This window comes from Ambystoma mexicanum, chromosome 7q (assembly GCF_040938575.1).
Source record: "Ambystoma mexicanum isolate Mex_15411 chromosome 7q, UKY_AmexF1_1, whole genome shotgun sequence".
Lineage (NCBI taxonomy): Eukaryota > Metazoa > Chordata > Amphibia > Caudata > Ambystomatidae > Ambystoma > Ambystoma mexicanum.
In genome coordinates this window covers 664,979,117-665,051,205 of record NC_090941.1, presented here as the reverse complement: position 1 = coordinate 665,051,205, position 72,089 = coordinate 664,979,117, and positions in this window count along the sequence as shown.

The following is a 72,089-nucleotide window of genomic DNA, read 5'->3' as shown; positions in this document are numbered from 1 at the left end:
AAAAACTGCCTTGCTGTGCTCATGATTCTATCAAGGATGTTGCCAAGCAATGTCTACCAAAAAATGTCATCTAAGAGTTAAACGCCCGGACAAGTGGTCCAGTGGGCTCTATGGGGGCACCTGAAACAAGATTACTGCACAGAGGTTCTGAGTCCTAAAAATGGGTTGCCGGGAATGCTAGAATTGGGACAGATTTCCCTGAATTTGGAAACCAGCAACAATTGTCCCACCTGATTCCGAATCTGTGGAAGCAAAAACCCCATGTCCAAGCCTCCACAGATCACATGCATTGATCAGCTGTTGCCACCCAGTGATCGAAGATGATGCTCAGAAGAACTTAGAAGAACTCTGTTGTCTTTATTTTACATTGAAGCACCTATCGCATGGTGGCACATCAGTGAGTGATCATTGCCTCCTAAGAGGAGCCGATGGTGGGTGATTAGAAATGGGAGGGGTGCATGAAGCTGCAAGCTACTTGAAATGTTGACTTCATTCAGGTGATTCTTCTTTCCTTTCACTGTGTTTCTTTCAATCTTGATAGTTAATTTCAACCCAATTTAGATAATTGTTTGTCTAAAATTACTTTCCATGCTGATTTTGTAGGCTTGGGTCCAGGATGTAGAAAATAAAGTACTATTATACTTATTTTACCCAGCATGTTACTTTAAACTTTTGGATTGGGGTTGGAAGCCAGTGGCTGGAATGTTCGAGGGAGAAAAGACCGAAAGTTATTTTTCCGAAAAAAAAACTTTTGGTCTTCTCTCCTCTGAATATTTCACCCACGGGCTTCCAACCCCACCCTCCTACTTACCTTGTGGCGGCACACTTCGCTGTGTGCCGCTGGCTCGCTGTGTCCCTACCACACCTGTTCCCTTTCACTTCTGTGATCGGGAACCAGCGCTGAAAGGTGCTTTCCCACCCAACCCAGTATAGTGAACAAGGGTGCGCGTGACACCCCCGCAGCCCTTGCCACCAAATGGGGGATTTAGGAGAACTTTTCGGCCGTTCCGAATTTTCGAACAGCCGAAATACAGCCAAATCTCCCATTCGGTCTTTTATTTTCGGTCTTTTGAACATTTCCAAACCTTTCACATATTGTCAGGTCTGTTTATTGTGGGATATCTGCACACTTTCACACATCTCTATGGAATGCTAGTATTTTATTTGACCTTTTTGTGTACTTGGCTGCCATGATTCCAGACGCTGGTCCCGACCCCAGGGACAAATCCCAAACAATGTGTTTCCATTCATAGCACTGTTTATGAGTTGGTTTTGATATGGTGCTGTTGCAGTGCAAGCCTTTGCTGATATCTAAAAAAGCAGGAAGAGACATTCATCTGTAATCCTGACAGCTAACTGATCCCAATGTAATTTATATTTTTGCATCTGACACAAAGAGCCTGATTCACAAAGAATCACACAAATGAAAAAGTGCACAATGTGTGAATTTTTCACTTGCGTAATTCTAAGACATTGCAGGTCACTGTACACACAATGGCGACACGCACATTTCCCAGTGGGTGTGCACAAATGCAAATTATTTTCTGCCTGCCACCTTTGCATACTTAAAATGGTTGCTGTGTGTGTGTGTGTGTGTATGTGTGGCACACTAATTCATCGCAGGCTCACACCAACCATAGGGTTGGGAGTGTATTTCACTATGACGGGCCCTTAAAAGTTCCAGTCAACATGCAATATAAAAATCACCCACAAAAGCATTTCTATCCCTATGCATGCAATAGAAATGGAAGCGGTACCTTAGCGATTCAAGCCTCAGTGCATTGCACACGCCCCTGCACCTGGGCAGGGGAGGGATGGATTCACAGGGTAATTCATAGAATTTCGCACAAAAGTGGCGCACGCGGCTGGCGCACAGTGTGCTAAAATCGATTTCCGCGCACAGCGTATTCATGGATTTTAGCCTCCGAAACCAGCCGTGGTGCAGAGTGGCGCAGCGACCCTGCAGCAGCGCCAGTTACGCTCCCAAGAATGCCCTCGCGCAAGGAAAAGCCTCCAAAATTCCCAAATCATCGCAAAGGGCTGCGCTAACCCTGGACCAGTTCACAGGGCTGCCAAACAGCAAACGCCAGGTGGGGAACGTGTATTTAATTGGTTCGCGGGAAGTTCCACACGCGATTGTCCTGGGTACGTGTACATCAGGGGTGCGTGGGAAGTAACACACGCGATTCCATCAGGGCACATGTATTCCAGGGGTGCGCGGGAAGTATCACACGCAAAAACAGCAGGGTACTTGTATTCCAGGGGTGCGCGGGAAGTATCACACGCAAAAGCAGCAGGGTACGTGTATTTCAGGGGTGCGCAGGAAGTATCACACGCGATTTCATCAGGGTACGTGTATTCCAGGGGTGCGCGGGAAGTATCACACGCCTAAGCAGCAGGGTACGTGTATTCCAGGGGTGCGCAGGAAGTATCACACGCAATTCCATCAGGGTACGTGTATTCCAGGGGTGCGCGGGGAGCACCACACGTGAATTGCACGTGTGGGTCCTACCAGGTGTTCCCTCTACACCCTCCACGGCCCCTGCAGGCGGCCCACACCACAGGGGACTACCCTGCACATGTCCCGCAGGCAGCCCATCCACCATGCCCATGCCCCCCAGCCAACCCACATGTCACCATGCACTACTGCCCACCAACGCATGTCCCCCTGCACCCCCAGCCCCCAGGGGCACCCTCCACCAGGCCCCCACTCATGTCCAACACATGTCTCCCACCACCGCCACCCCCCAGCAGTGCAGGGCAGCCTCCACCAGGGCCCCACTCATGTCTCCCATCACCCCCACTCCCCAGCAGTGCAGGGGCACCCTCCACCAGGCCCCCACTCATGTCTCCCATCACCCCCACCCCCCAGCATCCAAGGGCACCCTCCACCAGGCCCCCACTCATGTCTCCCTGCGCCCCCAACCCCCAGCAGTGCAGGGGCAGCCTCCACCAGGCCCCCACTCATGTCTCCCATCACCCCCACCCCCCAGCAGTGCAGGGGCAGCCTCCACCAGGCCCCCACTCATGTCTCCCACCACCCCATCCCCCAAAAGTGCAGGGCACCCTCCACCAGGCCCCCACTCATGTCCCACTCATGTCTCCCACCACCCCCACCCCCCAGCAGTGCAGGGGCAACCTCCACCAGGCCCCCACTCAAGTCTCCCTGCACCCCAACCCCCAGCAGTGCAGGGGCAGCCTCCACCAGGCCCCCACTCATGTCTCCCTGCACCCCCAAACCCCAGCAGTGCAGGGCACCCTCCACCAGGCCCCCACTCATGTCTCCCACCACCCCCACCCCCAGCAGTGCAGGGGCAGCCTCCACCAGGCCCCCACTCATGTCCCCCTGCACCCCCACCCCCTAGCAGTGCAGGGCACCCTCCACCAGGCCCCCACTCATGTCCCCCTGCACCCCCACCCCCCAGCATCCAGGGGCACCCTCCACCAGGCCCCCACTCATGTATCCCATCACCCCACCCCCCAGCAGTGCAGGGGCACCCTCCACCAGGCCCCCACTCATGTCCAACTCATGTCTCCCATCACCCCCCAGCAGTGCAGGGGCAGCCTCCACCAGGCCCCCACTCATGTCTCCCACCACCCCCACCCCCCAGCAGTGCAGGGGCAGCCTCCACCAGGCCCCCACTCATGTCTCCCACCACCCCCAACCCCCAGCAGTGCAGGGGCAGCCTCCACCAGGCCCCCACTCATGTCTCCCATCACCCCCACCCCCCAGCAGTGCAGGGGCAGCCTCCACCAGGCCCCCACTCATGTCTCCCACCACCCCCATCCCCCAACAGTGCAGGGCACCCTCCACCAGGCCCCCACTCATGTCCAACTCATGTCTCCCATCACCCCCACCCCCCAGCAGTGCAGGGGCACCCTCCACCAGGCCCCCACTCATGTCTCCCTGCACCCCCAACCCCCAGCAGTGCAGGGGCAGCCTCCACCAGGCCCCCACTCATGTCTCCCATCACCCCACCCCCCAGCATCCAGGGGCACCCTCCACTAGGCCCCCACTCATGTCTCCCATCACCCCCACCCCCAGCAGTGCAGGGTCACCTTCCACCAGGCCCCCACTCATGTCCAACTCATGTCTCCCATCACCCCCACCCCCCAGCAGTGCAGGGGCACCCTCCACCAGGCCCCCACTCATGTCTCCCTTCACCCCAACCCCCAGCAGTGCAGGGGCAGCCTCCACCAGGCCCCCACTCATGTCTCCCTGCACCCCCAAACCCCAGCAGTGCAGAGCACCCTCCACCAGGCCCCCACTCATGTCTCCCACCACCCCCACCCCCAGCAGTGCAGGAGCAGCCTCCACCAGGCCCCCACTCATGTCCCCCTGCACCCCCACCCCCTAGCAGTGCAGGGCACCCTCCACCAGGCCCCCACTCATGTCCCCCTGCACCCCCACCCCCCAGCATCCAGGGGCACCCTCCACCAGGCCCCCACTCATGTATCCCATCACCACACCCCCCAGCAGTGCAGGGGCACCCTCCACCAGGCCCCCACTCATGTCCAACTCATGTCCTCCATCACCCCCCAGCAGTGCAGGGGCAGCCTCCACCAGGCCCCCACTCATGTCTCCCACCACCCCCACCCCCCAGCAGTGCAGGGCACCCTCCACCAGGCCCCCACTCATGTCCAACTCATGTCTCCCACCACCCCCACCCCCCAGCAGTGCAGGGGTACCCTCCACCAGGCCCCCACTCATGTCTCCCTGCACCCCCAACCCCCAGCAGTGCAGGGGCAGCCTCCACCAGGCCCCCACTCATGTCTCCCTGTACCCCCAACACCCAGCAGTGCAGGGGCACCCTCCACCAGGCCCCCACACATGTCTCCCTGCACCCCAACCCCAAGCAGTGCAGGGGCAGCCTCCACCAGGCCCCCACTCATGTCTCCCATAACCCCCACCCCCCAGCATCCAGGGGCACCCTCCACCAGGCCCCCACTCATGTCTCCCACCACCCCCACCCCCCAGCAGTGCAGGGGCAGCCTCCACCAGGCCCCCACACATGTCCCCCTGCACCCCCACCCCCCAGCAGTGCAGGGCACCCTCCACCAGGCCCCCACTCATGTCCCCCTGCACCCCCAACCCCCAGCAGTGCAGGGGAAGCCTCCACCAGGCCCCCACTCATGTCTCCCATCACTGCCACCCCCCAGCATCCAGGGGCACCCTCCACCAGGCCCCCACTCATGTCTCCCACCACCCCCACCGACCAGCAGTGCAGGGCACCCTCCACCAGGCCCCCACTCATGTCCAACTCATGTCTCCCATCACCCCCACCCCCAGCAGTGCAGGGGCACCCTCCACCAGGGACCCACTCATGTCTCCCACCACCCCCAACCCCCAGCAGTGCAGGGCACCCTCCAACAGGCCCCCACTCATGTCCAACTCATGTCTCCCATCACCCCCACTCCCCAGCAGTGCAGGGGCAGCCTCCACCAGGCCCCCACTCATGTCTCCCTGCACCCCCAACCCCCAGCTGTGCAGGGCACCCTCCACCAGGCCCCCACTCATGTCTCCCACCACCCCCACCCCCCAGCAGTGCAGGGGCAGCCTCCACCAGGCCCCCACTCATGTCCCCCTGCACCCCCACCCCCCAGCAGTGCAGGGCACCCTCCACCAGTCCCCCACTTGTGTCCCCCTGCACCCCCACTCCCCAGCATCCAGGGGCACCCTCCACCAGGCCCCCACTCATGTATCCCATCACCCCACCCCCCAGCAGTGCAGGGGCACCCTCCACCAGGCCCCCACTCATGTCTCCCTGCACCCCCAACCCCCAGCAGTGCAGGGCACCCTCCACCAGGCCCCCACTCATGTCCAACTCATGTCTCCCATCACTGCCACCCCCCAGCATCCAGGGGCACCCTCCACCAGGCCCCCACTCATGTCTCCCACCACCCCCACCGACCAGCAGTGCAGGGCACCCTCCACCAGGCCCCCACTCATGTCTCCCATCACCCCCACCCCCAGCAGTGCAGGGGCACCCTCCACCAGGGACCCACTCATGTCTCCCACCACCCCCAACCCCAGCAGTGCAGGGCACCCTCCAACAGGCCCCCACTCATGTCCAACTCATGTCTCCCATCACCCCCACTCCCCAGCAGTGCAGGGGCAGCCTCCACCAGGCCCCCACTCATGTCTCCCTGCACCCCCAACCCCAGCTGTGCAGGGAACCCTCCACCAGGCCCCCACTCATGTCTCCCACCACCCCCACCCCCCAGCAGTGCAGGGGCAGCCTCCACCAGGCCCCCACTCATGTCCCCCTGCACCCCCACCCCCCAGCAGTGCAGGGCACCCTCCACCAGTCCCCCACTTGTGTCCCCCTGCACCCCCACCCCCCAGCATCCAGGGGCACCCTCCACCGGGCCCCCACTCATGTATCCCATCACCCCACCGACCAGCAGTGCAGGGGCACCCTCCACCAGGCCCCCACTCATGTCTCCCTGCACCCCCAACCCCCAGCAGTGCAGGGCACCCTCCACCAGGCCCCCACTCATGTCCAACTCATGTCTCCCATCACCCCCACCCCCCAGCAGTGCAGGGGCAGCCTCCACCAGGCCCCCACTCATGTCTCCCACCCCCCAGCAGTGCAGGGCACCCTCCACCAGGCCCCCACTCATGTCCAACTCATGTCTCCCATCACCCCCACCCCCAGCAGTGCAGGGGCACCCTCCACCAGGCCCCCACTCATGTCTCCCTGCACCCCCAACCCCCAGCAGTGCAGGTGCAGCCTCCACCAGGCCCTCACTCATGTCTCCCTGCACCCCCAACACCCAGCAGTGCAGGGGCACCCTCCACCAGGCCCCCACACATGTCTCCCTGCACCCCAACCCCAAGCAGTGCAGGGGCAGCCTCCACCAGGCCCCCACTCATGTCTCCCATCACCCCCACCCCCCAGCATCCAGGGGCACCCTCCACCAGGCCCCCACTCATGTCTCCCACCACCCCCACCCCCCAGCAGTGCAGGGGCAGCCTCCACCAGGCCCCCACTCATGTCCCCCTGCACCCCCACCCCCCAGCAGTGCAGGGCACCCTCCACCAGGCCCCCACTCATGTCCCCCTGCACCCCCAACCCCCAGCAGTGCAGGGGAAGCCTCCACCAGGCCCCCACTCATGTCTCCCATCACCCCCACCCCCCAGCAGTGCAGGGGCACCCTCCACCAGGCCCCCACTCATGTCTCCCACCACCCCCACCGACCAGCAGTGCAGGGCACCCTCCACCAGGCCCCCACTCATGTCCAACTCATGTCTCCCATCACCCCCACCCCCAGCAGTGCAGGGGCACCCTCCACCAGGGACCCACTCATGTCTCCCACCACCCCTAACCCCCAGCAGTGCAGGGCACCCTCCAACAGGCCCCCACTCATGTCCAACTCATGTCTCCCATCACCCCCACCCCCCAGCAGTGCAGGGACACCCTCCCCCAGGCCCCCACTCATGTCTCCCTGCACCCACCCCCAACCGCCAGCAGTGCAGGGCACCCTCCACCAGCCCCCCACTCATGTCCAACTCATGTCTCCCATCACCCCCACTCCCCAGCAGTGCAGGGGCAGCCTCCACCAGGCCCCCACTCATGTCTCCCTGCACCCTCAACCCCCAGCTGTGCAGGGCACCCTCCACCAGGCCCCCACTCATGTCTCCCACCACCCCCACCCCCCTGCAGTGCAGGGGCAGCCTCCACCAGGCCCCCACTCATGTCCCCCTGCACCCCCACCCCCCAGCAGTGCAGGGCACCCTCCACCATTCCCCCACTCGTGTCCCCCTGCACCCCCACCCCCCAGCATCCAGGGGCACCCTCCACCAGGCCCCCACTCATGTCTCCCATCACCCCCACCCCCCAGCAGTGCAGGGGCACCCTCCACCAGGCCCCCGCTCATGTCTCCCTGCACCCCCAACCCCCAGCAGTGCAGGGGCACCCTCCACCAGGCCCCCACTCATGTCTCCCACAACCCCAACCCCCCAGCATCCAGGGGCACCCTCCACCAGGCCCCCACTCATGTCTCCCACCACCCCCACCCCCCAGCAGTGCAGGCCACCCTCCACCAGGCCCCCACTCATGTCCAACTCATGTCTCCCTGCACCCCCAACCACCAGCAGTGCAGGACACCCTCCACCAGGCCCCCACTCATGTCCAACTCATGTCTCCCATCACCCCCACCCCCCAGCAGTGCAGGGGCAGCCTCCACCAGGCCCCCACTCATGTCTCCCTGCACCCGCAACCCCCAGCAGTGCAGGGCACCCTCCACCAGGCCCCTACTCATGTCTCCCACCACCCCCACCCCCCAGCAGTGCAGGGGCAGCCTCCACCAGGCCCCCACTCTTGGCCCCCTGCACCCACACCCCCCAGCAGTGCAGGGCACCCTCCACCAGGCCCCCACTCGTGTCCCCCTGCACCCCCACCCCCCAGCATCCAGGGGCACCCTCCACCAGGCCCCCACTCATGTCTCCCATCACCCCTACCCCCCAGCAGTGCAGGGGCACCCTCCACCAGGCCCCCGCTCATGTCTCCCTGCACCCCCAACCCCCAGCAGTGCAGGGGCACCTTCCACCAGGCCCCCACTCATGTCTCCCACCACCCCCACCCCCCAGCATCCAGGGGCACCCTCCACCAGGCCCCTACTCATGTCTCCCACCACCCCCACCCCCCAGCAGTGCAGGGCACCCTCCACCAGGCCCCCACTCATGTCCCACAGCCAACATGTCATCACAATCTAGATCCCTGGCCCTTATGGTCAGCCTCGAAATGCCAAACACCCACCCGAGTATTGCATCCACCCACTTAAAAATGGCAATAACATGATAGAACCCCAATTGCAAGTTTGGAAATGAACACATGTCCCTCACATACACCCAATGGGTGTCAGTGAATGTCAAAACCCATATCATGTTATGCATGAAACCAATGAGATGATACTACACATTGAAGTTTGAAGAAAAAATATGTATTAAAGCAACATAAATTGAATCAAAAATAAACAAACAATAATGGAATTTTTTTTTTAAAAAGCAGCAGGTCCGTGAAATAATTCAAAACCATAAATCATAATCCAAAGGAAAGGTGTCCAAAGTCACAGTCCACAAAAGTAAATCCAATGGAAAATTAAAATCGAAAACCATTGCTCCATGGGTAAATCATAAAAAAAAAAAATGAAAATCCAAAAGTCAACTAAACACAGATAAACAATCCAGGGTCCATGATCCCAACAGAAGAAATGAAACCTATCTAATAACACTACCTAAAAAAAAAAAATACATACAAAAATGTGGCCCATTGTCCCAAAGGTCCAAAAAAAATGCAAAACCAAAGGTAACCTAACACTAACTACAGAACTATTTACAAGGGCAGCGTGCTAGTCCGACGGCTCACTTCGGGATGTTCCGGGCCAGGGCATCATCGAACTCCTGCTCAATGTCCCTGAGGCGGTCCTCCTCCATGGCCCCGAGGGTCCGCAGGGCCGTCCACATGTTCACCCCAAACTCCCTGCAGATTGCCTCGAGGCACTCGGCCCGCCTCAGGGGCCTCTGCATGGAGTTCTCCGCCCTGACCATCGTGAGCCGTGCCTCTTCCGCCCGCTGCCGCTCCGCATCTATGGCGTGGCCCAACCGCTGCCACACGGAAGACAGTACCCGTCCTGGGTCCTCCTGCCCTCCGGCCGATGCCTGCCCCTCCGATGTCAAAGGCCCCGAGCCATCATGGCTCCCACCACGTTGCTGCTGCTGCTGTGCCTCTGCCCGTGCACTGCCTCCTGCTGCCTGCACATCCTCCGCTGGCTGGGGTGCAGTCGTTGATGTGGCCACCTCTGCTGGACGTCCGACTCCCGACTGTGGCAGGGATGCCTCCTCCACCAGCCTGGCCGCACCGTCAGAGGCAGCTCCACAGGGCACCCAGGTGACTAATGGGTGGGAAGATGGCACGGAGGACGACTGGCACATAGGGGGTTCAGTTGAGGAGGGGGTCTGAGCAAGCCCCATCAAACGGAGGAATCCGGCCTGGGTGACCTGTCCCAGTAGGCCGACGCGGTCAACGAGCCATTCGAGATGACGTGCAGTCTCCTCATGAAAAGACTGCAGGTCACCTGGCATGGCCCGTTGACGCAACGCCACACCAGTCAGGACAGGCTCAATCCGGACACGGATAGCCACGTCCGCAGGCAGAGGAAGGCCAGTTGTCGTGACCGCATCCCCTGCCTGAAAACGGGTCTGGACGTAGGCATCCCTGCTGATGCAAGATGATGCAGTGACAGGATCAGGGACAGGATTGCACACAGGCACCTCCGCGGCGACCTGTGCTGCCTCCTGTCCCTGGTCCTGCACTGCACCACTAGCACCAGTGGAATCCCACCCCCAGACCTCGTCTCTGTTGCTTGCACGGCCTCCTCCTCCACCAAACCCCCCACCAACCTGGATGACTCTGTGCCATCTTCCCCTGTTGGGCCCTGTGGGGTCCCAGCTGCCCCTTCTGCTGCTGAGGAGTCCAACTCCGACCTCCGCCTCGGTCCCGGACTCCTCACTCCCCGACGAGATCACAACCTGGGAGGGGAGCCGGGCCTTGCGTCTCCGGCTGGCGGTGCGATCCCCGCCGCTGTGCTCCACAGCACCTTCTCCGCCCTCTTCATCAGTTGACGCTGCAGACAGGGAGAAATAAAACACAGGCATCAGGGCACTGTACAATGGACACATACACACATGACAGTTGCACATGAGTGGCATTGGCAAACCTCAGACATGGCATCACAATTGGCAACACACATGTCATTTCAACTTGCACACATGAGCCATACCACAGCCACATCGCAACTGCCAGCACCATCCATACACATACAACAGCATGAGCAGGCAAAGGTGAGCCAGACATCACATGCAACACAGGGAGTGCACTACACATGCACGCACACCACCACACTTGCATGCATGTGTACACCTCAGCCAACTGTCGCAGTGTTCAGATGGGCATCCATGTCACATCTGCCAATCAGGCTTCCACATCCCGCTGTCACATGCATCCATGTTGCATCACTGTTGCACCCTTGTCAAATACACACACATGCACATGTACACAGTGCTGATACATGCAGCTGAAAACAACATACATGCGTGACATCACGAACATGCCTACTTACATACACATTCATCCAAACATGTGTGCCCACACAACTGCATTTGGCATGCAAGCCTACACACACAAGCCCCATCCATGTCTCACATATGACAGCCCTCGCATGTGTTAGCCTCACAGCCCTGTACACCCCCACCCATACTCGGCCCCATACAAACAGATGTGCAACCGGCACAATACTGGCATATCACCACACGCACAGCTTACAATCATGATGCATGTACACTTACCGCTCGACTCCAGACGGGTCTGCTTCTCAAGGACCTGGACGTGGAGCGCTGGGGATATGTGTTCCAGGACCCTCATCTGATCTTCCGACAAGTGGCCCCGGCGCCCCTTAGCATCCGCTGCCTTCAAGAGGCGCCGGGCCTTGTTGAGGGTCCTGGACCTGAAGTCCTCCCAGCGCTTCTTGACATGATGGAATAATCGGACTGCCACTCCCTCCGCATTGATGGCAGTCACGATGTCCGTCCAGATCTGAGTCCGTCCTTCCTTGTCGGCGCGCACACTTCCGAAGAGGGCATCATACTGCCCCAGGACTTGCTCCAGCAGGACACCAACTTCCCTGGCACTGAAGCTGGTGCCCTTCTGCCTCTCTGGCCGGGGGTTGTCAGTGGTGCCAGATGTTGCAGTGCCCGACATGACAACCCCAGAGGGGTTGGGCAACTGGGTCCTGAGGCTGGGCTGTGGAGCGATGGAATCCCAGTCGGGAGTCTTCGGTTCCAGCAGGGGTGGTCACAGCAACAGCACCCCTGGCTGATGCGCAGTCAGCAAATGGCTGTAATGCTTACCTTGACTCTGCGGGATCACTTGAGTAGGAACTACTGGGCACAAGTCTTCTCTTCTCCCTGCATAAAACACCAAAGATTCCTTAGTGTGTGTTAATGTGTACAAAAATCTAAGCTTTAATGAGAATTCTCTTTTTACAGTATACTGCAGTCGCTCTCATTATATTTTACCTAGTTTATTTTTGAGGCGAGCTCTCCATCCTGCATCTGTGCAGGGGCTCTAGTTCTGCAGAGAGACTTCCGGATGAATACAGTAGAAATGGAAGGCGGGCTATTAAGAGGTGCTAAAGTGTCTGGAGGGAGCCAATAATCAGCACATGAAAGGAATGTAAATGAACCCCCCTATGAAAGGGAAAATTCCCACACAAAGGAAGAAATGCGGACACTTGGCACAATGTGTTTTAAACCCAAAAGCTTCACCTTCAAAAGTATGTGTGCCTAACAGGAGGAGCTGAACTGGCTCATAAACACATGTGCAGCAGCACGTTAATATTAGCAATGGGCCAAACCTTTCAACAAAATGCTTGAACAATGGAGTGGAAAACCTCTGTGCTACGTGCGAGCCCAAACGCACTTCACAATCAGCAAATAACAATGTCTTTCAACTAATGTAACTTCAGTTAGAGAGGAGCGTGAACGCGCTCGGTAGCTGTGCCTGCCAAAAGCACTTCACAATGATGTACGGCAATGTATTTTTACAAAAGAACGTTTGTCGTCGAAGAGCGGGAACTAGCTCTGTAGAATGCCGAACGAATGCTCGTCACAAAGGCATGGCCACTATGCCCTGCAACAAGTAAACATCAATAAACCTCCAATGCTCAGCCACTAATAAAGGAAAGGGAAACGGATACTTGCGGAATGAAGCCGCTGACAGGAACGAGTGAATAATGAAGCCACTGACAGGAATGAGTGAATGATTAAGCGTGCAACTGCACGGAAGTGGGAACTAAATGACTGAAAGTTTGGTGCTAAAATGACAGGCTGTGAAGGGGCAAGATAATACTAAAAGGGTTAGATTTCAAGGACAAGTGAAGTGAAAAACTTTGAGTTGACAGGACAGCTGACTGGACTGCGGTAAGCGTCAAATGTAGACAATGATGACGCGAAGCAGGGAACACTTGAGGGGAGGGGCTTAAATAGGAGCAGGATGACAACCACTAGACAGACACTGCCCACCCCCCAGAATAAGCTAGACGGCCATGTGTAAGAGTCAGGAAGTAACCATCAATTCCCCTCCCAGTGCTCCAAGTTGTTTTTTCATGATCCAAGAATGGTACATGGAGGACCACTTCCTTTCGGAGGCAAAAGGGGAACTTTTTTCAGTGATCATGACAGTATTCCCCCCCAGATCCCCCCTTTTCCAGGTTTGCTAGGGTTATTCAGATGGAAGGATTTTACCAAGCGGGGTGCATGAATATTTTCAAGAGGTTCCCAAGTTCTATCCTGCAACCCATACCCCTTCCAGTCCACTAAGTAGTATAGCTTTTTACGAACTACCTTAGAGTCCAAGATAGCCTTTACTTCATACTCCGGTTGGTCTTTTTCCACTACTTTGGGGGCTGGGGAATCTTGGATTCGGGTATTAGGACTCACTGCCTTCAACAAGGACACATGGAACACTGGATGAATCTTCATGTTCTTGGGGAGCGTTAACTTCATAGCCACTGGATTGATAACCTTTTCTATACTAAAGGGACCCACAAATCTTGGAAGGAACTTCCGGGACCCTCTCCACCTCAAGTTCTTTGTAGCCAACCATACAGAGTCTCCCACCTTATACTCCGGGGAGCTTCTTCGCTTTAGATCAGCAAACTTCTTCTGAGCCTCTTTTGCTAAGTACAGCTGTTTTCTTGCTTGGCCCCCTGCAATAGCGATATGGTCGTGCAAGGTTTTGATTGCAGGCATTTCCAAGGATTTAGGTGGATCATGAACAGAGGTTCGTGGATGGCTTCCATATACAGTGAAAAATGGACTCAATCCAGTGGATGAGTGAACAGAATTATTGTAAGCGTATTCTGCAATCCACAAAACCTTGAGCCAAGAGTCTTCAGTCTGATGGAGCATACACCTAAGATACTGCTCCAACGTTTGGTTTGTGCGTTCGGTTTGCCCATCAGTTTGTGGATGGTAACTGGTAGACAAGTGTACATTAATTTTAGCCATTTTACAACATCTCTTCCAAAATTCAGAGACAAATTGACTTCCTCGATCAGACACAACTATGGAAGGAAAGCCATGTAACCTTACAAGTTTCTCCAAAAAGATTGTGGCCAGAACTGATGCCGTTGGTAGACCTTTCAGGGCTACAAAATGCGCCATTTTGGAAAAAAGGTCCACCACCACCAGGATGGTGTCGAATCCGTCATTCTTAGATAAATCTGTAATAAAATCTAGAGAGAGAGTATGCCAAGGAAGAGGTGGAACATCCAATGGCTTGAGAAAACCAGCAGGTTTCATTTTCTGAGATTTGTTTTGCGCACAGATTCCACAAGTCTTGATAAATTGAATCACATCTTTTCGCCAGGTAGGCCACCAGTAAGATCTCTTGACCTTTTCCAACGTTTTCGTAACTCCAGGATGTCCTTCCATCAAGGCACTGTGGTAGTCAGCAATCACTTGTTCTCGCAACTTTTGAGTAGGTAAGAAGAGTCTTCCATTATAAAATGGCAACCCTTCCTGGACACAACAATGTTCTTTCTCAGACTCCCACTTCTGCAATTCTGCCGTGCTAATATTTGCTTTGATTTCTTCTCGCAATTCTTCAAACAATGAATCTGTAGTGTTCATAACTCCAAGCATTTTCTCAGCAGAAATTATTTCCACTGGGGTTGAGGCAATGTAAGCCTCTTCTCCCTTACCCAGTCTGGACAGAGCGTCAGCCTTTCCATTACGGATACCAGGCCGAAACGTGATATCGAAGTCGTACTCCGCAAAGAAGAGGGCCCATCTTAACTGTCGCAAAGACTGTGCCTTTTCAGAACGTAAATACTGCAAATTCCGATGATCAGTGAAAATGGTGACAGTGTGCCTAGTCCCAAGTAGGTGATGCCTCCATTCCTTCAATGCACATTTTATTGCCAACAACTCTTTGTCAGTATAATTTAGTTCAGCCGCAGACATTTTTTTGGACCAAAAGGCCACTGGATGCATCTCTTGAGAGATTGGATCACGCTGTGATAAGACTGCGCCCATGGCCACATTGGACGCATCAGTTTCCACCACAAAGGGAAGATCCGGCCTGGGATGTTGAAGAACTGGAGCTACTGTAAACTTCTTCTTCAGTTTCTGGAAGGCCTCATCCGCCTCCTGTGTCCAATTGAAGGTTTTGTTTTTTCGCAGCAAGGACGTGATGGGATGAACCAGTTTAGAAAAGTCTGATACAAATCGTCGATAAAAGTTGGCAAACCCCCAAAAAGCTTTGGACTCCTTTCACAGATGTCGGAGCTGGCCAGGAAAGGATGGCGTCAACCTTTCTGTTGTCCATTTTTACTCCCTGGGAAGACAACATGAATCCCAAGAATTCAACTTCAGGAACATGGAATTGACATTTCTCCAATTTCACGTACAAGGAGTTTTCTTTGAGGATCTGAAGAACAGCAGTGACGTGGGTAATATGCTCCAGAGGATTGGCGGAAAAAATCAAGATGTCATCGACATACACCACTACACAAATATCCAGTAACTCACGGAAAATGTCATTCATGAAAGACTGAAACGCAGCTGGTGCATTGCATAGCCCGAAGGGCATGACTTGGTATTTAAATAGTAATATACAGAAAATGGTACCAGGAGGTGAGGAAACACTATAGAAAGAGGGCAAATGGATGCATGAATCAAATTATCATTTTCATTTTATTTAGAATTATAAAACACAATATTTGGAAAACATTTAGATCATTATAAAAAGCATTTTGCTACTCAGACATTCAAAAACATTCATTCAAATTATTTGCACATCTAAAAGTTATATAAATATACTAAAGTGCCATAAGAAATGTCATTTATTTCATTGGTACATTTCTTTTCATTATGAACATAATAATTCAGAAAAACGCAAATAACAAAATTGTGGTTCATTCCAGAAAAATATATCGACTATTGGTGCCTTAACAAATCGTTTTTCTTTACGAAAAAGCTTCCCAGTTGGTAAATAGTTTCGACTTGACGGATAGTGTGTGTCTTCATCAGGATTGGATGAACATTTAACAAATATTTCTAAAAGCAAACAAACATACAGTAGATAAATATATTTTGTTTAAAATTGCATACCATAATCACCCCTCTCTCAGTGTTTCCTCTCAAAAATATTATATACAACCTCCGAATTTAAAGCATCCATATGGCTTTAACTCCAAGGTAGACATCTCTTTTATCCACCATTTTGTTAACATAATGGAATAAATCTAACCAATTATGACAGAAACTCTATACTGACCTAATCAGTCTGGTTTAATTTTGAACCTCTAATTCTAAGATTCAGAAAAACTTGAAAAGAAACAAAACGTTCCTATAATCTTCACTTTCTCATTAGTGCTGAAACAGCCCACTCCCGTCACACCAAACGGCCCTCCTACAGTCAACAACAGATTGCAATTTCCAAATTAGCAACGTCCCTCCTACCTGCAAACCCCATTTGGTTCGCCCAGTGGCTTGTATTCCAGCAGCCTCTGGTCAAGGTCTGATACTAAACTTCCTAAAGAAATCGGAAACAATTATTGCTATATTGGAAATATAAAAGCGTTCAATGAACAATTTTCCAAGGACAGGGCGGGCACGTGTCCAGTACCTTCTTTAGAGATGAGTGTCTTCCACTCTAAAGTCAGTCCATTGTTATGCCGTACCCCTTAGATACGAACGGTACACAGCTTTCACGACTCGCCGCCTGTCTTTGTTAAAACGACGGTCTGATTATGACAATAAAAGAAAACCCAGTTAGCTCTAATTGAACAAGAACTGTCTGACTGCCTAGGCATAGCGTGCCTAACACACATTAACTTACCTTAACATAGTCTGTCACCGAGGATGTTTGCATCCGCCATAAGCAAAAGATGGACCGAATCTAATGGAAAACGGCGGTCCCTCTTTTATTTCGGATCGGTGTTTAAGACACAAACGAAGGACTAAAAACCTTTGGCAGTGGTCCCAGAGTGCAAGAGCTAGAAAAAGGACTCTAAGAGTCTCCTATATGACAACATAGGCTCGATTCGGCTGTAAATCGAAATAAACTGGGCAGAAACATGAAAGAAGTTGGGAACTGAGGCAACATTCCACCTGCCTTAGTGCTAACGTTATATATGTCATTGTATGTCCCTGTAAGAAAGCTTACATAGGGAAGACCTCGAGGGCAGTGAAAACTTCGGATTAGCGAGCATACATCTAAGATTAGAACGGGCCAGCGGAATGCTCCTTTAACGTTACATTTTTTAGAATTTAACCACAAGCCAGAAGATTTGAGATGGTGGGTATTGGAAAAGGTGTTGGGCACTGATGCAGCGAATACTGCTGCACGCTTAGCACAAAAGGAACAATGGTGGATATATCACACCAATAGCTTAAATATTGGGCTTAATCAACAAGAGGAATGGAATTGATTTCAATTCATTAAAAAGGATGATATATTGTATCAATGTTTCTGCCCAGTTTATTTCGATTTACAGCCGAATCGAGCCTATGTTGTCATATAGGAGACTCTTAGAGTCCTTTTTCTAGCTCTTGCACTCTGGGACCACTGCCAAAGGCTTTTAGTCCTTCGTTTGTGTCTTAAACACCGATCCGAAATAAAAGAGGGACCGCCGTTTTGCATTAGATTCGGTCCATCTTTTGCTTATGGAGGATGCAAACATCCTCGGTGACAGACTATGTTAAGGTAAGTTAATGTGTGTTAGGCACGCTATGCCTAGGCAGTCAGACAGTTCTTGTTCAATTAGAGCTAACTGGGTTTTCTTTTATTGTCATAATCAGACCGTCGTTTTAAAAAAGACAGGCGGCGAGTCGTGAAAGCTGTGTACCGTTCGTATCTAAGGGGTACGGCATAACAATGGACTGACTTTAGAGTGGAAGACACTCATCTTTAAAGAAGGTACTGGACACGTGCCCGCCCTGTCCTTGGAAAATTGTTCATTGAACGCTTTTATATTTCCAATATAGCAATAATTGTTTCCGATTTCTTTAGGAAGTTTAGTATCAGACCTTGACCAGAGGCTGCTGGAATACAAGCCACTGGGCGAACCAAATGGGGTTTGCAGGTAGGAGGGACGTTGCTAATTTGGAAATTGCAATCTGTTGTTGACTGTAGGAGGGCCGTTTGGTGTGACGGGAGTGGGCTGTTTCAGCACTAATGAGAAAGTGAAGATTATAGGAACGTTTTGTTTCTTTTCAAGTTTTTCTGAATCTTAGAATTAGAGGTTCAAAATTAAACCAGACTGATTAGGTCAGTATAGAGTTTCTGTCATAATTGGTTAGATTTATTCCATTATGTTAACAAAATGGTGGATAAAAGAGATGTCTACCTTGGAGTTAAAGCCATATGGATGCTTTAAATTCGGATGTTGCATATAATATTTTTGAGAGGAAACACTGAGAGAGGGGTGATTATGGTATGCAATTTTAAACAAAATATATTTATCTACTGTATGTTTGTTTGCTTTTAGAAATATTTGTTAAATGTTCATCCAATCCTGATGAAGACACACACTATCCGTCAAGTCGAAACTATTTACCAACTGGGAAGCTTTTTCGTAAAGAAGAACGATTTGTTAAGGCACCAATAGTCGATATATTTTTCTGGAATGAACCACAATTTTGTTATTTGCGTTTTTCTGAATTATTATGTTCATAATGAAAAGAAATGTACCAATGAAATAAATGACATTTCTTATGGCACTTTAGTATATTTATTTAACTTTTAGATGTGCAAATAATTTGAATGAATGTTTTTGAATGTCTGAGTAGCAAAATGTTTTTTATAATGATCTAAATGTTTTCCAAATATTGTGTTTTATAATTCTAAATAAAATGAAAATGATAATTTGATTCATGCATCCATTTGCCCTCTTTCTATAGTGTTTCCTCACCTCCTGGTACCATTTTCTGTATATTATTATATGTTTCTACCTCGAGGTACCAGTGATTGTTGAGGTTCCCACTTTTTTTTGGGTTTGTTTGTTTGGTATTTAAATAGTCCATAGCGAGTGCGGAAAGCCGTTTTCCATTCGTCTCCATGTTTAATGCGAATGAGATGGTATGCCCCTCGAAGATCAAGCTTTGTGAAGATCTTGGCTCTCTTTACTTGGTCCAATAGTGTAGAAATGAGAGGCAGGGGGTATCGGTTCTTCACAGTGATTTGATTCAGGGCTCTATAATCAATGCATGTTCTCAAATTTCCTTCTTTTTTGGGCACGAAGAACAGAGGTGATGCAGCTGGGGACTTGGATGATCTAATAAATCCATTAGCCAAATATTGATCGAGGTAAGCTTTCAGATGAAGGTTTTCCTTCTCCGTTAATGCATAAATACGATGGCAAGGAAGCTGAGCTCCCGGAATCAGGTCTATCTGACAATCATAAGGCCTATGAGGGGGTAAAATTTCGGCTTGCTTCTCTTCTTGAAAAACATCCTGAAACCTTTGATATTCTGAGGGCAATGAACCGATGAGACCCAATGTGATTTCAGTATTTTTCTTGGGTTGCTCTAAGCCCGTAGATGGTTCAGAGAGAATACACTTCTCGTAACATTCAGAACTAAACATCAAGGTCCATGCACGCCAATCAATAACAGGATTATGTTTTTCCAACCAAGGCATTCCTAGGATGATTTGAAATTGTGGTGCTTGAATGAGGTCAAAGGAAATCCCCTCCTTGTGTCCTTCCTGGCAGAGCATGATGAGATTGTTCGTTAACTGAGTTACTGGGCCTGACACAAGAGGGGTGCCATCAACTCCAGAAACGTTTTCAGCTTCCAACTTCTCCATTATGGGAATGCCCAATCTGCTCGCTAGGTGTAAATCCATATAGTTGCCAATGGCTCCACAATCAATATAGGCGTTCAACGCAAATTTTTTAGTGGGACACTCTGGACTAACTAAGATGATGGGAAACACAAAATGCGAGGTCACCGAAACCTTCTTCACGCTCGACAAGCTGACCTCTACGCTTGTCGGGCACTGGAGTTTTCCGGACTCGATTCTTTCTTATCCTGACTGATTCCTCCTAGGGGCTTTCTTGAGGGTTTCACGGGACAGTCTTTCAGGAAGTGCCCCGCCTTTCCACAATACAAACACAGCTGCTGCTGCCGTCTCTTATCTCTTTCCGCCTGAGAGAGAGGACCTCGAATTACCCCCACCTGCATGGGTTCGGAATGAGTCTCTGACAATGATCTTCCAACAGATTCCTTAGGACGGACAAAATAAGCTCGACCTTCTGGGCGGGTCCGGTCCGTTCTTCGATCTTGGAGCCGATGGTCTAACTGGATGGTCAAATCAATGAATTCTGTGACACCTTCAGGTGGGTTCACCACCTGTGCTAGGACATCCTTCAACTCACTCCGCAACCCGCGGTAAAACAAGGTGGTTCTTTTTTCTGAGGGCCAGTTGGTTTCTGTAACTAGTCTATTGAAAGTAGCCACATATGCCAGTAGATCTTGATTGCTCTGTCGCAGCGACAACAGCTCATTATCTAGGGCTTGACCTTGAGTGTGACGCGCAAATAGCTTTTCCAGTTCCCGACGAAATTCCTGAAAATTTCTTAACAAAGGATCATCTCTGTTGACAAGGGGTATAGACCAATCGGCAGCATATCCACCAAGATATGACAACACAAATGCCACCTTAAACTGATCCGTGGGAAATACTCCTGATCTGCATAGAAAATGTAGTCTACATTGGTTTAAAAACACTGCAAATTTCTTTGGATCTCCATTGAAACGCTCCGGGGGAGCCAAGGGAATATTCCCTGGTGCGACCACTTGAACTGGAACAGGTGGTGCAGATGGGGCTGGAACCTGCGGATTGCCCTGAGGCAAGGGCACCTGTCCAGCTTGAGACTGTAATAGTCGGCGGGCTAATTCTTCAGTTCTATCCCTGTTTACCACTAACTCCCTCCTCAGAGCATTGGTTTCAGAACAAGCTGCATGAACCTCAGCTCTCAATTCCCCCAACAATTGGACCAACTGATCCACCTCTGGAGTTCCCATGGTGTCCAGGCAGAGTATGTTTCAGTGCGGCTTTGCGTTCTGTAACGCTTACCTTGACTCTGCGGGGACACTTGAGTAGGAACTACTGGGCACAAGTCTTCTCTTCTACTTCTCTAACAAGGAGTACCTGCATAAAACACCAAAGATTCCTTAGTGTGTGTTAATGTGTACAAAAATCTAAGCTTCAATGAGAATTCTCTTTTTACAGTATACTGCAGTCGCTCTCCTCATTATATCTTACCTAGTTTATTTTTGAGGCGAGCTCTCCATCCTGCATCTGTGCAGGGGCTCTAGTTCTGCAGAGAGACTTCCGGATGAATAGAGTAGAAATGGAAGGGGGGCTATTAAGAGGTGCTAAAGTGTCTGGAGGGAGCCAATAATCAGCACATGAAAGGAATGTAAATGAACCCCCCTATGAAAGGGAAAATTCCCACACAAAGGAAGAAATGCGGACACTTGGCACGATGGCCCTCATTACGACCCTGGCGGAAAGTAACTGACCTGACCGCCATAGCGTAAATAGCGTTTCCGCCATTGCACGACGGAGTAAAGTGCGGCCAATTCCGACCCATCGGGCACGAGCACTACGCCATGGCGGAAGTGCAAAGTCCGCGATGGCGGAAATGTCCCCAAAACGCCCCTCACCGCCGTCGTACGGCGCCCTAGGTGCAATTCCGCCACCCATCATAGCGGTCACCGTAATGAGCGGCAATCGGAAAATACGGTGACCGTAAATATACGGAAACGGAAGTAAAAACATGGTCCCGGAACGGGAAACAGCACGCCGTACACCTATAAAATCAGAATACCCACACAACCATTAAAAATACTACCCTGAGACACATCCCAACCCGTCATCCACCCTAGTGAAAACAATAAAAATGGGAAAAGTAGCGAAAAAAGCGTGCGACCGCAAGCGGCAGGTCCACTTCTCCCGTGAGGAACTCACCGTGCTCACAGAGACCCTCCAGGAGAATGCTGGCGTCGTCTTCTCGACGCAAATGACCAGGATGGCACTTGCGAACAAGAAGGCCATATGGGCCCTGGTGGCACAGCGGGTAAGTGCGGTGGGGACCGCACCCCGCAACCCACAGCAATGCAGAAAGCGATGGGACGACTTGCGGATACGCGTACGGAGCATACTATCCGCCAACCGTAACATTGCCACAGCTACCGGGGGAGGATCGGAATCACCCATCAAGTTGACCCCCTGGGAAGAAATCTGTGCCTCCACCATTGGAATGGAGAGTATAGAGGGAGTCGGAGGGATGGAGAAAGGAGTGCAGACATCCGAAGAATCAGGTAGGTGGGCCAAATAAAACAATGCTAAATCCACAATGTCCAATCATGTGAAGTACCATGTGTCCACATAGTGCAACAGAAACACATGTCCAGGAGAACGTCCACATACATTGGCCTGATAGCGCACTTTAAAAGTCACATTAAATACATAAATAATTAAAAATCCTAAAAACACCCTCTACACGTGCAGCAGGAACACCCTAACTGCAGGCTGCAAAACAACTGCATCCTCAATCCACACAAAAATGAAACCACCTCCAAGGCCCTGACCCAAATCACCCTCAGGTACCACCCCAATGCATGTGATACATTGCCATTCCAATTCCCACAGACCCATAAATAACGCTCGCCCTCCTTTACTCCATCACAGGGTCCGATTCAAACGACGAGCTCCAGGACACCCCTACCAGCACACCTGCAAAGAGGGCCAAGACCAACGGCCAAAGACCCTCCACCTCAGCTGCACGGATCAAGACACGGCAGCAGCACAAATCAAGTGGCAGCACACAGGAGGGGACTCCAACAGGCACCCCAGCAGCCAGCATGCCCACAACAGCACCACCACAGGTCCCCCCAATGGATGCCACAGAAGGCACTGCTTCTGGTGGCAGGAGCACCATAGGTGACACTGCATTAATGGCAGCATGCTCCGACACAGAAAACGGTGATGTCGATGTGGGATCCATCCATGACCTGTCTCAATCCCCCTGTTTGTTTCATCCCGTACACCATGAGGATACCACGCAGGGGCACCCACAAGACGACGACTGGCCATCCCCCACAAGCCCTGTGGCAAGGCAACATGAGGTGATCAGCCCCTCTGTGACACCACCGCAAATGGCCATGGCCCAGCAGAGGAAACAGTCCCTCGACCAGGTGATCGTGCAACAGCAGCAACTGGCCACGCTCCTCAAGGACCATGCTGATGAATGTGGGGGTACTAAGGCAGCCATAGAAACATCTACAGAGACACTAAGGGCACAAATGGAGAGAAGCACCGAGAGCCTGAGAGTACAAATGGAGAGAAGCACCGAGAGCCTGAGAGTAGAAATGGAGAGAAGCACCGAGAGCCTGAGGGGGGAACTGCATGCGACGTCCAAAGACGTATGTGCTGAACTTGCCGCTGTGCGCCGTGTGCTCACTGAGCTCTCACAAACCCTTAGGGACATGCATGGACGTGAGCAGGCAGAGACATCATCCGTTGCAAGTTCCGTCCAGGGCAGCCCCCAACGTAGATCTGGGAGGAACCTGCGCTCCACAGGCAGGGGTGCCCCTGATACCCGGAGAGAGGGCTTGCAATAGCGTCTGCCCACTGACAATGAGCATCTTTGGACACTGGTGTTCGGGGGGGAGGTAGGAGGGTGGAGGGGGTGTGTTGGGCTTACTTGGGTGGCGGGTCGATGGGGTGTGTAACATAATTTCACATATGCTATAAACATTTCACAATCATCCAATGAGATGTGTGGACATTGATCTTTGTGTACGAGGCCTTTATAGGCGTACAGTCCATATTGTGCATGTTCCAGACACACACAGTGCCACAAGTCCCGTGTCCATGTATCAGCCACCAGGCGTGAGTGCTAGAAGCATGAATCTATGAGAATCTGACGAATTTCACGGCCCTCCTGTGCCTCGCTGACTCCTTGAGGTGCTGCCACATCCCAACCCTCATCATGACCATCTTCAGGTGCTTGCAGTTCTGCGTCAGGGGGCATGGGCACATTTCTACGTACGCACATGTTGTGTAGCATGACACATGCCATGACCATCTTTGCAACCTTCTCATGGCGGTACAGGAGTGCCCCGCCAGACCTGCTGAGGCAGCGGAAACGACCCTTCAGTAGGCCGAATGCCTGTTCTATGACTACACGGGTACGTGAGTGGGCATGGTTGTAGTCCTCCTCATGCTGGTTCTGTGGGTTCCGGAGTGGTGTAAGGAGCCATCTCTTCAGTGGATACCCGGCCTCACCTGTATGTGGACAATAAAGGATGTTTGTGGAATGACATTGCTACGTACGCACCCCCCCCTTCCTGCCAGGTCATTGCCGCATCACATACCCCACATTATCATGCATGAAATGAGACTCACCGAGTAGCCAGGATCTGTTCCCTGCGTGTCGCTCCATGTAGAGTGGTATTGTAGAGTTCCTCAAGACCATAGAATCATGGGTTGATCCAGGAAATCGGGCACAACAATGTGTAATGATCCTGTTGGAGTCACACACCATTTGTACATTGAGAGAATGATATTGTTTTCGGTTGCGGTACTGGGCCTCCATGGCATGTGGGACAACCAATTCCACATGGGTGCAGTCGATGGCACCAATGCAACCCGGTATGCCGGCAAGTGCATGGAATCCCACTTTTGTATTCGTAATTTCCTGCTCCGAGCGTGGTAGAGAGATGTAGTCGTCTGCGTGCTTCAGGAGGGCATCGAGCACTTGCAATAGTGTCCGTGACAACAGTGGCTGTGAAATGCCATGCAACTGTCCGACTGTGTGCTGGTAGGTGCCTGTGGCCAGGAAGTGGAGTACAGACACCACCTTCAGTAGGGGTGGGATGGCGGTTGGGCTATCTATCATGCTGACAAGGTCAGCGTGTGTCATGTCCACAATGGCGGTTATGGTGTCCCGGTCCAAACGGTAGAGGGTGTGGATCTGCCCATCCGTGAGGTTGAACGGATGTGCTCGGAGGCGTGGGATTGCGGGCTGCCTGCGTGGTGGTAGTGGCTGTGCTGGCGGGCCTTGCTGGCCCTGCCTTGCCCTCCTCCTCCTCCTGCGTCTCCTCTGTGCGGCCGGTTGTTGTAGTAGTTGGTGTTCGTCTTCTTCTTGAAGTTGGAGTACTTGCAGTGCTATCAGGTCCCCCAGGGCCAACATCGCTAGTCCTGCCGGTATCATTTTGGAGTGGGTGTGGTTGTGGGAGGGGGTTGGGTGTGCAATTTATGTGTTTTCAGGCTGTATAGCCTCCACCTGTGGTGATTCATTCCACCTGTGCAAGCTGCAATCCCCTTTGGGCGAGCACGTCCCGCACACAACGCTGCAATTCGACGCATGGCATCTTGCTATTACAATCATGTATTTAATCCCGATGGCAGTGAAATATTGGTTTATATGTTCATTCTGCTATGGTCCCATTGTTTCACATACTATCTTTGCAGTCGCGAACAAACTTGTGTAGGGTCAGTGGAATGTAGTGCTCGATTAACGGTGGACCCTCATGCAGCACTGTACCGAGGTTCACCGACGGGCGGGGCGTCCCATTTGTGAGTGAAGCCAGTTGCCATTTTCACACACTGACGCACTACATGGATGGATTTGTGATTTCGAGCGGTCACAGATGCCTTTTCGACGTGATGTTGCAAATGAGGAATTCGAAGGACAGCGCTTTCGGTTTTCAGCTAGCGGCGAGGAGACGCCCACAGGTCTGACTGCAGATATAAAGTTCTATTGTTTAATGTCCTTCGGACAGGGGCCATGGCGAGAATGCAATGATTGATATGAATAGTATGGGATGCGCAATAGCGTAGTGGACGATAAGGCCGGACGTTCCCAAATACATGTTACTTCACAACACTGGAATTCCGGCCTGGACCACAGTGGATTTTGCAGACTGCATTAAGCACAGACTCAATGGAAATTTCACATGTAATGTGAGTAAATAATCAGGCGTTTTCATACCGGGATGAGGGAATGATGTATGGATGCATGGACAGATGATTTAATAGAGAGTTTGCCATGTACATGGCTTTTTTGAATCTATCCACTTCCCCTGCGCTATGTGATGCAGGGCTGCCATAGTGGGACCATCGTCTATCTGCCCTTGTTGAACCCTCCCTGTCTCGACGCGCCTTCAAACACTTGTGTCTATGCACGTTACTAATCCCATCTAATGGATTCTGTTTTAACAGACGCATGCACACAAACACTCGTTTGTAATAGTGTTTTCACCTCGATTTATATAGTTATGATTCGCAAGTGATTTTTGGGTGGGAATAATCCTTTTGAGTGGGCTAGCATGCATATGGCTGTGGATTTAGTGTGATCATTGAAGTGAGTAATTCAAATGAAGTTCTGATGCCCATACTATTCTTTTTCATTTCATTTGGGTGACAGGTATCTCCTCCCCTTTTGCCGCTGTCATCTGTATGCCACTCCTGCAGATGGCTTTTACTCCCGACACCTGCTGCTTCGTGTTAATCAGTGGAGCACCATTACGATCTTATGGGACGATTGCCAATGGGCCACATGCCCTTACGCAGTACTAGTGGCTAGGAGCAACATATCGACCTTTCAGCTGGACTAGTGCCTACCTAATGGGATGGCCCTGCGGCTCTAGGCGCTTCCATGTTGCCTTTTTGAACGTGAATGTAGCCCCTGTGTACCATGAAGGAACAGGGCGTCACACAAGAAGAAGCTGGTCATTTATTGCGGATGCAGCCCACAATGATGAAATATATTTTGGAGTTCATGACCTAATAGCTGTATGGGCTTGGTGATTTTGTTGTGCATTAAATTTTGATTATGATATTGACCGTGTAGCGTTCTTCTTTGCAAGTAATGTAGCATATTCCTATTTGTGAAGCGATGTATTGTGAGAAGATCTGCATTGGGTTCCGGCTTCTGAGTATAGTTGCGTGGTACTGTACTGGGCGCGTTTGCCTACGAAGCCCAGTGAGGTCAGGGATAGGGGCTGCCATTATCACTGTTTTAATGATGTCATGCTCAGGGGCGGGGGATTAGCTTTTGTGTAACAGATGCCGGTCAGCCAGGTGGATTGGTGGAATGATGTGATTATCAGAATATGGCTGGTCACAGGTGCCTGTGTTTGCGTGCGTTTCTTGGAGGGAGACTGAGGTCATGTCCATTGGAATAGCTTCTGTATTCGTGCCATCTGTGCCCTGCAGCTCCCATTGGCCCCTCTTGAGATGAGCCTGGCTGCTCAGTCACTCTGCCAACTTGTGTGGTACATGCTTATGCTGATGGTTGGTTTGTTTACTGGCAGGAGTACAGGGCTGGTGCAGTCTCACTCAGGATACTGCTTTGAATGTTGCCTTACACTGGTGTCAGTCGATGGGGGGCCTGTTTTTGTTTGTCTCATATTTCAGTTCATGTTGCTGTACTTGAACCTTCACATGCCTGTGCTGCATCAGTACGGCAATGGTGCCATGGCAAATATGGATGGCCACTCACAAGGCACTTGGAGCCCCTACATTCATTTGTTCGTTGGCATGCATGGGTGACTTGTACATTTCACTGGTTGCATTGTGTGACTTCATTGCACCTACGAGGAGTTGTGCAATGTGGCCAGGGAGTGGTGTACAGGCACTCAGTAGGGCCATTTACGGTTGGTTCGCGATGCCGTACTTCTCACCATGGCGGAATGGTACTTTCCGCCATGCTTGATGGCGTTAGGTAAATGTCCGCTAGGGTCAGAATTCGCGTACCGTTGCGCCATGGTGGTAATTGCGGTTTCGCATGGCGCGCGTGCGCGTACTTGGTGCAGTTAGCGTTGGCGTTCACTACGGTGTCGCTAATGGCATCGTACTTTACGGTGACGGGTCATAATCGCACCGAGCGCTATTCGATGGCGGTATTGCATTTCCGCCATCGTTTTTCGATTTCCGCCAGGGTCGTAATGAGGGCCGATGTGTTTTAAACCCAAAAGCTTCACCTTCAAAAGTATGTGTGCATAACAGGAGGAGCTGAACTGGCTCATAAACAAACGTGCAGTGCACGTTAATATTAGCAATGGGCCAAACCTTTCAACAAAATGCTTGAACAATGGAGTGGAAACCCTCTGTGCTACGTGCGAGCCCAAACGCACTTCCCAATCAGCAAATAACAATGCCTTTCAACTAATGTAACTTCAGTTAGAGAGGAGCGTGAACGCGCTCGGTAGCTGTGCCTGCCAAAAGCACTTCACAATGATGTACGGCAATGTATTTTTACAAAAGAACGTTCGTCGGCGAAGAGCGGGAACTAGCTCTGTAGAATGCCGAACGAACGCTCGTCACAAAGGCATGGCCACTATGCCCTGCAACAAGTAAACATCAATAAACCTCCAATGCTCAGCCACTAATAAAGGAAAGGGAAACGGATACTTGCGGAATGAAGCCGCTGACAGGAACGAGTGAATAATGAAGCCGCTGACAGGAACGAGTGAATGATTAAGCGAGCAACTGTACGGAAGTGGGAACTAAATGACTGAAAGTTTGGTGCTAAAATGACATGCTGTGAAGGGGCAAGATAATACTAAAAGGGTTAGATTTCAAGGACAAGTGAAGTGAAAAACTTCGAGTTGACAGGACAGCTGACTGGACTGCGGTAAGCGTCAAATGTAGACAATGATGACGCGAAGCAGGGAACACTCGAGGGGAGGGGCTTAAATAGGAGCAGGATGACAACCACTAGACAGACACTGCCCACCCCCCAGAATAAGCTAGGCGGCCATGTGTAAGAGTCAGGAGGTAACCATCAATTCCTCTCCCAGTGCTCCAAGTTGTTTTTTCATGATCCAAGAATGGTACATGGAGGACCACTTCCTTTCGGAGGCAAATGGGGAACTTTTTTCAGTGATCATGACAATGGCAGGGCACGTGGGCAGCAGGCAGTCAGGCAGCAGCAGATGGCAGGTGGGAGCGTGCTCGGGGCTCAGGGGGGCAGTAAATCGGCTTTCTGGGCAGGAGCGTGGTCTTCTGTGTGCTTACACGTGGCCAGCTTGATACGGAGTGATTTGGCACATGAAAACGTCTGCGTGTAATTCGAGGAAAGGCCCTTAGCGCGTAAGCGCGTCTGCACGCATACGCGATTTCATTGGCCCAAAGGCCCCCATGCGCAGCTATGACATCACGCGCATGGCCGTAGAGAATGGCGCGTGTAAAAAAAAATATACACGTCCGAGTGTCAAAGCGTGTAATTGGAGGAAATGGCCTCATCGCGTATGCGCATCTGTGACGTGTGTATAAAAGGTACGTGTAGAACGCCATTTCCTTGTACGTGCTTTTCGTGGAGAGCGAGTGGGTAAAATCTGTACTTCTTGTCGGTTCACACGTGATTTACTTCACGGCGTTTCAAGTTCGTACTCCCTGTTACCTCTGACAGCTTTTTCTCTTTTCCTCTTTTTCCTGGGCCTGTTCCTCAAACAGCATTCCCTTCTACTGTTGTCCTGTCTCCTCAGACAGCGTACAATTCTTCTTTTGGCGGGGGTGTTGCCAACGCGCACACGTGCATATTTTTCACGCTTTTGTTCCTGGCAGACGGTGAGTCGCGCACGTATTTAACATCTGTGCTTGCCCCGTGTGTCGCATACCCCTTCAGAGGTCATTCTAGGCTGCGTGTGACACGCATATGTTCATTCTTGTGTTTCTGGGTGCCACAGCGTAGTGCAGGTTTATTTTTCCACACACGTGGTCTAGGAGGGGTTGCGTGCACCTTACTTCCCTTTTTTGGGGTGTCTGTGCACTGCGTGACCCATCATCTTTCCCCAGGGGTGACATACAGCCTTGCTAGAGCACTAGGGTACGATTACCATCTGGTACCCAACCCCTTTGACCCCCAATTGCCCAGGACAATAGTTCACATCGACTCCCATACGCACAATAACATCAATGCCATGGCTGGGAGGCGAACAAGCCGTAAGGGTGGCAAAAGGTGGCCGAGCCCCAAGTGGTGGCCGTGGTGGATCCGGTAGGGGACGTGGCCGTGACTTGCAGGGTGCCCCTAGCCCCCCATGTGTGGAGGAGCAGTCAGGGACACCCATGCCCCCCCCTGGTTGAGGGTAACGTGGCTGACACCATCCATGCTCAGCCCTTGTTGGACCAGCCCACTGTGGAACCAGACCTGGCACAGGGTGACTCCATGGCTGACTTCCAGGTCAGCAGGTCTAGGCCACGTGTGCCGGTGGACGTTGGTGTCATCAGGCCACGTGGATCAGGGGCAGCTAGGTCATCTGCTGCCCCGCGTAGGAAGGCTGGGGAGGCTGCAGGGGCTGCTGCGGCTCCATCCACCCCACCTCTCACACACCCAGCCAGGACAGTGTCGGTCCAAGTCCATCCTGCTGACATTCCCCCTGACACCATCACACTTGAGCTAATGCCTGCACCAACTCCCATGCTGAGTGTGCAATCCCACACATCTAGTACAGAGTCCACCGGGACTCCTGCCCCTAGTGTCCAGAGCGGCGTAGGACACTCAGGATCCCCACCACCTTCCAAGCGGAAGAGGAAGAGTGCTCGTCCAGTACAGGCTGATGCCCCAGACACGGCTACACAGTCCGGCCCGTCAAGGAAGCCCAGCTTCAATGAGGCCGAACTGAATACACTTGTAGAGTATGTGTCCGCACATGACCGCGAAATGGTGATTGTTGCAGGATCCAAGACCACACCTGCACAACGTCAGGCACACTGGCAGACCATCGCGGACATCATAAGTGCCCTTGGAATCGTGAGGTGCACAGCTACTGAATGCTACAAGCGCTGGAATGACCTGAAGCGCAGGGCAAAGAATAGGCTGGCCTCAAGTCATGGCGCTACTCTAGTAACTGGAGGTGGGTCTCCAGCAGAGGACATAGAACTCACTCCACATGAGCAGGTTGCTGGGACCTACGTCAGATCCAAGGCGTGGGAGAACTGGCAGATTACGAGGCATTGTCTGGTGAGTGCGCATGCATGTGTGTGTCATCCATGTGCATGGTGTGTGTGTGAGGGCTTCTGTTTGGGTGCCAGGTGAGGGTGTGTGTGCCTGAGTGGTTTGGGTCACCCATGTGCCTCATCCAATACATTCTGCGCACCAGCATTTGGGTATAGCAGAATCCCTTCTGCCAACATTAGACATCCAGCCCAACACCACGCCAGTTGCCCTTGAAGTGTCATCTTGCCACAACATTGTTGCTTATTTTCCTCTTTTTATTCAGGTAGATTGTTTGCATACCACCACTTTTACTAGGCATTTCTCAGTCCTATTGTCACATGTCTGACATGGCTATGGTACAGTGGACTGGCTTTGTTTCCTGGACATGATTTGTTTAGACATGTCCCTGTGCTATAGGACCATTTTGGACTGGCAGCTCCAAGTTAAACATTTGAACCATTTCAATGAAAAAAACAATTTCATGAGCAAACTAGACTGAATGAACAATTGGTGCCCTCCTCTCCCTCTTCACTTTATGGCTAGGGTACATGCCATCTGTGTGATGGCATGTGTATTTGACCTGCCAATCTCAGGCCAATGTGTGATGCCACAGCTAGGCAGCATGCAGCAAATGTGTTCATCTTCCATCTTGGTGTCATCAATGTGTGCCATCTGCCTCCCCTTCACACGCAGTGGCGGTGCATGATGGGAGGGTTTTAGTCATGTGGGACATGTGTCAATCAAGTACTGTTTCTGTAGCTTCTCAGCCCTAATTGTGTGCCATAGTGCTAATGCCTGTTTCCATTTGTTTTCTTTTATGTCTTTGCAGGGGATGACGCACTTGATACTGCTGGGGTTGTGGAGATGGTGCAGACCCAGGAGGGGTCTCAGGGCCGACCGACCACCAGTGAGGGACGTGGTGTGGTGGTGGGTGAGAACCCACAACTGCTGCAGGTCGTGCTCTCAAGGGGTGTCTCTGGCTGCACTTCCCCCGAGCTGTATTCAGGGGTCGATTCGGATGATGAGACCTACGTGCCGTCGCAGGTGAGTGTTCCTGGGAGGGTTTTAGTCATGTGGGACATGTGTCAATCAAGTACTGTTTCTGTAGCTTCTCAGCCCGAATTGTGTGCCATAGTGCTAATGCCTGTTTCCATTTGTTTTCTTTTATGTCTTTGCAGGGGATGACACACTTGATACTGCTGGGGTTGTGGAGATGGTGCAGACCCAGGAGGGGTCTCAGGGCCGACCAACCACCAGTGAGGGACGTGGTGTGGTGGTGGGTGAGAACCCACAACTGCTGCAGGTCGTGCTCTCAAGGGGTGTCTCTGGCTGCACCTCCCCCGAGCTGTATTCAGGGGTCGATTCGGATGATGAGACCTACGTGCCGTCGCAGGTGAGTGTTCCTGGGAGGGATTCTGTTCTGTCCGACCCACCTGCACCAGGGTTAGAACCCTCCATGGGGATGTCAGTGTTGGCAGGTACGCCTTTGGTGGTTACGGATGCAGGGTCACACTCTGCAACATCTGATCCTGTTCCAAGGCCAGCAGATCAGAGGGGGAATGCAGTCCTGCAGCCTCAGGCAGTGCCGGCACAGCAAGGTGCAGTTCGCCTTGCCCCAGACAGGTGTGGTGCCCACCGACGTGGTGGCCGTACGCCACCTGGCAATACCGCATGGGAGCAATCCATATACGGTATGGCAACCCAAGAGGCAGCATCATCAGAGATGATGGCTCAGGCCATGGATAGGGTGGCCACTTCCATTGTCCCCCCCGAAAGGCTGATGGAGCGACTACAACAGGCAACAGACTCCATCTGCCAGTCACACAGGGAGGACATGTTGGCGTCCGACAGGGACAGGCGGGCGGCACTGGCGACTCTGCGGGAAGCCATTTCCATAGAGTCCCAGGGCCACAGGGAAGCCCTGAGGGTGGAACTCCTTCACCTCAGGACGACTCTTGTTGAGCTTGAGGCTTCAACAAACAGAAGGACAGAACAGCAGCTGGAGCGTCTCACTTACGCTCTCAGCTGAGATGCAGGCAACTAGGGCGGAGGTCCGGGCACCCCGTAAGTTGTTGCATGGGGACCTACGCACAATTATCCTCCAGAACGAGACCTTCCACACCCGCATGCTTGCTGCCATGGAGGAACAGACTAGGGCTTTGCGTGGGCTGCCTCCCATAGTGCCACCACCTCCTGATGCAGATGCAGAGGGTGAGGAGAGCGACAGCAGTGTGTCATGATGCCTACCCCCGGAGCACCAGGCCAGGCCCAGCACCCCCGGGAGCAGGCATCATCGTTACCCTCTGCCTTTGATCCCTGAACTCCTTGACCAGGTGAAGGACGCTTGCATATACACCAAGTTAGATCTCCGGGGGGCTTATCATCTGGTACGAGTAAAAGAAGGCGACGAATGGAAAATGGCCTTCCGTACAAAATATGGACTATTTGAATACCAGGTGATGCCTTTCGGGTTGTGCAACGCGCCTGCTGCCTTCCAATTCTTCATGAACGATGTCCTTCGGGAACTCATCAATGTCTGTGTTGTCGTGTATATCGATGACATTCTGGTGTACTCCTCTTCGGAATCAGATCACAGAAAACATGTCAGGGCCGTCCTTGAGAAATTGCGCCAGCACAAACTGTTTGCAAAGCTGGAAAAATGCGTTTTCCATACCACCGAGGTTGAGTTTCTTGGATTTATCCTGACACCTAAAAGGGTCCGAATGGACTCACGGAAAGTGGATGCCATCCTCAAATGGCCATCACCTAGTTCGGTGAAAGGTGTCCAAAGCATGCTTGGTTTTGCCAATTTTTATCGCAGGTTTATCCCGGAATTTTCACGGGTGGTGCAACCCATCACTGCAGGAATTAAAAGCTAAATTTACGTCCGCACCTATTTTGAAACACCCGCGTCCTGATCTCCCATATATAGCCGAAACCGACGCATCCAGCTTAGCCATGGGAGCTGTCCTGTCTCAGAGAGACCCCGAAACCAACCAACTGCACCCCGTAGCATTTTGTCCAGAAAGTTCTCGCCGCCGGAGATAAATTATGCAATCACCGATAAGGAATTATTAGCCATTAAGTCCGCCTTTAAGGCTTGGCGGCATTATCTTCTTGGCGCCAGGCATACCATCACCGTGATCACTGCTCACCGAAATATACAATATTTAAAAACTGCCAAGGCTCAGTCTTCACGACAGCTCTGATGGGCTTTATTCTTTGCTGAGTTTGATTTTGTAATCACTTACCGTCCCGGCTGTAAGAATGGCAAAGCGGACGCGCTATATCGAATTGGAATGGGAGAAATGGATACAAACTCAGAACCTGTGCGATAATTCCCGAACAAAGAATCTTGGGGATAACCACTTTACAAACCCTTGAAGACATTCAAGCATCGGTAAAACTATTCCTGGACTCTTCAGCCTTGCAGGATTGGATCAAAAGGGGGTCAGACTTTTCAATCAACGATGGCTTACCTTACTTCCAAGGATGTTTATTTTTGAAAGAAAAGGAATTGCGAGAACTGGTTATTTCCCGTCATCACGATACTCTGATGGAAGGACATCCTGGCATTGCCAAAACAGAGGAAAAAATGAAACGACAATTCTGGTGGCCATCCTGGCGAAAGGATATTAAATCTTTCGTGATGTCCTCTGGAGTTTGCGCCCAAAACAAAGGTAAAAAAACAAAACCTGCCGGTCTTCTTCAACCCTTAGACATTCCACCAGCACCTTGGCACACCTTGTCACTAGATTTTATCACAGACCTGCCCTCTTGTAATGGATACAATACTATTCTGGTTATGGTGGATTTATTTTCCAAGATGGCCCATTTTATTCAGTTGAAAGGATTACCTTCAGCTTTTGTTCTTGCCAAGGAATTCCTCGAAAATATCATCCGTCTGCATAGATTCCCGTCCATACTAATCTCCGATCGGGGAAGCCAGTTTATTTCTCATTTTTGGAAAAAGTGTTGTCAACTGGCACAAATCGACGTAAGACTCTCAATCAGCCACCACCCACAGACCGATGGTCAGACGGAGAGAACGAACCAGACCCTTGAACAATATCTACGATGTATGTTGCACCAATTGGAGGGTAATTGGAAGGATATTTTATGGGTGGCTGAATATGCATACTATAACTCGATACACTCTGGAACTGGTCAGAGCCCCTTTTATACCCTATATGGACATCACCCTAGTACTTCAGACTTGGACTCACCTTTGAGCCTCGAAATTCCCACAGTGGACCATTTGCATTCTACGATTACTCAAGCCTTCAAGGATGCTACTGCACACTTACAATATGCAAAAGGGAAATACAAAAAGAATGCGGATCTGCATCGAAAGGAGGCGCCTCCATACCAAATAGGGGATCAAGTATGGTTGGCTACCAAACACTTATCGATCAAGGGACCTCGGACTTTTAATCCAAGGTATTTAGGCCCTTACTCGATCAAAGTTATAATTAACCCAGTGGCAGTCAAGCTAGATCTACCAGCTAACATGCGGATTCACCCCATTTTTCATGTGTCGCTTTTGAAACCAGTGCAACCAGGAACCAGATTAATAAAGCCACCAGAACCAATCCAGATAGATGGGGAGTCTGAATTCGAGGAGAAGAACATTTTGGACTCTAAGATCTCAAAATCAAAACTTTTCTATCTAATTGTTTGGAAGGGGTACGGGCCTCAGGAAAGATCTTGGGAACCTAGCGACCATGTACATGCACCTCGGCTAGTAAAAAGGTTCCATCGGAATTTCCCGAACAAACCGAAACCTCCTGAGGGAACGACCTTGGGAGAGGCCTTGGGGGGGAGTGCTGTCATGATGCCTACCCCCGTAGCACCAGGCCAGCCCCAGCACCCCCGGGAGCAGGCATCACGCCCCCGGGTAAAAGCCCAGCGGCCCTTTATAGGGGCTCTTTGTACTCTGTCCTGGCGCCGTTGGCGCCAGGCTCATGTTGGACATCAGTCCTGGCGCCATAGGCGCCAGGCTCATAAGGGGAAGTGTTTGGTGCACTTACCTGAAGCAGACCATGCTGCACACTCACCTGATGCAGACCATGCTGCATGAAGAACCAAGCCAAATGAGGCTTAGGAGGGACTATTTTTCTGAAGGAACTATTTTGTTACTTGGGTGGGGCTGTGGAAGAATACTCACCTGGAACTTCTTCCAAGGCAATTTAAGCCACGGCCGGACAGCCACACGTGCTTCGCGTTGTTCTGCATCCCAGCAGCTGAACGCTCACCGTGTCTGCTCCTGCACCTGGACTACAGCCACGCCCGCCTCAAACCTGGAACACCTCTAAGGAAAGAAGAGAAGAGAAAGGTGAAAACCAAGAACTTATTCAACCTTCTTACCTGCATCCGCAATCTTCACGCCAGCATTCCTGAAGGAAGACTTCCATTTAAAAGCACCGTGTTGCTCGCTGCAGCGCCGCGCTTCACTCACCTGTTCCCGAGACGCCGCCCGGCTCCATCGCGGCTCTCAGCACCGGTCACCACATCTCTGCACCTAGGGGAGAGAAGAAGAGACAAAAGGTGAGCAAGGGAACACAAGAGGAAAGCCGAATTTTCAGCCATATTACTTACCGGCTTTTCTTGGTGAACCATTCCACATCTCGGGTCGGCGCCGCATCTTTGGCAGGTACCGCACCCCGGCCCCTATGGGGAAAGGACAAAAGACATTACTGGGGAATTATAAAGACATTTAGAGGGGTCGCCCTCATCACTAACTCACCTGATTTTACCACCGGCAATTTAACCCCTCAACGCATCGCCTTTGTTCTGCACCTGAAATAAAGGACGGATCACAGGTTAGGAAAAACAACATAAAAGGAGGCTCACACTTGAACTTTTGCATCTTCATACTTACGGTGTATCGCTCAGAAAAGTCAAGTGGATTTGCCAGCGCCATTCTGAAAACTAGTGAAGTAACTGGACGAACGCGCGCCCCTGCACCAGAAGCAGGATGGAGAGTTCATCCTTCCAAACCATAAGGTGAGCCTAAACCAGGGGTTTGGGAGGAAGTCAGAGAAGAACGAAGGGGGAAAGGGGGGAGCAAGCACACTATTCAGCAGACAGTTAATCCCCTTTCTCATCTGCAGAAGGATATTCCTACGGGCCAGACAAGCAAGTTTTGGGGCTCCTGTTCAATCGGTGGTCCGAATTCTGCGCATCACGCTTGAAGAGGCCACAGCAACCCAGACCAGACCAGTGCCTCCGTGGGAGCCAGGTGAGCGTTACACAGTGATTCTCTCACAATAGGGTAGCCGTGCAGGCCATGAGCCCATGGAGGTGTTTTTTTTCCGCAAGATCCACATAGGTTGGTTTTGGTGTGCACCCTGTCCTCGGACCTCCTGGGTGGCCTCCCCCACCGCCCCCGGGCACATTGATGGGCATTTTTGATTTTTTTTTTTTTTTTTTTTTGGACAGTGTGTTGCCTGGTGTGGCTCCCGTGGGCATACGCTGTATTGTGGCTGGGCACATGCAGGCTTGTCATGAATTTGGTTCAGATGCCTGGGTTTGTGTGACACACACCCCTCCTGCTTCCAGTTTCCATGGGCTTGCAAAGGGTGTGCCCAAGTGACATTGACGTACATGGTGACGTTGGACTCCCATTGGATGTGTGGGCAGTCTGTAGTCAATACTGTGTATACATTCATAGTGCATATTGTTGTTGTATTGTACACTGCATGGTGTATTGATATGTGCCTCTGCATCCATCTCATCCTACTAATTTGCAGGTCCATTTTTCATGTCTTCACAGGGCGGTCCACCTTGGAACTGGAGTCCATGTTGTAAGCAGTGCACCTACACTCTTGCGTGGTGCTAACACTGTATACTTGGAAGTGTTCGAAGTGCTGGGATTATCAGGTAGTGAGGCTACCAATTTTTTAAGTCTGTAATGTCATGTTTAAGGTAGGTTGGAGGTTGTGTAGGTGCTTGGTATTCTTGGTAAGTATTTGGTAATGTGCGTTGTAGGTCCTGCATTACTGTGAGCATTTCATGTGTGGCCATGTTTCCATTAGGGACACTGTAGTTGGTGACACTTGGGGCATGTTGTGGGGATTAATTTGTTTGCTCTCACATTGCATGACATGCCATGGTGTGTTGTGTGGCCGTGCCGGGGAGGGGTTGGGTGACATGGCACTGTTCTCATGTAGTATTTTGCAAGTGGGTATTCATTTCTGCAGCATGGAAGTGTGACTTTTGATGACACTGCATTGGTGGTGGTTGTGTAGGTAGGGATGCACACATTGTGACACTTCCACATGAACAATCTCAGGCTGCTATGGTTCTGACAGTTGACTGTCCCTTTGTTCGTCATAATTGTCAGGTCGAGTCATCATTGCTTATCAGATGGTATGTGCCAGGGCTGTGTGCACTCCACAGGGGTGTGATTTCTATGTGAAGTAATTAGCCACCAGCTGCGTACGGGCTGCCTCACCCCGTGCCCTTCCCCTCCCATGCGCAGCGGGCGTGCATGTGGTTGGGGATGTGGGGGCACCACCATGTCCACAGCCAGGCCCTGGCGTGTTGCAACATTGTGCAGGACACATGCTGCCACTATGATCCTGCACACTACTGGGGGCGCATATAACAGCTGCCCGCCAGAACGGTCAAGGGAGCGAAAGCGTGACTTGAGCACTCAGAATGTGCGCTCCACTATGCCCCGGGTTGCAATATGAGCTGTGTTGTATCTTACCTCGGGAGGCGTGATGGGGTTCGGAATTGGCGTCATCATGTGGGTGCTCAGAGGGTAGGGACTGTCCCCTGGTGAGGAGGTGATGGGTAGCATTAGTGGGGTAGTGACATAACTCTGCATCTGACATGCATGCATGTGCAGTGGCATTCATACTCACCAAGCAGCCATGTATCGCAATGCCGTCCAGCTTCTAGGTCCCGGTTTAGGGTAGACATTTGGTAAATGAAGCTGTCGTGGGTGGACCCTGGATAGTTGGCATATACTGAGGTGATGATTCCCTTGGCATTATATACTACCTGCATGTTGATGGAATGCCAGTGCTTGCGGTTCCTATAGATGTGCTCAGATGCCCTGGGGGGACGTAGTGCCAAATGGGTGCAGGCAATGGCACCTAGCACTTTGGGGAATTGTGCCACACCGTAGAAATCCAGGGCGGCAGCCTGCCTTTCTGCAGGTGTCCTGGGCAGGTATATGTGCCTGCGGACTGATGGGCGTGCAGTGATGATGTTCAAGACCTGGTGTAGGCAGCGTGACTGCGTGGCCTGTGACACCCCACCCACTATGGCACTTGTCCGCTGAAATTATCCTGTGGCCAAGAAGTGCAGTACATTAAGGACCTTCTCCAGGGGGCTCAGTGCTTGGGAGCACAGGGTGGGTGATGTGAGGTCATCCTCCCACTCACTGACCAGGTCCAGTATTATGTGTGGTGGAAACCTGTACCTCCCATACACCTGGTCATCAGGCATCCCAAAAAGGCTGGTTCTGGGAGTGAAAATTCGGGCCCTCACTATCCTCCTCCTCCTCCTTTGGTAACCCATGGCCACTGCTGCTAGGAATGGTATATTCATCCTGGCGTCTGAGCTTGTTTGTTGCTTGCGCGCACTTTTATGCTGCGCGGGTCGACGTACGCCTGCTTCATGCATTTATTTTTCGGCGCGTTGTAGGCGACCGTGTGAATCTTCCCGCCCACCCCAGGAATACACGTAATACGCTCTCCCAGGCCCAGTCGTGAGTAAATATTCCCCCAACCCCTGGAATACACGTACCCCACTCTCACAGGCCCAGTCACGTGTGGAAGTTCACACGCACCCCGAAATACAAGTACCCTGCAAAATCGCGTGTGAATCTTCACACGCACCCCGAAATACACGTACCCAGGGCAATCGCGTGTGGAACTTCCCGCGAACCCCGTAATACACGTAGCCTGCTGGTATCGCATGTGAAAGTTCACGCGGACCCATAATACACGTACCCTGATGGTATCGCATGGGAGACTACCCGCGCACCCCAGGAATACACGTACCCAGGCAAATCGCACGGCTGGGGGGTGGGGGTGCAGGGGGACATGAGTGGGGGCCTGGTGGAGGGTGCCCCTGCACTGCTGTGGGGTTCGGGTGCTGGGAGACATGAGTGGGGGGCTGGTGGAGGGTGCCCTGCACTGCTGGGGGGTGGGGGTGCTGGGAGACATGTGTGGGGGCCTGGTGGAGGGTGCCCTGCACTGCTGGGGGGTGGGGGTAGTGGGAGACATGAGTGGGGGCCTGGTGGAGGGTGCCCCTGGATGCTGGGGAGTGGGGGTGGTGGGAGACATGAGTGGGGGCCTGGTGGAGGGTGCCCCTGGATGCTGGGAGGTGGGGGTCAGGGGGACATGAGTTGGACATGAGTGGGGGGCTGGTAGAGGGTGCCCTGCACTGCTGGGGGGTGGGGGTGCAGGGGGACATGAGTGGGGGCCTGGTGGAGGGTGCCCCTGGATGCTGGTGGGTGGGGGTGATGGGACACATGAGTTGGACATGAGTGGGGGGCTGGTGGAGGGAGCCCTGCACTGCTGGGGGGTGGGGGTGGTGGGAGACATGAGTGTGGGCCTGGTGGAGGGTGCCCCTGGATGCTGGGGGGTGGGGGTGGTGGGAGACATGAGTGAGGGGCTGGTGGAGGGTGCCCTGCACTGCTGGGGGTTGGGGATGCAGGGGGACATGTGTGGGGGCCTGGTGGAGGGTGCCCTGCACTGCTGGGGGGAGAGGGTGGTGGGAGACATGAGTGGGGGCCTGGTGGATGGTTCATATGGATGCTGGGGGGTGGGGGTGGTGGGAGACATGCGTGGGGGGCTGGTGGAGGGTGCCCCTGGATGCTGGGGGGTGGGGGGGACATGAGTGGGGGGCTGGTGGAGGGTGCCCTGCACTGCTGGGGGGTGGGGGTGCTGGGAGACATGTGTGGGGGCCTGGTGGAGGGTGTCCTGCACTGCTGGGGGGTGGGGGTGGTGGGAGACATGAGTGGGGGCCTGGTGGAGGGTGCCCCTGGATGCTGGGGGGTGGGGGTGGTGGGAGACATGAGTGGGGGGCTGGTGGAGGTTGCCCTGCACTGCTGGGGGTTGGGGGTGCCTGGTGGAGGGTGCCCTGCACTGCTGGGGGGTGGGGGTGCAGGAGGACATGAGTGGGGGCCTGGTGGAGGGGGCACCTGGATGCTGGTGGGTTTGGGTGATGGGACACATGAGTTGGACATGAGTGGGGGGCTGGTGGAGGGTGCCCTGCACTGCTGGGGGGTGGGGGTGGTGGGAGACATGAGTGGGGGCCTGGTGGAGGGAGCCCCTGGATGCTGGGGGGTGGGGGTGGTGGGAGACATGAGTGGGGGGCTGGTGGAGGGTGCCCTGCACTGCAGGGGGGTGGGGGTGCTGGGAGACATGTGTGGGGGCCTGGTGGAGGGTGCCATGCACTGCTGGGAGGTGGGGGTGCAGGGGGTCATGAGTGGGGGCCTGGTGGAGGGTGCCCCTGGATGCTTGTGGGTGGGCGTGCAGGGGGACATGAGTGGGGGCCTGGTGGAGGGTGCCCTGCACTGCTGGGGGTGGGGGTGCAGGGGGACATGTGTGGGGGCTTGGTGGAGGGTGCCCCTGCACTGCTGGGGGGTGGGGGTGCTGGGAGACATGAGTGGGGGGCTGGTGGAGGGTGCCCTGCACTGCTGGGGGGTGGGGGTGCTGGGAGACATGTGTGGGGGCCTGGTGGAGGGTGTCCTGCACTGCTGGGGGGTGGGGGGGTGGGAGACATGAGTGGGGGCCTGGTGGAGGGTGCCCCTGGATGCTTGTGGGTGGGGGTGCAGTGGGACATGAGTGGGGGCCTGGTGGAGGGTGCCCTGCACTGCTGGGGGGTGGGGGTGCAGGGGGACATGTGTGGGGGCCTGGTGGAGGGTGCCCCTGCACTGCTGGGGGGTGGGGGTGCTGGGAGACATGAGTGGGGGCCTGGTGGAGGGTGCCCTGCACTGCTGGGGGGTGGGGGTGGTGGGAGACATGAGTGGGGGCCTGGTGGAGGGTGCCCTTGGATGCTGGGGGGTGGGGGTGGTGGGAGACATGAGTGGGGGGCTGGTGGAGGGTGTCCTGCACTGCTGGGGGGTGGGGGTGCTGGGAGACATTTGTGGGGGCATGGTGGAGGGTGCCCTGCACTGCTGGGGGGTGAGGGTGGTGGGAGACATGAGTGGGGGCCTGGTGGAGGGTGCCCCTGGATGCTGGGGGGTGGGGGTTCAGGGGGACATGAGTTGGACATGAATGGGGGTCTGGTGGAGGGTGCCCTGCACTGCTGGGGGGTGGGGGTTCAGGGGGACATGAGTGGGGGCCTGGTGGAGGGTGTCCCTGGATGCTGGTGGGTGGGGGTGATGGGACACATGAGTTGGACATGAGTGTTGGGCTGGTGGAGGGTGCCCTGCACTGCTGGGGGGTGGGGGTGGTGGGAGACATGAGTGGGGGCCTGGTGGAGGGTGTCCCTGGATGCTGGGGGGTGGGGGTGGTGGGAGACATGAGTGGGGGGCTGGTGGAGGGTGCCCTGGATGCTGGGGGGTGGGGGTGGTGGGAGACATGAGTGGGGGGCTGGTGGAGGGTGCCCTGCACTGCTGGTGGGTGGGGGTGCTGGGAGACATTTGTGGGGGCATGGTGGAGGGTGCCCTGCACTGCTGGGGGGTGGGGGTGGTGGGAGACATGAGTGGGGGCCTGGTGGAGGGTGCCCCTGCATGCTGGGGGGTGGGGGTTCAGGGGGACATGAGTTGGACATGAGTGGGGGGCTGGTGGAGGGTGCCCTGCACTGCTGGGGGGTGGGGGTTCAGGGGGACATGAGTGGGGGCCTGGTGGAGGGTGTCCCTGGATGCTGGTGGGTGGGGGTGATGGGACACATGAGTTGGACATGAGTGGGGGGCTGGTGGAGGGTGCCCTGCACTGCTGGGGGGTGGGGGTGGTGGGAGACATGAGTGGGGGCCTGGTGGAGGGTGCCCCTGGATGCTGGGGGGTGGGGGTGGTGGGAGACATGAGTGGGGGGCTGGTGGAGGGTGCCCTGCACTGCTGGGGGGTGGGGTGCAGGGGGACATGTGTGGGGGCCTGGTGGAGGGTGCCCTGCACTGCTGGGGGGTGAGGGTGGTGGGAGACATGAGTGGGGGCCTGGTGGAGGGTTCACCTGGATGCTGGGGGGTGGGGGTGGTGGGAGACATGAGTGGGGGGCTGGTGGAGGGTGCCCTGCACTGCTGGGGGGTGGGGGTGCTGGGAGACATGTGTGGGGGCCTGGTGGAGGGTGCCCCTGCACTGCTGGGGGGTGGGGGTGCTGGGAGACATGAGTGGGGGGCTGTTGGAGGGTGCCCTGCACTGCTGGGGGGTGGCGGTGGTGGGAGACATGAGTGGGGGCCTGGTGGAGGGTGCCCCTGGATGCTTGTGGTTGGGGGTGCAGGGGGACATGAGTCGGGGCCTGGTGGAGGGTGCCCTGCACTGCTGGGGGGTGGGGGTGCAGGGGGACATGTGTGGGGGCCTGTTGGAGGGTGCCCCTGCACTGCTGGGGGGTGGGGGTGCTGGGAGACATGAGTGGGGGGCTGGTGGAGGGTGCCCTGCAATGCTGGGGGGTGGGGGTGGTGGGAGACATGAGTGGGGGCCTGGTGGAGGGTGCCCCTGGATGCTGGGGGGTGGGGGTGGTGGGAGACATGAGTGGGGGTCTGGTGGAGGGTGCCCTGCACTGCTGGGGGGTGGGGGTGGTGGGAGACATGAGTGGGGGGCTGGTGGAGGGTGCCCTGCACTGCTGGGGGGTGGGGTGCGGGGAGACATGTGTGGGGGCCAAGTGGAGGGTGCCCTGAACTGCTGGGGTGAGGGTGCAGGGGGACATGAGTGGGGGCCTGGTGGAGGGTGCCCCTGGATGCTTGTGGGTGGAGGTGCAGGGGGACATGAGTGGGGGCCTGGTGGAGGGTGCCCTGCACTGCTGGGGGGTGGAGGTGCAGGGGGACATGAGTGGGGGCCTGGTGGAGGGTGCCCCTCGATGCTTGTGGGTGGGGGTGCAGGGGGACAGGAGTGGGGGCCTGGTGGAGGGTGCCCTGCACTGCTGGGGGGTGGGGGTGCAGGGGGACATGTGTGGGGGCCTGGTGGAGGGTGCCCCTGCACTGCTGGGGGGTGGGGGTGCTGGGAGACATGAGTGGGGGCCTGGTGGAGGGTGTCCTGCACTGCTGGGGGGTGGGGGTGATGGGAGACATGAGTGGGGGCCTGGTGGAGGGTGCCCCTGGATGCTTGTGGTTGGGGGTGCAGGGGGACATGAGTGGGGGCCTAGTGGAGGGTGCCCTGCACTGCTGGGGGGGTGGGGGTGCAGGGGGACATGTGTGGGGGCCTGGTGGAGGGTGCCGCTGCACTGCTGGGGGGTGGGGGTGCTGGGAGACATGAGTGGGGGGCTGGTGGTGGGTGCCCTGCACTGCTGGGGGGTGGGGGTGCTGGGAGACATGTGTGGGGGCCTGGTGGAGGGTGTCCTGCACTGCTGGGGGGTGGGGGTGGTGGGAGACATGAGTGGGGGCCTGGTGGAGGGTGCCCCTGGATGCTGGGGGGTGGGGGTGGTGGGGGTGGTGGGAGACATGAGTGGGGGGCTGGTGGAGGGTGCCCTGCACTGCTGTGGGGTGGGGATGCAGGGGGACATGTGTGGGGGCCTGGTGGAGGGTGTTCTGCACTGCTGGGGGTGCGGGTGGTTGGAGACATGAGTGGGGGCCTGGTGGAGGGTGCCCCTGGATGCTTGTGGGTGGGGGTGCAGGGAGACATGAGTGGGGGCCTGGTGGAGGGTGCCCTGCACTGCTGGGGGTGGGGGTGCAGGGGGACATGTGTGGGGGCCTGGTGGAGGGTGCCCCTGCACTGCTGGGGGGGTGCTGGGAGACATGAGTGGGGGGCTGGTGGAGGGTGCCCATGGATGCTGCAGGTGGGGGTGGTGGGAGACATGAGTGGGGGGCTGGTGGAGGGTGCCCTGCACTGCTGGGGGGTGGGGGTGCTGGGAGACATGTGTGGGGGCCTGGTGGAAGGTGCCCCTGGATGCTTGTGGGTGGGGGTGCAGGGGGACATGTGTGGGGGCCTGGTGGAGGGTGCCCCTGCACTGCTGAGGGGTGGGGGTGCTGGGAGACATGAGTGGGGGCTGGTGGAGGGTGCCCTGCAATGCTGGGGGGTGGGGGTGCTGGGAGACATGTGTGGGGGCCTGGTGGAGGGTGTCCTGCACTGCTGGGTGGTGGGGGTGGTGGGAGACATGAGTGGGGGCCTGGTGGAGGGTACCCCTGGATGCTTGTGGTTGGGGGTGGTGGGAGACATGTTAGGCGGAAACCTGTGCACTTCCCTCTGGGACCACTGCAAAAGATTTAGGACTACAGGCGTTTGGCGGTGAACCCACTTGGTAGCAGTCTGCACCACACAGATTCACTTGGTAGCTGTGGCTGAGCAGTCAGACTTCTCTCAAGAAAAGTTGAGCAGTATGTGGAGTATACAAAATAGGGCAATTCTTCACAGCAAGACAAGCAAACACGCAACGAGGCTTAGTGTAAAGATATTAAGGTATTTATTTATAACAGAACATCTATGAAAAACACTATGGCACTATCACGGCAAACAAATCAAACACAATTACTCTACGAAGAAGAAAACGATCAATCCCCCTAGCAATATTTCGACAACTCTAGGTTCTACCGGTATCACTTTTTTTCAGACAGAGGTGTATACCTCAACCTAGATGACACTCGAACATTAGTTAGGACGGGAGAGAAAAAGATAGGCAGGTCATGAAATCAACACAGTTCAATCCTTCGCGAATAAAATGCAAGGCAGGAAGGCAAGAATCACAATAGATCATGAAGTTCAGAGGCCAGGCGCACTCGGAGAGAGGCAAGGCGCGATGTCCCAAAAAGTCTCTAGTGGAGATGCATTCAAGTCTTTGTAGCAAACTGTTATCGGCAGGTTGAACCAGTTCAGAACTACAAATGAGAAAAGCTTGGAGGCGACCCAACGGAAAGGAGAGGATTAAGACACCTCGCTCAATCCGATCGAAAGGGAAGCCAGGCGGACACGGTACCTTATTGTGGAGGGCAGCTCCGGCGGGGCAGATGTTCCTGGTGGTGGATGCACGTCGGGTCTTTGCCAAGAGTAGAGAGGTTCTCATCGTCGAAGAAAAAGGAAGTCCGGTGCACCACCAGGGAAGAGACCAGCCGCGGAGTGCTCCGTCACAAGGCACCACCTTTTGGTCGCGGTACAGGGGTAGTGGCTATCCGGTTGCCAGGGTGCTCTGCACGGGCAATTCGACCACTGCGTCCTGAGGCGAATAAAAAGCAAAGGGGGCTGGTTGTTCCCACCAGCCAGGGGAAGAGACTCTCCGGCAGGGAGATCTCCTCTGTCGTCGGGAAGTGGTGAGTCGGTTCCGCAGGGCTCCACCAGAGGTGTCGTCGTGCAGGTCGGCTCAGCGTTACCCTCGTCGGATTCTTAGGTCCTGTGGCGACTTCTGAAGATCCAGTCCCAAAAGCCCTGCTTTTTATGCAGAAAACCCCCATTCATTCAGCCTAGCTGTCAATCAACACATGCTAAGTGGTGAGCGGGAAGGCTCACCACTTGGGCCAATCACTCCAGAGTGCGACCGGAGTTGGCAAGGCAACTCGGTCCAGGGTGCCTAAACCCACTCCCACACCTCTGTGGTAACCCAGATAGAATGGCACCACTTTGGAAGGTCTCTGTACAGAGCCCGCCAAAAGTGGAACAAAGGGCTCAACCTTTGGTTTAGGAGTCACAGAGACGAACACAGACGCCATTTTACAAACCGAGTTCTGGCAGAAAATCCCATCCGATAAACCTATTTAAGATAAGTAGATCGGTGGTACGTTAGAGATTAACGAGAAAAAGTATCAATCTCCAACAATGGGACGAATCCCATAGGGTTATGTTCGGGGTCGAACATAACAAGTAGTTTCCACTGCCACAGGCCAAAACTCGACGAGGGGGGACGGGACAGTGCCCCCCTCAAGTAACAGATCTAGGAGTAATCGAATTACCCCTACTAGTACGTCCACAATAAGATGGTTTGTACTAGTCCTGTTAGTAAATTTAGGTCTAGTAAAGCCAATGGTGACTTTACATGCCCGGGGAGACAGTAGTCAGTCCCCGGGTATGGAGTCTATGGTGGGGATCCGCTAGGACGCCCCAGTGTTACGGCACGTAGGGTGCGATGTAACACACATAGAAAAACATATGAGACCCTATGGAGTAAAAGACCCCATAGCCCATCGAACACATTGACATTTCAAAGGAATTACACACACATACATGTCGAAGAGTGGGAGAACAGAGTCTCACTCTTGGCAGGATGGAAAAAAACAAACTCCAGAAATCCAGCAAAGCTGCTGGGGGACTCACTAGGTTAGGAAATTCAGCCTAAACAGAGAATTCTCCCTAACAACACATGAGTGGGGGCCTGGTGGAGGGTGCCCTGCACTGCTGGGGGTTGGGAGTGCAGGGGGACATGTGTGGGGGCCTGGTGGAGGGTGCCCCTGCACTGCTGGGGTGTGGGGGTGCTGGGAGACATGAGTGGGGGGCTGGTGTAGGGTGCCCTGCACTGCTGGGGGATGGGGTTGCTGGGAGACATGTGTGGGGGCCTGGTGGAGGGTGTCCTGCACTGCTGGGGGGTGGGGGGTGGGAGACATGAGTGGGGTCTTGGTGGAGGGTGCCCCTGGATGCTGGGGGGTGGGGGTGGTGGGAGACATGAGTGGGGGGCTGGTGGAGGGTGCCCTGCACTGCTGGGGGGTGGGGGTGCAGGGGGACATGAGTGGGGGCCTGGTGGAGGGTGCCCCTGGATGCTGGTGGGTGGGGGTGATGGGAGACATGTGTGGGGGCCTGGTGGAAGGTGCCCCTGGATGCTTGTGGGTGGGGGTGCAGGGGGACATGTGTGGGGGCCTGGTGGAGGGTGCCCCTGCACTGCTGAGGGGTGGGGGTGCTGGGAGACATGAGTGGGGGCTGGTGGAGGGTGCCCTGCACTGCTGGGGGGTGGGGGTGCTGGGAGACATGTGTGGGGGCCTGGTGGAGGGTGTCCTGCACTGCTGGGTGGTGGGGGTGGTGGGAGACATGAGTGGGGGCCTGGTGGAGGGTGTCCTGCACTGCTGGGTGGTGGGGGTGGTGGGAGACATGAGTGGGGGCCTGGTGGAGGGTACCCCTGGATGCTTGTGGTTGGGGGTGGTGGGAGACATGTTAGGCGGAAACCTGTGCACTTCCCTCTGGGACCACTGCAAAAGATTTAGGACTACAGGCGTTTGGCGGTGAACCCACTTGGTAGCAGTCTGCACCACACAGATTCACTTGGTAGCTGTGGCTGAGCAGTCAGACTTCTCTCAAGAAAAGTTGAGCAGTATGTGGAGTATACAAAATAGGGCAATTCTTCACAGCAAGACATGCAAACACGCAACGAGGCTTAGTGTAAAGATATTAAGGTATTTATTTATAACAGAACATCTATGAAAAACACTATGGCACTATCACGGCAAACAAATCAAACACAATTACTCTACGAAGAAGAAAACGATCAATCCCCCTAGCAATATTTCGACAACTCTAGGTTCTACCGGTATCACTTTTTTTCAGACAGAGGTGTATACCTCAACCTAGATGACACTCGAACATTAGTTAGGACGGGAGAGAAAAAGATAGGCAGGTCATGAAAACAACACAGTTCAATCCTTCGCGAATAAAATGCAAGGCAGGAAGGCAAGAATCACAATAGATCATGAAGTTCAGAGGCCAGGCGCACTCGGAGAGAGGCAAGGCGCGATGTCCCAAAAAGTCTCTAGTGGAGATGCATTCAAGTCTTTGTAGCAAACTGTTATCGGCAGGTTGAACCAGTTCAGAACTACAAATGAGAAAAGCTTGGAGGCGACCCAACGGAAAGGAGAGGATTAAGACACCTCGCTCAATCCGATCTAAAGGGAAGCCAGGCGGACACGGTACCTTATTGTGGAGGGCAGCTCCGGCGGGGCAGATGTTCCTGGTGGTGGATGCACGTCGGGTCTTTGCCAAGAGTAGAGAGGTTCTCATCGTCGAAGAAAAAGGAAGTCCGGTGCACCACCAGGGAAGAGACCAGCCGCGGAGTGCTCCGTCACAAGGCACCACCTTTTGGTCGCGGTACAGGGGTAGTGGCTATCCGGTTGCCGGGGTGCTCTGCACGGGCAATTCGACCACTGCGTCCTGAGGCGAATAAAAAGCAAAGGGGGCTGGTTGTTCCCACCAGCCAGGGGAAGAGACTCTCCGGCAGGGAGATCTCCTCTGTCGTCGGGAAGTGGTGAGTCGGTTCCGCAGGGCTCCACCAGAGGTGTCGTCGTGCAGGTCGGCTCAGCGTTACCCTCGTCGGATTCTTAGGTCCTGTGGCGACTTCTGAAGATCCAGTCCCAAAAGCCCTGCTTTTTATGCAGAAAACCCCCATTCATTCAGCCTAGCTGTCAATCAACACATGCTAAGTGGTGAGCGGGAAGGCTCACCACTTGGGCCAATCACTCCAGAGTGCGACCGGAGTTGGCAAGGCAACTCGGTCCAGGGTGCTTAAACCCACTCCCACACCTCTGTGGTAACCCAGATAGAATGGCACCACTTTGGAAGGTCTCTGTACAGAGACCGCCAAAAGTGGAACAAAGGGCTCAACCTTTGGTTTAGGAGTCACAGAGACGAACACAGACGCCATTTTACAAACCGAGTTCTGGCAGAAAATACCATCCGATAAACCTATTTAAGATAAGTAGATCGGTGGTACGTTAGAGATTAACGAGAAAAAGTATCAATCTCCAACAATGGGACGAATCCCATAGGGTTATGTTCGGGGTCGAACATAACAAGTAGTTTCCACTGCCACAGGCCAAAACTCGACGAGGGGGGACGGGACAGTGCCCCCCTCAAGTAACAGATCTAGGAGTAATCGAATTACCCCTACTAGTACGTCTACAATAAGATGGTTTGTACTAGTCCTGTTAGTAAATTTAGGTCTAGTAAAGCCAATGGGGACTTTACATGCCCGGGGAGACAGTAGTCAGTCCCTGGGTATGGAGTCTATGGTGGGGGTCCGCTAGGACGCCCCAGTGTTACGGCACGTAGGGTGCGATGTAACACACATAGAAAAACATATGAGACCCTATGGAGTAAAAGACCCAATAGCCCATCGAACACATTGGCCCTCATTACGACCCTGGCGGAAAGTGACTGACCGGACCGCAACAGCGTAAATAGCGTTTCCGCCATTGCACGAAGGAGCAAAGTGCGGCTAATCACGACCCATCGGGCACGAGCATTACGCCATGGCGGAATCCGAAAGGCTGCGATGGCGGAAATGACCCCAAAACGGCCCTTACCGCCGCCGTACGCTGCACCAGGTGCAATACCGCCACCCATCTTAGCGGTCACCGTAATGAGCGGTCACCGTAACGAGCGGGCACCGCAAATTACGGCCACCGTAAATATACGGAAACGGAAGTAAAAGCATGTGGCCGGAACGGGAAACAGCACGCCGCACAACTATAAAATCCGAATCCCAACACAACCATTAAAAATCCGACCCTGACACACATCCCAACCCGTTAGCAACCCCAGTTAAAAAAATAAATATGGGAAAGGTAGCCAAGAAAGCGTGTGACCGCAAGCGGCAGGTACACTTCTCCCGAGAGGAACTGACCGTGCTCACCGAGACCCTCCAGGAAAATGCCGCCGTCGTCTTCTCCAGTCAAATGACCAGGACGGCCCTTGCCAACAAGAAGGCCATATGGGCCCTGGTGGCACAGCGCGTAAGTGCGGTGGGGACAACACCCCGCACGCCACAGCAATGTCGCAAGCGGTGGGACGACCTGCGGATCCGCGTACGCAGCATACTTTCTGCGAACAGGAACATCGCCACAGCTACCGGGGGGGGTTCAGAGTCGCCCATCAAGTTGACCCCCTGGGAGGAAATCTGCGCCTCCACCATAGGAATGGAGAGCATAGAGGGAGTCGGAGGGATGGAGAAAGGAGTGCCGACATCCGGAGAATCAGGTAGGTTGGCCAAGAGAAACAATGCGAAATCCACAAACCACGAACATGTGCAGTACCATGTGACCCCATAGTGCAATACATACTTTGCCCTGACAGCGCCCTCTAAAAGTCAGAATGAACAAACAAATCAATCAAGATGCCATAAACAACCCCTACATGTGCAGCATGCACCCCCTAACTGCAGGCAGCCAAATGAATGCATCCTCAATCCACACGAAAATGAGACCACCTCCAAGGCCCAGTCCCAAATCAGCCTCATGTACCACCCCAATGCATTTGATACGTTGCCATTCCAAATCCGACAGACCCATAACTAACGCTCGCCCCTCTTTACTCCACCACAGGGTCCGATACCAACGACGAGCTGCAGGACACCCCTACCAGCACGCCTGCAAAGAGGGCCAGGACCAACGTCCCAAGAGCCTCCACCTCAGGTGCAAGGATCAAGACACGGCAGCAGCAGGAATCAAGTGGCAGCACACTGGAGGGGACTGCAACAGGCACCCCAGCAGCCAGCAAGTCCACAACCCCAGCACCACAGGTCCCCCCAAAGAACGTATCTGATGGCACTGCCTCTGGTGGTAGCAGCACCATAGGTGACACAGCTGTCATGCCAGCATGCTCCGACACGGAAAACAGTGCTGGCGACGTAGGTACCATCCATGACCTTTCCCAATCCCCCTGCATGTTCCATCCCCTACACCATGACGAAACCACGCAGGGGCACCCTGAAGACGACGACTGGCCAACCCCCACAAGTCCTGTGCCAAGGCAACATGTGTTGAGCAGCCCCCCTGTCACACCACCGCAAATGTCCATGGCCCAGCAGAGGCAACAGTCCCTCGACCTGCTGATCGAGCAACAGCAGGAAGTGTCCACGCTACTCAAGGACCATGCAAATGAATGCGGGGGTTCCAGGGCAGCCATGGAAACATCCACCGAGACACTCAGGGCACAAATAGAGAAAAGTAGTGAGAGCCTCAGGGGAGAAATGGAGAGAAGCACCGAGAGCCTGAGAGCACAAATGGAGAAAAGCACCGAGAGCCTGAGAGCACAAATGGAGAAAAGCACCGAGAGCCTGAGGGGGGAACTGCATGCGACGTCCAAAGACGTTTGTGCTGAACTTGCTGCTGTGCGCCGTGTGCTCTCGGAGCTCTCACAAACCCTCAGAGACATGCATGGACGCGAGCAGGCAGAGACATCATCCGTGGCAAGTTCCGTCCAGGGCAGCCCCCAACGCAGATCTGGCAGGAACCTGCGCTCCACGGGCAGGGGTGCCCCTGATACCCGTAGAGGGGGCTTGCAATAGCGTCCAACCACGGACAGCATGCATATTTGGACACTGGTGTTGGGGGGGGAGGTAGTAGGGTGGAGGGGGTGTGTTGGGCTTCACTGGGTGGCGGGTCCATAGGGTGTATAAATCAAATCACATTAACAATACAGCATCTCATAATCATCCAATGACATGTGTGGACATTGATATTTGCGTACGAGGCCTTCATAGGCGTACAGTCCACAATGTGCCTGTACTACACACACACAGTGCCACAGGTCCCCTTTCCGTGTAATAGGCACCATGCGTGGTTGCTAGAAGCATGCATCTATGATGCTCTGTCGGATTGCACGTGCATCCTGTGCCTCATGGACTCCTTGAGGTGCCTCCACATCCCCACCCTCATCATCATCATCATCTTCAGGTGCATGCAGTACAGCGTCAGGGGGCATGGGCACATTCCTACGTATGCACATGTTGTGCAGCATGACACATGCCATGACCATCTTAGAAACCTTCTCATGGCTGTACATGAGTGCCCCGCCAGACCTGCTGAGGCTGCGGAAACGAGCCTTCAGTAGGCCGAATGCCTGTTCAATGACCACACGGGTACGTGAGTGGGCATGGTTGTAGTCCTCCTCATGCTCGTTCTGTGGGTTCCGGATTGGTGTAAGGAGCCATCTCTTCAGTGGATACCCGGCATCACCTGTATGAGACGAATAAAGGGTGTCAGTGGAATGATAGTGCTAAGTAGCCCCCCCCCCCTCCTGCAAGGTCATTGACGCATCAAATGGGCCACGATGTCATGCATGGAATGAGACTCACCGAGTAGCCAGGATCTGTGCCCTGCGTGTCGCTCCATGTAGCGTGGTATTCTTGTGTTCCTCAGGACCATAGAATCATGGGTAGATCCTGGAAATCTGGCACAACAATGCGTAAATATCTTGTTGGAGTCACACACCATTTGCACATTGATTGAATGAAATTGTTTCCGGTTGCGGTACTGGACCTCCATGGCATGTGGGACAACCAATTCAACATGGGTGCAGTCGATGGCACCAATGCAACCCGGGATGCCGCCAAGTGCATGGAATCCCACTTTTGCGTTGGTAATCTCCTGGTACGTGCGTGGTAGTGTGATGTGGTCGTCGGCGTGCTTCAGGAGGGCATCGTGCACTTGGAAGAGTGTCCGTGAGAACAGTGGCTGTGAAATGCCATGCAACTGTCCCACTGTGTGCTGGTAGGTGCCTGTGGCCAGGAAGTGGAGTGCAGACACCACCTTCAGTAGGGGTGGGATGGCGGTTGGGCTATCTATCATGCTCACGAGGTCAGCATGTGTCATGTCCACAATGGCGATTATGGTGTCCCGGTCCAAACGGTAGAGGGTGTGGATCTGCTCAGCAGTGAGGTTGAACGGATCGGCTCGGAGGCGTGGGATTGCGGGCCGCCTGCGTGGTGGTAGTGGCAGTGCTTGTGGGCCTTGCTGACCCTGCCTTGCCCTCCTCCTCCTCCTTCTCCTCCGTCTCCCCTGTGCGCCCGGTTGTTGTACCTGTTGTTGTTCGTCGTCTTCTTGTAGTTGTAGCACTTGCAGTGCTATCTGGTCCCCCAGGCCCAACATCGCTAGTCCTGCCGGTAGCATTTTGGAGTGGGAGTGGTTGTGGGAGGGGTTTGGGTCTGCTATATATGTGCTGTCGGCCTGTATGGCCTCCACCTGTGCTGATTGAATGATTCTGTGGCAGATGCTATCCCTTCTGGCCGAGCACGTCCCGCACGTAAGGCTGCATTTGGCCGCATGGCATCTTGGGATTGGAATCATGTATCTAATCCCGATGGCAGTGTGATGTACTTTGACTGATTTTCATGGTATGCTCCCATTGTTACACATGCTATGATTGCAGCCGCTTACATACCTGTGAAGAGTCAGTGGTATGTAGGGCTCGATCGATGGCCGACCCTCATGCAGCACAGTAACGTACTTCACCGACGGGCGTGGCGTCCCATTTGTGATTGCAGCCAGTTAGCATCATGACACACAGCCGCACTACATTGATGTAATTGTGAATGCAAGCGTTCACAGAAGCCTTTTCGACGTAATGTTGCAAGTGAGGAATTCGAAGGCCAGCATTTTGGGTTTTGAAGTAGCGGCGAGGATACGCCCACAGGTCTGGCTGGAAATGTAACGTTCTATTGTAGAATGTCCTTGGGACATGGCCCATAACGAGCAGGCAATGAATGATATGAATTGAATGGGATGCGCAATAGCGTAGTGGACGATAAGGCAGGACGTTCCCAAATCCATCAAGCTTCACAACACTACAGATCCGGCCAGGGGCACAGTGGTTTTTGCGGACTGCATTACGCACAGACGCGATGGAAGTTTCACATATTATGTGAGTGAATATTCATGCGTTTTCATTGCGGGATGAGGGAATGATGAATGGATGCATGGACTGATGATTCCGTTTAGGGTCTGCCATGTACATGGGTTTTTTGATTCACTCCCCTTCCCCTGCGCTATGTGATGCAAGGCTGCCATAGTGGGACATACGTCTATCTGCCCTTGTCGGATCCTCCCTGTCTCGACGCGCCTTCATACACTTGTGTCTAGGCACGTTACTAATCCCATGTCATGGGTTCTATCTTGACGGACGCATGCACAGTAACCGACGTTGCCAATGGTGTATTTAGCTCGATTGATTTCGTTATGATTCGATACTGATTTAGGGGTGTGTATATTCCTTTGGAGTGGGCTAGCATGCATATGGGTGTGGATTTGGTGTGTTGAATGAAGATTGTAATGCATCATGAGTCCCGTAATGCAATCGGTTAATTTGTGTTTCTTTTGGGTGACAGGTATCTCCTGCCCTATTGCAGATGCCATCTCTACGCCACTCCTCCAGATGGTTTTTACTCTCGACTCCTGCAGCTTCGGGTGAATCAGTGGAGCACCATTTCGATCTTATGGGACGATCGCCAATGGGCCACATGCCCTTACGCTGTACTGGTGGCTAGGTGCAACATTTCGGCCTTTCAGCTCGACTAGTGCCTGCCTCATGGGACGGACCTGCGGTTCTTGCCGCTTCCATGTTGCCTTTTGGAACGTTGATGTAGGCCCTGTGTGCCATGATGGTACAGGGCGTCACACAAGTGGAAGCTGGTCAATTATTGCAGATGCAGCCCTCGGTGATGATGGTTGTTTTGGTGTTATTTTGCAAATTGCTGTGGGGCCTTTGTCATTTGGATGTGCATTTAAATTGTATTCCGATATTTGTCGTGTTGCGTTGTTCTTTGCAGGTGATGTGGCGATTTTCGCTTTGTGGCGGTATGTATTGCGAGATGATCTGCATTGTGTTCCGCCTTCTGAGTTGAGTTGTGTGGTACAGTACTGGCCGCGTTTGCCTACGTAGCACAGTATGGTCACGGATAGGGGCTGCCATTGTGACTGTTTACATGATGTGCTGTTCAGGGGCGGGGGATTGGCTTTTGGCCGACTGGTGCCTGTCAGCCAGGTCGATTGGTGGAATGATGGGATGTTCAGAATGTGGCTGGTCACAGGTGACTGTGTTTGCGTGCGTTTGTTGGAGGGGGACTGGGGTCATGTCCATTGGAATAGCTTCTGTATTGATGCCATCTGTGCCCTGCAGCTCCCATCGGCCCCTCTTGGGATGAGCCTGGCTGCTCAGTCACTCTGCCAACTTGTGTGGTACATGCTTCTGCTGATGGTTGGTTTGTTTACTGGCATGAGTACAGGGCTGGTGCAATCCCCCTCAGGATGCTGTTTTGGATGTTGCCTTGCGCTGGTGGCAAGCGATGGGGGACTACTGTTGTTTTGTGTCATGTGTTCTTGATTTTCATTTTGATGTATTGTACCTTCACATGCCTGTGCTGCGTCAGTACGGCTATGGTGACATGCCGTACATGGATGCCCACTCACGGGGCGCTTTGAGCCCCTGCATGCTTTTCTACGTTGGCATGCATGGGTGAATTGTGGATTTCACTGGTTGCATAGTGTGAGTACATTGCGCCTGCCAGGAGTTGTGCAATGTGGCCAGGGAGTGGAGTACAGGCACTCAGTGGGCCATTTACGGTTGGTTCACGTTGCCGTATTTCTCGCCATGGCGGAATGGTACTTTACGACGTGCTTGATGGCGTTCAGTACATGTCCGCTAGGGTCAGAATTCGCGTACCGTTGCGCCATGGCGGTGATTCCGGTTTTGCAAGGCGCGCGTGCGCGTACTTGGTGCAGTTAGCGTTGCCGTTCACTGCGGTGTCGCTAATGGCATCGTACTTTACGGTGACGGGTCATGATCGCAACGAGCGGTGTTCGATGGCGGTATTGCATTTCCGCCATCATTTTTCCATTTCCGCAAGGGTCGTAATGAGGCCCATTGACATTTCAAAGGAATTACACACACATACATGTCGAAGAGTGGGAGAACAGAGTCTCACTCTTGGCAGGATGGAAAAAAACAAACTCCAGAAATCCAGCAAAGCTGCTGGGGGACTCACTAGGTTAGGAAATTCAGCCTAAACAGAGAATTCTCCCTAACAAGACATGAGTGGGGGCCTGGTGGAGGGTGCCCTGCACTGCTGGGGGTTGGGGGTGCAGGGGGACATGTGTGGGGGCCTGGTGGAGGGTGCCCCTGCACTGCTGGGGTGTGGGGGTGCTGGGAGACATGAGTGGGGGGCTGGTGGAGGGTGCCCTGCACTGCTGGGGGGTGGGGTTGCTGGGAGACATGTGTGGGGGCCTGGTGGAGGGTGTCCTGCACTGCTGGGGGGTGGGAGACATGAGTGGGGTCTTGGTGGAGGGTGCCCCTGGATGCTGGGGGGTGGGGGCGGTGGTAGACATGAGCGGGGTGCTGGTGGAGGGTGCCCTGCACTGCTGCGGGGTGGGGGTGCAGGGGACATGAGTGGGGGCCTGGTGGAGGGTGCCCCTGGATGCTGGTGGGTGGGGGTGATGGGACACATGAATTGGACATGAGTGGAGGCTGGTGGAGGGTGCCCTGCACTGCTAGGGGGTGGGGGTGCAGGGGGACATGTGTGGGGGCATGGTGGAGGGTGCCCTGCACTGCTGGGGGGTGGGGGTGGTGAGGGACATGAGTAGGGGCCTGGAGGAGGGTGCCCTGCACTGTGGGGGGTGGGGGTGCTGGGAAACATGAGTTGGACAAGAGTGGGGGCCTGGTGGAGGGTGCCCTGCACTGCTGGGGGGTGGGGGTGGTGGGAGACATGAGTGGGGGCCAGGCAGAGGGTGCCCCTGGATGCTGGGGGGTGGGGGTGGTGGGAGACATGAGTGGGGGGCTGGTGGAGGGTGCCCTGCACTGCTGGGGGGTGGGGGTGCAGGGGGACATGTGTGGGGGCATGGTGGAGGGTGCCCTGCACTGCTGGGGGGTGGGGGTGGTGAGGGACATGAGTGGGGGCCTGGTGGAGGGTGCCCTGCACTGCTGGGGGGTGGGGGTGCAGGGGGACATGTGTGGGGGCCTGGTGGAGGGTGCCCTGCACTGCTGGGGGGTGGTGGGAGACATGAGTGGGGGCCTGGTGGAGGGTGCCCCTGGATGCTTGTGGGTGGGGGTGCAGGGGGACATGAGTGGCGGCCTGGTGGAGGGTGCCCTGCACTGCTGGGGGTTGGGGGCGCAGGGGGAAATGTGTGGGGGCCTGGTGGAGGGTGCCCCTGCACTGCTGGGGGTTGGGGGTGCAGGGGGACATGTGTGGGGGCCTGGTGGAGGGTGCCCCTGCACTGCTGGGGTGTGGGGGTGCTGGGAGACATGAGTGGGGGGCTGGTGGAGGGTGCCCTGCACTGCTGGGGGGTGGGGTTGCTGGGAGACATGTGTGGGGGCCTGGTGGAGGGTGTCCTGCACTACTGGGGGGTGGGGGGTGGGAGACATGAGTGGGGTCTTGGTGGAGGGTGCCCCTGGATGCTGGGGGGTGGGGGTGGTGGGAGACATGAGTGGGGGGCTGGTGGAGGGTGCCCTGCACTGCTGGGGGGTGGGGGTGCAGGGGGACATGAGTGGGGGCCTGGTGGAGGGTGCCCCTGGATGCTGGTGGGTGGGGGTGATGGGACACATGAATTGGACATGAGTGGAGGCTGGTGGAGGGTGCCCTGCAATGCTAGGGGGTGGGGGTGGTGGGAGACATGAGTGGGGGCCAGGCGGAGGGTGCCCCTGGATGCTGGGGCGTGGGGGTGGTGGGAGACATGAGTGGGGGGCTGGTGGAGGGTGCCCTGCACTGCTGGGGGGTGGGGGTGCAGGGGGACATGTGTGGGGGCATGGTGGAGGGTGCCCTGCACTGCTGGGGGGTGGGGGTGGTGAGGGACATGAGTGGGGGCCTGGTGGAGGGTGCCCTGCACTGCTGGGGGGTGGGGGTGCAGGGGGACATGTGTGGGGGCCTGGTGGAGGGTGCCCTGCACTGCTGGGGGGTGGTGGGAGACATGAGTGGGGGCCTGGTGGAGGGTGCCCCTGGATGCTTGTGGGTGGGGGTGCAGGGGGACATGAGTGGGGGCCTGGTGGAGGGTGCCCCTCGATGCTGGTGGGTGGGGGTGATGGGACACATGAGTTGGACATGAGTGGGGGGCTGGTGGAGGGTGCCCTGCACTGCTGGGGGGTGGGGGGTGGTGGGAGACATGAGTGGGGGCCTGGTGGAGGGTGCCCCTGGATGCTGGGGGTGGGGGTGGTGGGAGACATGAGTGGGGGGCTGGTGGAGGGTGCCCTGCACTGCTGGGGGGTGGAGTGCAGGTGGACATGTGCGGGGGCCTGGTGGAGGGTGCCCTGCACTGCGGGGGGGGTGGGGGTGGGGTGGGAGACATGAGTGGGGGCCTGGTGGAGGGTGCCCCTGGATGCTTGTGGGTGGGGGTGCAGGGGGACATGAGTGGGGGCCTGGTGGAGGGTGCCCTGCACTGTTGGGGGGTGGGGGTGCTGGAAGACATGTGTGGGGGCCTGGTGGAGGGTGTCCTGCACTGCTGGGGGTGGGGGGGGTGGGAGACATGAGTGGGGGGCTGGTGGAGGGTGTCTCCTGCACTGCTGGGGGGTGGGGGTGCAAGGGGACATGTGTGGGGGCCTGGTGGAGGGTGCCCTGCACTGCTGGGGGGTGGGGGTGCAGGGGGACATGAGTGGGGGTCTGGTGGAGGGTGCCCCTGGATGCTGGTGGGTGGGGGTGATGGGACACATGAGTTGGACATGAGTGGGGGGCTGGTGGAGGGTGCCCTGCAACTGCTGGGGGTGGGGGTGGTGGGAGACATGAGTGGGGGCCTGGTGGAGGGTGCCCCTGGATGCTGGGGGGTGGGGGTGGTGGGAGACATGAGTGGGGGGCTGGTGGAGGGTGCCCTGCACTGCTGGGGGGTGGGGGTGCAGGGGGACATGAGTGGGGGCCTGGTGGAGGGTGCCCCTGGATGCTGGTGGGTGGGGGTGATGGGACACATGAATTGGACATGAGTGGAGGCTGGTGGAGGGTGCCCTGCAATGCTAGGGGGTGGGGGTGGTGGGAGACATGAGTGGGGGCCAGGCGGAGGGTGCCCCTGGATGCTGGGGCGTGGGGGTGGTGGGAGACATGAGTGGGGGGCTGGTGGAGGGTGCCCTGCACTGCTGGGGGGTGGGGGTGCAGGGGGACATGTGTGGGGGCATGGTGGAGGGTGCCCTGCACTGCTGGGGGGTGGGGGTGGTGAGGGACATGAGTGGGGGCCTGGTGGAGGGTGCCCTGCACTGCTGGGGGGTGGGGGTGCAGGGGGACATGTGTGGGGGCCTGGTGGAGGGTGCCCTGCACTGCTGGGGGGTGGTGGGAGACATGAGTGGGGGCCTGGTGGAGGGTGCCCCTGGATGCTTGTGGGTGGGGGTGCAGGGGGACATGAGTGGGGGCCTGGTGGAGGGTGCCCCTCGATGCTGGTGGGTGGGGGTGATGGGACACATGAGTTGGACATGAGTGGGGGGCTGGTGGAGGGTGCCCTGCACTGCTGGGGGGTGGGGGGTGGTGGGAGACATGAGTGGGGGCCTGGTGGAGGGTGCCCCTGGATGCTGGGGGTGGGGGTGGTGGGAGACATGAGTGGGGGGCTGGTGGAGGGTGCCCTGCACTGCTGGGGGTTGGAGTGCAGGTGGACATGTGCGGGGGCCTGGTGGAGGGTGCCCTGCACTGCGGGGGGGGTGGGGGTGGGGTGGGAGACATGAGTGGGGGCCTGGTGGAGGGTGCCCCTGGATGCTTGTGGGTGGGGGTGCAGGGGGACATGAGTGGGGGCCTGGTGGAGGGTGCCCTGCACTGTTGGGGGGTGGGGGTGCTGGAAGACATGTGTGGGGGCCTGGTGGAGGGTGTCCTGCACTGCTGGGGGTGGGGGGGGTGGGAGACATGAGTGGGGGGCTGGTGGAGGGTGTCTCCTGCACTGCTGGGGGGTGGGGGTGCAAGGGGACATGTGTGGGGGCCTGGTGGAGGGTGCCCTGCACTGCTGGGGGGTGGGGGTGCAGGGGGACATGAGTGGGGGTCTGGTGGAGGGTGCCCCTGGATGCTGGTGGGTGGGGGTGATGGGACACATGAGTTGGACATGAGTGGGGGGCTGGTGGAGGGTGCCCTGCAACTGCTGGGGGTGGGGGTGGTGGGAGACATGAGTGGGGGCCTGGTGGAGGGTGCCCCTGGATGCTGGGGGGTGGGGGTGGTGGGAGACATGAGTGGGGGGCTGGTGGAGGGTGCCCTGCACTGCTGGGGGGTGGGGGTGCTGGGAGACGTGTGGGGGCCTGGTGGAGGGTGCCCCGCACTGCTGGGGGTGGGGATGCAGGGGGACATGAGTGGGGGCCTGGTGGAGGGTGCCCCTGGATGCTTGTGGGTGGGGGTGCAGGGGGACATGAGTGGGGGCCTGGTGGAGGGTGCCCTGCACTGCTGGCGGTGGGGGTGCAGGGGGACATGAGTGGGGGCCTGGTGGAGGGTGCCCCTGGATGCTGGGGGGTAGGGGTGGTGGGAGACATGTGTGGGGGGCTGGTGGAGGGTGCCCTGCACTGCTGGGGGGTGGGGTGCAGGGGGACATGCGTGGGGGCCTGGTGGAGGGTGTCCCTGGATGCTTGTGGGTGGGGGTGCAGGGGGACATGAGTGGGGGCCTGGTGGAGGCTGCCCTGCACTGCTGGGGGGTGGGGGTGGTGGGAGACATGAGTGGGGGCCTGGTGGAGGGTGCCCCTGGATGCTTGTGGGTGGGGGTGCAGGGGGACATGAGTGGGGGCCTGGTGGAGGGTGCCCTGCACTGCTGGGGGGTGGGGGTGGTGGGAGACATGAGTGGGGGCCTGGTGGAGGGTGCCCCTGGATGCTAGGGGGTGGTGGGAGAAATGAATGGGGGGCTGGTGGAGGGTGCCCTGCACTGCTGGGGGATGAGGGTGCTGGAAGACATGGGTGTGGGCCTCGTGAAGGGTGTCCTGCACTGCTGGGGGGTGGGGGTTGTGGGAGACATGAGTGGGGGGCTGGTGGAGGGTGCCCTGCACTGCTGGGGGGTGGGGGTGCAGGGGGACATGTGTGGGGGCCTGGTGGAGGGTGCCCTGTACTGCTGGGGAGTGGGGGTGCAGGGGGACATGTGTGGGGGCCTGGTGGAGGGTGCCCTGCACTGCTGGGGGGTGGGGGTGCAGGGGGACATGAGTGGGGGGCTGGTGGAGGGTGCCCTGCACTGCTGGGGGGTGGGGGTGGTGGGAGACATGAGTGGGGGCCTGGTGGAGGGTGCCCCTGGATGCTGGGGTGTGGGGTTGGTGGGAGACATGAGTGGGGGGCTGGAGGAGGGTGCCCTGCACTGCTGGGGGCGGGGGTGCTGGGAGACATGTGTGGGGGCCTGGTGGAGGGTGCCCTGCACTGCTGGGGGTGGGGGTGCAGGGGGACATGAGTGGGGGCCTGGTGGAGGGTGCCCCTGGATGCTTGTGGGTGGGGGTGCAGGGGGACATGAGTGGGGGCCTGGTGGAGGGTGCCCTGCACTGCTGGGGATGGGGGTGCAGGGGGACATGTGTGGGGGCCTGGTGGAGGGTGCCCCTGCACTGCAGGGGGGTGGGGGTGCTGGGACACATGAATTGGACATGAGTGGAGGCTGGTGGAGGGTCCCCTGCACTGCTAGGGGGTGGGGGTGGTGGGAGACATGAGTGGGGGCCAGGCGGAGGGTGCCCCTGGATGCTGGGGGGTGGGGGTGGTGGGAGACATGAGTGGGGGGCTGGTGGAGGGTGCCCTGCACTGCTGGGGGGTGGGGGTGCAGGGGGACATGTGTGGGATCATGGTGGAGGGTGCCCTGCACTGCTGGGGGGTGGGGGTGCAGGAGGACATGAGTGGGGGCCTGGTGGAGGGTGCCCTGCACTGCTGGCGGTGGGGGTGCAGGGGGACATGAGTGGGGTGCTGGTGGAGGGTGCCCCTGGATGCTTGTGGGTGGGGGTGCAGGGGGACATGAGTGGGGGCCTGGTGGAGGGTGCCCTGCACTGCTGGGGGCTGGGGGTGCAGGGGGACGTGTGGGGGGCTGGTGGAGGGTGCCCTGCACTGCTGGGGGATGGGGGTGGTGGGAGACATGAGTGGGGGCCTGGTGGAGGGTGCCCCTGGATGCTTGTGGGTGGGGGTGCAGGGGGATATGAGTGGGGGCCTGGTGGAGGGTGCCCTGCACTGCTGGGGGGTGAGGGTGCAGGGGGACATGAGTGGGGGCCTGGTGGAGGGTGCCCCTGGATGCCTGTGGGTGGGGGTGATGGGGCACATGAGTTGGACATGAGTGGGGGGCTGGTGGAGGGTGCCCTGCACTGCTGGGGGGTGGGGGTGGTGGGAGACATGAGTGGGGGCCTGGTGGAGGGTGCCCCTGGATGCTGGGGGGTGGGGGTGGTGGGACACATGAGTTGGACATGAGTGGGGGGCTGGTGGAGGGTGCCCTGCTCTGCTGGGGGGTGGGGGTGGTGGCAGACATGAGTGGGGGCCTGGTGGAGGGTGCCCCTGGATGCTTGTGGGTGGGGGTGCAGGGGGACATGAGCGGGGGCCTGGTGGAGGGTGCCCTGCACTGCAGGGGGGTGGGGGTGCAGGGGGACATGTGTGGGGGCCTGGTGAAGGGTGCCCTGCACTGCTGGGGGGTGGGGGTGGTGGGAGACATGAGTGGGGGCCTGGTGGAGGGTGCCCTGCACTGCTGGGGGGTGGGGGTGCAGGGGGACATGCGTGGGGGCCTGGTGGAGGGTGCCCCTGGATGCTTGTGGGTGGGGGTGCAGGGGGACATGAGTGTGGGCCTGGTGGAGGGTGCCCCTGGATGCTGGGGGGTGGGAGTGCTGGGAGACATGTGTGGGGGCCTGGTGAAGGGTGCCCTGCACTGCTGGGGGGTGGGGGTGCTGGGAGACATGTGTGGGGGCCTGGTGGAGGGTGCCCTGCACTGCTGGGGGGTGGGGGTGGTGGGAGACATGAGTGGGGGCCTGGTGGAGGGTGCCCTGCAATGCTGGGGGGTGGGGGTGCAGGGGGACATGCGTGGGGGCCTGGTGGAGGGTGCCCCTGGATGCTTGTGGGTGGGGGTGCAGGGGGACATGAGTGGGGGCCTGGTGGAGGGTGCCCTGCACTGCTGGGGGGTGGGGGTGCAGGGGGACATGTGTGGGGGCCTGGTGGAGGGTGTCCTGCACTTCTGGGGGTTGGGGGTGGTGGGAGACATGAGTGGGGGCCTGGTGGAGGGTGCCCCTGGATGCTGGGGGGTGGGGGTGGTGGGAGACATGAGTGGGGGGCTGGTGGAGGGTGCCCTGCACTGCAGGGGGGTGGGGGTGCTGGGAGACATGTGTGGGGGCCTGGTGGAGGGTGCCATGCACTGCTGGGAGGTGGGGGTGCAGGGGGTCATGAGTGGGGGCCTGGTGGAGGGTGCCCCTGGATGCTTGTGGGTGGGGGTGCAGGGGGACATGAGTGGGGGCCTGGTGGAGGGTGCCCTGCACTGCTGGGGGTGGGGGTGCAGGGGGACATGTGTGGGGGCTTGGTGGAGGGTGCCCCTGCACTGCTGGGGGGTGGGGGTGCTGGGAGACATGAGTGGGGGGCTGGTGGAGGGTGCCCTGCACTGCTGGGGGGTGGGGGTGGTGGGAGACATGAGTGGGGGCCTGGTGGAGGGTGCCCCTGGATGCTTGTGGGTGGGGGTGCAGGGGGACATGAGCGGGGGCCTGGTGGAGGGTGCCCTGCACTGCTGGGGGTGGGGGTGCAGGGGGACATGTGTGGGGGCCTGGTGAAGGGTGCCCTGCACTGCTGGGGGGTGGGGGTGGTGGGAGACATGAGTGGGGGCCTGGTGGAGGGTGCCCTGCACTGCTGGGGGGTGGGGGTGCAGGGGGACATGCGTGGGGGCCTGGTGGAGGGTGCCCCTGGATGCTTGTGGGTGGGGGTGCAGGGGGACATGAGTGTGGGCCTGGTGGAGGGTGCCCCTGGATGCTGGGGGGTGGGAGTGCTGGGAGACATGTGTGGGGGCCTGGTGAAGGGTGCCCTGCACTGCTGGGGGGTGGGGGTGCTGGGAGACATGTGTGGGGGCCTGGTGGAGGGTGCCCTGCACTGCTGGGGGGTGGGGGTGGTGGGAGACATGAGTGGGGGCCTGGTGGAGGGTGCCCTGCAATGCTGGGGGGTGGGGGTGCAGGGGGACATGCGTGGGGGCCTGGTGGAGGGTGCCCCTGGATGCTTGTGGGTGGGGGTGCAGGGGGACATGAGTGGGGGCCTGGTGGAGGGTGCCCTGCACTGCTGGGGGGGGTGGGGGTGCAGGGGGACATGTGTGGGGGCCTGGTGGAGGGTGTCCTGCACTTCTGGGGGTTGGGGGTGGTGGGAGACATGAGTGGGGGCCTGGTGGAGGGTGCCCCTGGATGCTGGGGGGTGGGGGTGGTGGGAGACATGAGTGGGGGGCTGGTGGAGGGTGCCCTGCACTGCAGGGGGGTGGGGGTGCTGAGAGACATGTGTGGGGGCCTGCTGGAGGGTGCCATGCACTGCTGGGAGGTGGGGGTGCAGGGGGTCATGAGTGGGGGCCTGGTGGAGGGTGCCCCTGGATGCTTGTGGGTGGGGGTGCTGGGGGACATGAGTGGGGGCCTGGTGGAGGGTGCCCTGCACTGCTGGGGGTGGGGGTGCAGGGGGACATGTGTGGGGGCTTGGTGGAGGGTGCCCCTGCACTGCTGGGGGGTGGGGGTGCTGGGAGAAATGAGTGGGGGGCTGGTGGAGGGTGCCCTGCACTGCTGGGGGATGGGGGTGCTGGGAGACATGTGTGGGGGCCTGGTGGAGGGTGTCCTGCACTGCTGGGGGGTGGGAGGGGTGGGAGACATGAGTGGGGGCCTGGTGGAGGGTGCCCCTGGATGCTTGTGGGTGGGGGTGCAGTGGGACATGAGTGGGGGCCTGGTGGAGGGTGCCCTGCACTGCTGGGGGGTGGGGGTGCAGGGGGACATGTGTGGGGGCCTGGTGGAGGGTGCCCCTGCACTGCTGGGGGGTGGGGGTGCTGGGAGACATGAGTGGGGGCCTGGTGGAGGGTGCCCTGCACTGCTGGGGGGTGGGGGTGGTGGGAGACATGAGTGGGGGCCTGGTGGAGGGTGCCCTTGGATGCTGGGGGGTGGGGGTGGTGGGAGACATGAGTGGGGGGCTGGTGGAGGGTGTCCTGCACTGCTGGGGGGTGGGGGTGCTGGGAGACATTTGTGGGGGCATGGTGGAGGGTGCCCTGCACTGCTGGGGGGTGAGGGTGGTGGGAGACATGAGTGGGGGCCTGGTGGAGGGTTCCCCTGGATGCTGGGGGGTGGGGGTTCAGGGGGACATGAGTTGGACATGAATGGGGGTCTGGTGGAGGGTGCCCTGCACTGCTGGGGGGTGGGGGTTCAGGGGGACATGAGTGGGGGCCTGGTGGAGGGTGTCCCTGGATGCTGGTGGGTGGGGGTGATGGGACACATGAGTTGGACATGAGTGTTGGGCTGGTGGAGGGTGCCCTGCACTGCTGGGGGGTGGGGGTGGTGGGAGACATGAGTGGGGGCCTGGTGGAGGGTGCCCCTGGATGCTGGGGGGTGGGGGTGGTGGGAGACATGAGTGGGGGGCTGGTGGAGGGTGCCCTGGATGCTGGGGGGTGGGGGTGGTGGGAGACATGAGTGGGGGGCTGGTGGAGGGTGCCCTGCACTGCTGGGGGGTGGGGGTGGTGGGAGACATGAGTGGGGGCCTGGTGGAGGGTGCCCCTGCATGCTGGGGGGTGGGGGTTCAGGGGGACATGAGTTGGACATGAGTGGGGGGCTGGTGGAGGGTGCCCTGCACTGCTGGGGGGTGGGGGTTCAGGGGGATATGAGTGGGGGCCTGGTGGAGGGTGTCCCTGGATGCTGGTGGGTGGGGGTGATGGGACACATGAGTTGGACATGAGTGGGGGGCTGGTGGAGGGTGCCCTGCACTGCTGGGGGGTGGGGGTGGTGGGAGACATGAGTGGGGGCCTGGTGGAGGGTGCCCCTGGATGCTGGGGGGTGGGGGTGGTGGGAGACATGAGTGGGGGGCTGGTGGAGGGTGCCCTGCACTGCTGGGGGGTGGGGGTGCAGGGGGACATGTGTGGGGGCCTGGTGGAGGGTGCCCTGCACTGCTGGGGGGTGAGGGTGGTGGGAGACATGAGTGGGGGCCTGGTGGAGGGTTCACCTGGATGCTGGGGGGTGGGGGTGGTGGGAGACATGAGTGGGGGGCTGGTGGAGGGTGCCCTGCACTGCTGGGGGGTGGGGGTGCTGGGAGACATGTGTGGGGGCCTGGTGGAGGGTGCCCCTGCACTGCTGGGGGGTGGGGGTGCTGGGAGACATGAGTGGGGGGCTGGTGGAGGGTGCCCTGCACTGCTGGGGGGTGGGGGTTCTGGGAGACATGTGTGGGGGCCTGGTGGAGGGTGTTCTGCACTGCTGGGGGATGGCGGTGGTGGGAGACATGAGTGGGGGCCTGGTGGAGGGTGCCCCTGGATGCTTGTGGGTGGAGGTGCAGGGGGACATGAGTGGGGGCCTGGTGGAGGGTGCCCTGCACTGCTGGGGGGTGGAGGTGCAGGGGGACATGAGTGGGGGCCTGGTGGAGGGTGCCCCTCGATGCTTGTGGGTGGGGGTGCAGGGGGACATGAGTGGGGGCCTGGAAGAGGGTTCCCTGCACTGCTGGGGGGTGGGGGTGCAGGGGGACATGTGTGGGGGCCTGGTGGAGGGTGCCCCTGCACTGCTGGGGGGTGGGGGTGATGGGAGACATGAGTGGGGGCCTGGTGGAGGGTGTCCTGCACTGCTGGGGGGTGGGGGTGATGGGAGACATGAGTGGGGGCCTGGTGGAGGGTGCCCCTGGATGCTTGTGGTTGGGGGTGCAGGGGGACATGAGTGGGGGCCTGGTGGAGGGTGCCCTGCACTGCTGGGGGGGTGGGGGTGCAGGGGGACATGTGTGGGGGCCTGGTGGAGGGTGCCCCTGCACTGCTGGGGGGTGGGGGTGCTGGGAGACATGAGTGGGGGGCTGGTGGTGGGTGCCCTGCACTGCTGGGGGGGGTTGCTGGGAGACATGTGTGGGGGCCTGGTGGAGGGTGTCCTGCACTGCTGGGGGGTGGGGGTGGTGGGAGACATGAGTGGGGGCCTGGTGGAGGGTGCCCCTGGATGCTGGGGGGTGGGGGTGGTGGGGGTGGTGGGAGACATGAGTGGGGGGCTGGTGGAGGGTGCCCTGCACTGCTGTGGGGTGGGGATGCAGGGGGACATGTGTGGGGGCCTGGTGGAGGGTGTTCTGCACTGCTGGGGGTGGGGGTGGTTGGAGACATGAGTGGGGGCCTGGTGGAGGGTGCCCCTGGATGCTTGTGGGTGGGGGTGCAGTGAGACATGAGTGGGGGCCTGGTGGAGGGTGCCCTGCACTGCTGGGGGTGGGGGTGCAGGGGGACATGTGTGGGGGCCTGGTGGAGGGTGCCCCTGCACTGCTGGGGGGGTGCTGGGAGACATGAGTGGGGGGCTGGTGGAGGGTGCCCATGGATGCTGCAGGTGGGGGTGGTGGGAGACATGAGTGGGGGGCTGGTGGAGGGTGCCCTGCACTGCTGGGGGGTGGGGGTGCTGGGAGACATGTGTGGGGGCCTGGTGGAAGGTGCCCCTGGATGCTTGTGGGTGGGGGTGCAGGGGGACATGTGTGGGGGCCTGGTGGAGGGTGCCCCTGCACCGCTGAGGGGTGGGGGTGCTGGGAGACATGAGTGGGGGCTGGTGGAGGGTGCCCTGCACTGCTGGGGGATGGGGGTGCTGGGAGACATGTGTGGGGGCCTGGTGGAGGGTGTCCTGCACTGCTGGGTGGTGGGGGTGGTGGGAGACATGAGTGGGGGCCTGGTGGAGGGTACCCCTGGATGCTTGTGGTTGGGGGTGGTGGGAGACATGTTAGGCGGAAACCTGTGCACTTCCCTCTGGGACCACTGCAAAAGATTTAGGACTACAGGCGTTTGGCGGTGAACCCACTTGGTAGCAGTCTGCACCACACAGATTCACTTGGTAGCTGTGGCTGAGCAGTCAGACTTCTCTCAAGAAAAGTTGAGCAGTATGTGGAGTATACAAAATAGGGCAATTCTTCACAGCAAGACAAGCAAACACGCAACGAGGCTTAGTGTAAAGATATTAAGGTATTTATTTATTTATAACAGAACATCTATGAAAAACACTATGGCACTATCACGGCAAACAAATCAAACACAATTACTCTACGAAGAAGAAAACGATCAATCCCCCTAGCAATATTTCGACAACTCTAGGTTCTACCGGTATCACTTATTTTCAGACAGAGGTGTATACCTCAACCTAGATGACACTCGAACATTAGTTAGGACGGGAGAGAAAAGATAGGCAGGTCATGAAATCAACACAGTTCAATCCTTCGCGAATAAAATGCAAGGCAGGAAGGCAAGAATCACAATAGATCATGAAGTTCAGAGGCCAGGCGCACTCGGAGAGAGGCAAGGCGCGATGTCCCAAAAAGTCTCTAGTGGAGATGCATTCAAGTCTTTGTAGCAAACTGTTATCGGCAGGTTGAACCAGTTCAGAACTACAAATGAGAAAAGCTTGGAGGCGACCCAACGGAAAGGAGAGGATTAAGACACCTCGCTCAATCCGATCGAAAGGGAAGCCAGGCGGACACGGTACCTTATTGTGGAGGGCAGCTCCGGCGGGGCAGATGTTCCTGGTGGTGGATGCACGTCGGGTCTTTGCCAAGAGTAGAGAGGTTCTCATCGTCAAAGAAAAAGGAAGTCCGGTGCACCACCAGGGAAGAGACCAGCCGCGGAGTGCTCCGTCACAAGGCACCACCTTTTGGTCGCGGTTCAGGGGTAGTGGCTATCCGGTTGCCGGGGTGCTCTGCACGGGCAATTCGACCACTGCGTCCTGAGGCGAATAAAAAGCAAAGGGGGCTGGTTGTTCCCACCAGCCAGGGGAAGAGACTCTCCGGCAGGGAGATCTCCTCTGTCGTCGGGAAGTGGTGAGTCGGTTCCGCAGGGCTCCACCAGAGGTGTCGTCGTGCAGGTCGGCTCAGCGTTACCCTCGTCGGATTCTTAGGTCCTGTGGCGACTTCTGAAGATCCAGTCCCAAAAGCCCTGCTTTTTATGCAGAAAACCCCCATTCATTCAGCCTAGCTGTCAATCAACACATGCTAAGTGGTGAGCGGGAAGGCTCACCACTTGGGCCAATCACTCCAGAGTGCGACCGGAGTTGGCAAGGCAACTCGGTCCAGGGTGCCTAAACCCACTCCCACACCTCTGTGGTAACCCAGATAGAATGGCACCACTTTGGAAGGTCTCTGTACAGAGCCCGCCAAAAGTGGAACAAAGGGCTCAACCTTTGGTTTAGGAGTCACAGAGACGAACACAGACGCCATTTTACAAACCGAGTTCTGGCAGAAAATACCATCCGATAAACCTATTTAAGATAAGTAGATCGGTGGTACGTTAGAGATTAACGAGAAAAAGTATCAATCTCCAACAATGGGACGAATCCCATAGGGTTATGTTCGGGGTCGAACATAACAAGTAGTTTCCACTGCCACAGGCCAAAACTCGACGAGGGGGGACGGGACAGTGCCCCCCTCAAGTAACAGATCTAGGAGTAATCGAATTACCCCTACTAGTACGTCCACAATAAGATGGTTTGTACTAGTCCTGTTAGTAAATTTAGGTCTAGTAAAGCCAATGGTGACTTTACATGCCCGGGGAGACAGTAGTCAGTCCCCGGGTATGGAGTCTATGGTGGGGATCCGCTAGGATGCCCCAGTGTTACGGCACGTAGGGTGCGATGTAACACACATAGAAAAACATATGAGACCCTATGGAGTAAAAGACCCCATAGCCCATCGAACACATTGACATTTCAAAGGAATTACACACACATACATGTCGAAGAGTGGGAGAACAGAGTCTCACTCTTGGCAGGATGGAAAAAAACAAACTCCAGAAGTCCAGCAAAGCTGCTGGGGGACTCACTAGGTTAGGAAATTCAGCCTAAACAGAGAATTCTCCCTAACAACACATGAGTGGGGGCCTGGTGGAGGGTGCCCTGCACTGCTGGGGGTTGGGGGTACAGGGGGACATGTGTGGGGGCCTGGTGGAGGGTGCCCCTGCACTGCTGGGGTGTGGGGGTGCTGGGAGACATGAGTGGGGGGCTGGTGTAGGGTGCCCTGCACTGCTGGGGGGTGGGGTTGCTGGGAGACATGTGTGGGGGCCTGGTGGAGGGTGTCCTGCACTGCTGGGGGGTGGGGGGTGGGAGACATGAGTGGGGTCTTGGTGGAGGGTGCCCCTGGATGCTGGGGGGTGGGGGTGGTGGGAGACATGAGTGGGGGGCTGGTGGAGGGTGCCCTGCACTGCTGGGGGGTGGGGGTGCAGGGGGACATGAGTGGGGGCCTGGTGGAGGGTGCCCCTGGATGCTGGTGGGTGGGGGTGATGGGAGACATGTGTGGGGGCCTGGTGGAAGGTGCCCCTGGATGCTTGTGGGTGGGGGTGCAGGGGGACCTGTGTGGGGGCCTGGTGGAGGGTGCCCCTGCACTGCTGAGGGGTGGGGGTGCTGGGAGACATGAGTGGGGGCTGGTGGAGGGTGCCCTGCACTGCTGGGGGGTGGGGGTGCTGGGAGACATGTGTGGGGGCCTGGTGGAGGGTATCCTGCACTGCTGGGTGGTGGGGGTGGTGGGAGACATGAGTGGGGGCCTGGTGGAGGGTACCCCTGGATGCTTGTGGTTGGGGGTGGTGGGAGACATGTTAGGCGGAAACCTGTGCACTTCCCTCTGGGACCACTGCAAAAGATTTAGGACTACAGGCGTTTGGCGGTGAACCCACTTGGTAGCAGTCTGCACCACACAGATTCACTTGGTAGCTGTGGCTGAGCAGTCAGACTTCTCTCAAGAAAAGTTGAGCAGTATGTGGAGTATACAAAATAGGGCAATTCTTCACAGCAAGACAAGCAAACACGCAACGAGGCTTAGTGTAAAGATATTAAGGTATTTATTTATAACAGAACATCTATGAAAAACACTATGGCACTATCACGGCAAACAAATCAAACACAATTACTCTACGAAGAAGAAAACGATCAATCCCCCTAGCAATATTTCGACAACTCTAGGTTCTACCGGTATCACTTTTTTTCAGACAGAGGTGTATACCTCAACCTAGATGACACTCGAACATTAGTTAGGACGGGAGAGAAAAAGATAGGCAGGTCATGAAATCAACACAGTTCAATCCTTCGCGAATAAAATGCAAGGCAGGAAGGCAAGAATCACAATAGATCATGAAGTTCAGAGGCCAGGCACACTCGGAGAGAGGCAAGGCGCAATGTCCCAAAAAGTCTCTAGTGGAGATGCATTCAAGTCTTTGTAGCAAACTGTTATCGGCAGGTTGAACCAGTTCAGAACTACAAATGAGAAAAGCTTGG